Below are 61,157 nucleotides of genomic sequence, written 5' to 3'. Positions count from 1 at the left end.
ACAAAATTACTTTCCTCTGAAAATCACTTTCTCAAGATAATTTAGATCAGGAGAGCTTGAAAGGATCGGTGACGTCGTAAGAGGAGGGAGATGAATTAGGACACTTAAAAACTAACCTAATTGGCTCCAAAAAACTTCATAAGTCAAACTATATCAAATTTTATCTAAATGTGCTCTAGATTTATCTAATGTGTCTATTCTACCGCTCAAAAAGTTTACAATCTACAGCCAATCCTAACAAATTACTTAGAAAAGTAAATGCACAAAGGTAGATTGCAAGAATGTAAACGCGGAAGCGTAAATATAATAGAAAAAACAAACTCGGCACAAGTGAATGTCACCTCTAGTCCACGTTGAAACTCTATTAAAGATATGCTCCCGGTCGCTAAGATTCTTCCAGTCACGGCTCTTGAGTCACCAAGTCACAAAAACAAAGTCTCAACTCGGATGAGCCAACAAGCCACAAAGACAAGATCTCACAACTAGCCTCTCTCCTGATCACTTGTCGTCGTCTTCACTTCAGAACTTGAGCCACCAAGACAAGAGTCTCTGCATCCCCGTACACGTGTCTTGCTACCGCTCTATACCAAGTCGAAGGGTCAACAAGCTCGAGCAACTCTGGCTCAAGGTGCCGGCGAGTCACCAAGACTCCAAGATGCCGGTGTACCACCCGGTACAAAGCTAAAATCACTCCTTATTCCACTCTCTAGGCAGTAATCACCTAGTAACATTCTATCTAGGTCTATAAGCACTAATCACTCACTAAACATGTGCTTAATTGCCTTGTATGATCACATTAAGCACTTTGTTGGCTTGGATGTCTTCTCAAGTGTCTCTGTATTTTCTAGACTCCAGCACATTCAAATAGCCGAGTAAGTAGGTATTTATAGTCTCAAACCAACCAGTTAGCCGTTGCCCCAACGACTTAACTTTACTGTAATCACTGGATGTTCCAGTGTTAACAGTAGTACCATCACCGGAACATCCGGCGAGTACATCCTCAGAACTAGCCATTGGACTTCCATTTAAAGCCTATGTGAACACCGAATACTCTGGTGTATACTTCATCTCCATCACTAGACAATCCAGTGAGTTATTCTGAGTCAGACTGCACCACTTTTTCTCTATGCAAAATACTTTGGTGTAAGCCTTCAGTGCACTTCCTCTCGACACCAGACCATCCGGCCAGTTCATCTTCGTTCTTCATCACTTGGAATCGCCTCTACAAGAAATACTCTGGTAAAACCTCCGATACACTCACTTCCCATCACCGGATCTTTCGGTCCGTTGTTCTCCAATCTTTAACACTTGCAACCCTCTCTATAAGAATTGATCCAATGTATATCTTCCGCTGATCACCGGACCCTTCCTGTGAGTTCAACTTCTACCTTCTTCACCAACACCGAACTATCCGGTGGCTTCTTCAATTCTATTCTTCTCTACAGATAAAGCTCTGGTGTTATACCTTACTGAGCACTAGACTATCCGGTTAAGTCTTCAGCCTTCTCTCTCTTTGTCAGAGATGCTCCATTGAGTTCAATTTCTTCTGCACCGGACTATCTGGTGGGTTATCTTCCTGTGACTTGTCCAATTCAGCCCATCTTTATCCCTACTACGGTAGCTTCTTCATGTATTGCATCCATGGGACCTATTAAAGTATATACTTGATAAACATATTAGTTCTAATGATCATATTGTCATTAATCACCAAAATCACAATCATAATCTAGTAGAGCCAGTTTTGCTACAGAGCTCTAACAAACAGACCCAGTTCCTCTATCCGTATGACAGGTGAACCAATCAGAATTTGTACATGTTTTCCCTTGTAGTTGGAGCTTCATCGAGACGATGTGAATGCGTGTAGAGAAAAATTCAAATATATGCACAAGGTGTTTGAGTATTATGAGGCCATGAGGAAGGGGGATCGGCCGGCCATATGAAACTAGAAATTACCATGCCGTTGGCTCGTCGTGTGGCCCGTCGCCGAGGTCACATTTATCCCGTTTATATATATATATATATATTTGCAGAGCACATAAGCAGATCAAATTGAAGCTTTGTTGTTCAAAGAATTAAAGAATTCTTAGAAGACTTAGATTTATCTTCCATCTCTACTCCTATAAACATAATTGCCCATTACCCGGTAAAAGAAAGCAATCAAAATATTCTTTTCATTTGATTTCCTTTTTCATTATCCTTTTTTTCTCTAACACTATCTTCTTCCTTGCTCTAAACTCTTCCCATGGTTGCATGGCAGTTCCAAAAAACCTGAAAAGGAGATCTACAATTTGATATGTCCTAAATTCCTTATTTTAGTAACAAATTCTTCGAGCGTTGTATACGAAGACAATTAGAAAGTCTACAGTTTCTAGTTTGACACCTCAACCCATCATATTTTAAGTAACCCAATTGATGATCTTAAAGTCTTCTTGGACAGTAAATCACTTGGTGAAAAACAAACTGCAAGTAGGGAGAGTGGTCTTTGCCTAGGGGCAGTCCATAACATCTAATCTAGCATATGGATTTTAACTATAAATAATACTAACTATTAGGAAAAGAATATGCAGTTTTTATTTTCTTTTCTCTGTCTTTAGTTGCACTAATCCCACATTAATCAATTTCAACAGAAAGGGGATTCGTAAACAGCAGACTAAAACTGCATCAAATTGTGAAGTTGGGGAATGGAGATGAATATTATAGACATATCAATCATTTTTGTTTCTTAATGAAATTCTTTAGGATACAACTAAGGGGCTGCCCTGATTTTAATTAACCAACTCTATTTGAATACTTAAATAGATTTTATGCATCTGGTTGAACATTGTCAAAATACATCTAGTTGAAACATTGTCAAAATGCCAGACATTGAATGCTTTCAAACGTAGCAAATGAAGAACTCAAATTTCAGATCAAGCTAATATTAAACATTGTATCTTTCAAGGTAGGTACATCCCTTGCACCATGGCCCTTCTAGGATCTCATAGAACTTAGAACTGCAAACACAGTGGAAATCCCAAGTTGATGCAAAGTTTTTACACTTGACAGGACCACAAGACTCAAAGAAGATGTCAACACAGTGGAGTGTTCAACAGTATTGATGTCTTCCACCATGCCATAACTCCACACCAATTGACGAGAATTGTTGTAGATGATTAAACATCAACGAAGCCTTAGAGCAGGTGGTAGCCATGGGTGTGGGATTGACCACCTTGCACCTTGACTGCGCTCAAACGATGGACGCGGGGATGACCGTAGCTCAGGTCCACTACCTATGTTTTTTTTATTTGTGCTAGTGGTGGCCATGGATGATGCCATTTCATGCACTCATCGAAACAAGCAAACTTAGTAGTAGAAGGTGATTCCTCAACCCATTTGCTAAAAACAGACACGCTGATAATGGAAAGCCAGAATTGCTCATGCAAGCCAATCTCCATGCATTGTACATTACCACATGTGTAGGATGAAAATGCCCGGGAAATCGATGGCAACCCAGCCTTAGTCCACTACACTACTATCTCCTCTTCATGATGGTGTGTGTCCTTGATGATAGGATACTCCTCAGATAAAGCATCTGGACTGTGAAGCATTACCTCGAACGTCCTACCCTGTGTGCATTGCTAAACACCCTAACGCTAGTGTTGGTCAAGTCGAGAGTGGAGTTGGTCGTAGACAACGCCATTGGTCTGCAATTCGGTGAGGGTAGCGGCCCTGATGTCGGGAGCTCTCGTTCACTTATTCAACTGGCTTAAGGACTTGCACAACTTGTCACTATGGAGGTGGAAACCGGGGTAGCGACAATGATAAGGATATGGGATTCATTAATGGAGGAGGTCGTTGCTGCAAGGAGGCCCAAGAGCATCAACCCCATTCCCTAGTCACTCTTCTCGTTGATCCCGATGGGATCGGCTGCACACCACCCATGCTCCTCCTGCGGCCATGTGGCGGCGGCGGTGTGTCACACGTTAGCCGTTGTGACTACCGAGCAAGCTCACGGTCCGACTCACCACGCGTGAGCTGCGGTGCCCCCACGGCCTATCTGACCCTCTGGCTCGCCACCGCACCACCTTCTTCTCATCCGCCCTTCTCGCTCCATGCTATGGGAGGAAGCAGATAGGAAGGAGGCTGCGGAGAGGCAGCATGGTGGCTTTAGGAGATAGCGGCGGTTGTGGCTACCCGAGGAGGTACGTGGGGAGCAAGCATGAGGAGATGGCGTGCGGAGGAGAAGGTGATGACGGGGCAAGATGGTGTGAGGAGGGGTCGGCGGCGGCGGGAGGGTGGAGCCAGAGCATCTTGAACGAGGGAGTGAGAGAGTGGGTAGGGGATTTTTTTTCTAGCATTGGCCAAGCGGAGAAGGAACTTTCAAGACAACCACGGTAGACTCCAGTGCAGTTCCTCATTGCCTAGTGGACGCTGACTTCTCTCTACCAGATCCAACCGCCCGTGCCAAATCTGACGGCTGACTATTTTTTTTGACGTGGCTCAATGGAATCGCGCGCTCGCGACGCGCTTTCATAATATAAGAGAAGTCTGCGTCCAACTTCCAACAGTTGGAACTTCAGAGTGCTCACGAAAAGGAAAGAATTGACATCCAACTTCAAAGTGCCTGCTGTTATCAACACTTGGAAAGATGGCCTCTTTTCCTCCTTTTCTTTTAGGAGAGCATGCCATCCGTACTGCACTTTAGCAGGTGTTTTCTAGAATTTTTCTTAAAAATAATCTTATCCTTAGTGGTGCTATCCAAACCGGAGTTCTGATTATCAGTTCCGAAACCAGAGTGCAAAGATCCAAGCCATTCCAAGCTTACCTTTATAAAGCTTTTCTTGTCTTTCCCCTGGTAATCTAAAAGATGAAATGGGCGAAACACCTCACACTTTTGACCATGATTAACCAGAGAACACTTTCACAGAACTACCTAGGTTTCCTGTATTGCAAAACCAATAGATGCTCCATATATGGTACATGCTACTTCTCTTCTGAGTTATATACTGTGGTGATGCTATGTAGTGTCTTGAAGGGTACAAGTGATCAACACAAAGTTACAATGATCATCATAACTACATGCATGTACATTAGGTAAGAACTTCTGCCGACTCTACTTGTGCTCAGTTAACCTCGCATACATGTCCTTGAAAGTCACAGATCACAGACTAACTTACCACAGTGGAATGCCCACATAACAAATTCTATTTACCCTTTTCTGAGCAATTGGTTAGCTAACCCTTAAATGGTGAGAGGAAGCAGCTGCTGATCTCCCTTGCACCTATCTACATTTGTGGGTTCATCTTTTCCCCATTCGTCAGTGTCGTGTCATATGCCTTCCGATAATAGAAGAGTGCCTTTGGTGAAAAAACCTGGCGTATGTGGCCATATAGTTTGGAAACTCTGGGGATCATGTGCCAGGAAGAGTTCCCCTCGAGCTGGAAAGAATTATGAACGCACAGACCACAGAGAGCGAGAATACAGAAACCCATGTGTTTTCCGTGTACACCTCCATGGCATCTGTGAAGGAGAAGCGTGTTCGACTTTCAGCCCAGTTGCGAATTCTATCAGCCTCAGCAGCATATACCGCTCTTCCCTGTAATGGATAAATGATTCATCATATAACTAAAAGAACATAAGAAAAATCATTATGCAGCTAAAGCATAAACTTGATTGCTTGAATGATATCTCAGTATCACCTAATGCATAGACACACTAGCAATATCTCATTATCTCCTAACGCATAGACACACTACTCTCACCTTTTAGTAGTCCATCTCAAATATATTATAGCAAGAACAAAGCACTTTCCATATAATCACTGTTAAACAATATTTTGCTTACATTTTTGTGGAGGCTTAGAGTGTGTTAAATTTATGAAAAAGCGGTATATATGTAAATACAGTCTGATTTCAGGTATGAATGTTTTGGATATATAAAATAATGTAAAGCCCAATTTCTAAGTAGCCTCATGTAGGATTCTGAAGGAAAACACATTGGATTAAATTAACTATACTTTAGTACTATCCACCAAATCGCTAGCACACGTGGAATTGACAACCAGAAACGACTAAAGCCAAAAAAACAGTACAATGAAAGTTCAACCGTTCTTTCTTTAGACATGTAACTCAATTGTAGAACTCAATGTTCTATCTTTCGAAATGTAAATTTGAGAAGCATAAGAGTTCAACGATCTAAGCTCCAATATTCCAAATATCTGTAGAGGATGAATAATCGTAAAAGCATAATTCTATTTTGGCTTCTACTGAAATTATTGATGTTACTGAATAAAAGCTAAAGCTAGAATTATAGATGCTATTGGATAAAATCTAAAGCTAAGAAAATATTAATTATAAAAATAAGAAGACCAGTGTACCTCTTCATCAAACCATCGGCCCTGTTGAACCCATGCATCAGTAACCAAGGCAAGCAAAATCCTTGGCGGTGTCAAGTAGTTGATTGCCTTTCCACTTCCTTTTACAACTCTCATCCTTGGAACCAATGTCCTTGCTACTGTTTCTGGAAGCTCACATATTAAATTGAACATCTGTTTATTTCTGAGAGATGAACCACTGCAAAGAAACGGGTTATCAGTAAACAATAGTACTTCATCCATTCTAACATGCAACAACAGAAGGGTCAATCAGATCATATGTGAAGAGTGTGGGAAAGAAGTATCGCCATATTTGATCCTTCTGTTAAGGCCATGTTTGATCCTTCTGTTATTTTAGTTATTTGTGAGCATCATAGCTGAAAGATATCTCACCAATTACTTATGCATACACAGAAACAACTAATTCACCTAGTTATAGCATAGTTTATCCCATAGCACCATATACTAAGGTTATCTCAGAAACATCTACACAATTAGGTGCTTGATGTGTAAGGCAAAGATGTATGCAAAGAAGCACCCAAGTCAGATCTTGTTTTGCAATTGTTACACAGAACCCTGCAGTTTAAACATCATGAACACTTACGTCTCGTCCAACGCAAATAGGCATGTATCAGATGTCATATCATGACATCTGATAAGTGAGTAACTCCAAAATTCATAAGTATAGAGAGGTTACCTTAAAAGAAGGTCTGTGAGGACCATACCAGGAGAGGCAGTGTGTACTTTTGATCTCCTGCTTTCCTTCAGAAGTGATGCTTGAAACTGCCTCAGTCCACATTTAGTTGAACCATAGCTACAAATTTGGAGCTCAGCATAAGATTTAGCTTCACCAAGGAAATCCAACACAACGCACTCAAGTTTTAGCCAATACGAAAAATACAATACAACATCTCTAGAGTATAAACTATAGAGAAGCAACAGAGTATTAGAAAGTAATGTGCTTACACAGCTGTCAATAGTGTTCTTGATCCTCCAGAACCTGCTTCATCCATGTTAAATATATGGCCTCCCTTTTCTTGGTATTGCATGACATTCATGGCTTCCCTGGTGCACAGTAAAGAGCCAACTAGGTTTGTTGAGACGATCTGTAAACAATGAAAGAAATTAGATGGCATGGTTAAGCCAGGTCTTCTGATCAATGGTACATGTATAAACACTGTATTAGAGGGCAACAGAAAGAAAATAACAGAATATAAAAATAAAAAAACCTGAGTGATGTCATCATCTGAAAATTTTACCAGCGGCCTAAAACCTTTGTGCCAGCGTTATTTATCTGTAGATAAGATAAAAGAAGAAACATATATAATGTGCTTTGATGTAACCAAATGATCGTACAGGACAACATAGAAGCTAACAGTGGGCAACACAAAGTATAGCTTAATGCCATTATATGTAAAAGCATATTTCCCGATTGATGTAAGGTTGTGCACTCCATAATCAGCCACAATTGAACTCTGAGTAGCTATTCGGTTCAATGAATACAGGATGTAGACCAAATAAGATACAGGTGTAAGCTACTAGCTGCAAAGAATTACCTACCCAAATGTCAACTGAGCCAAGCTCATCGATAGCAAAATTCACTAGCTTCTTCACATCTTCAGGTTTACAGACATCACAAGATGTACCAATAACCTTGGCATGCAATAACGTTTTCCTTTCTTTCTTTTTGGTGACTGATAAGCCCTCCTGTATGTTCCCTTCGAGTTCTTTAATGGTCTGAAGAACTGATTCAGGGCTGCCTTAAAAAAAAGGATATATTTAAAACTAAGAAAAGTGTTAGAGTTTATCTCTTTCCCTGTTTAGGTGATCCCCTTCTCTATTTAGATGGCTGGCGGTTGAGTCTTTCCCGCCTAGCCTTTCCTTATGCGGCTGATCTCTCGGATCTCGTCCCTGATCTTGTTTCTATAAATCAGGTAGAGGAAGATCCTCGGTAGAGGTCTATATATATTGTACTCCTATTATTCAGTTGAATGCAAGCAATATTCGCGCTATCATGGTATCAAGAGGCCGTCACGATCCCGTGACAACTCGCTTCCGCTAAACCTCACCTGCCTGCGCCGCCTCCCTGGTGCCGCGCCGCCGCCATGCCACCTGGTGACCCTCCGCCCGCTCCCGCCGCCGCTGATGCCCAGCAGCGCGCCGAGGACGCGGCCGCGCGGGAGAAGGCCCGCCAGGACCTGGTTGGCGCCGCCGATGAGGCTGCCAAGGCCGCCGCCGCCGCCCAGGACGTTCTCGCGACGGAACGCCAGGCCGCTGCCGATCTCGAGCGCGCCGCGGCCGCTGCTCGCGGCGCTGCCTTCCCACCTGGCGACGGCGCCGTCGACGACCTCGACGTCCACGACTACGAGGCCGCCACCATCGCCAATCTCCACGCGCAGGCGGCGGGCGTCCAGAACATCCGTGCCCTCGTGCCCGTGGTTCTGGACCCCCTCTCCTCCCACTACAACCGCTGGCGCGACCTCGTCCTCCTCACCCTCGAGCGGTACGCCCTCGCCGACCACATCCTCTCCGACGCCTCCTTCCCCGCCGTGACGTCTTGGCGGCGCATGGACGCCGTCGTCCTGTCGTGGGTGCTGGGCACGCTCTCCCCCGAGCTGATGGAGTCCGCCCGCACCCGCAACGGCACAGCACGCCACGCCTGGATCACCATCAAGGCGCAATTCCTCGGCAACCGCGAAGCTCGCGCCCTTCGCCTCGACGCCGAATTTCGTGTCTTCGTGCAGGGCGACCTCTCGATCAACGACTACTGCCGCAAGATGAAGGGGACGACCGACGCTCTCGACGACCTCGGTGAGGTCATCCGCGACCGCACCCTCGTCCTCAATGTGCAGCGCGGCCTAAACGAGAAATTCGCCCACATGAAGGCCCACTTCAAGCGCTCCAAGCCATTCCCCTCCTTCGATGAGGTCTACAACGACCTCATCCTCGAGGAGATCGATTCCAGCGCGCCAACACCACCTCCGGCGACCGCCCTTGTCGCTGCTCCGGCGCGGCCTTCCTGCGGCTCTGCTCCCCCCGGCACCCCCTCCACTGGTGGCCCGGCGGCGCCCCATGGCGGATCTACCAGCTCCACGGCGCCCTCCGGCAGCACCGGCGGCGGCTCTGCCGGTGGAGGTCGCCGGCGCCGTCGTGGCAACGGCGGCGGCGGCGGCAAGGCCACGGCGCCATGGCCCTCGATCTACAACCCGTGGACCGGGCAAATCACCATGTGGCCCGGTCCACAGCAGCGCGGTGGCAAGGTGCCGCGTGCGCCCGCGCCCCAGGCCGCGTACCAGCAGGCCCTGCTGGCTGCCCCGGCCCACTACGCGCCTCCGCTGGCCCACTTCGCCCAGCTCGCCCCTAGGCCATTCCTGCCGACGCCGTTCGGGCAGGCCCAACAGCAGCTTGGGCCACCTCCGCAGCCCACCGCGGTGCTTGCTGCCTCGGCTCACCAGGCCTCACCGTGGACACCGTGGTCCGGATCTTGGGATCAGCAGTCCCTCACCAGCAACTTCAGCACCATGACCCTCAATCCTCCCGGTGCAACTGATTGGGTCATGGACTCCGGCGCCTCCAGTCATATGACTCCCGACACTGGTAACATCTCCTTGTTTCGCCCACCACGCTCCTCCTCCATTGTAGTTGGCAATGGATCTACTTTACCTATCACAGCGTCTAGCCACTCTGTCCTACCGGGTCCCTTTCATCTCAATAATATCCTTGTTACCCCTGATATCATTAAAAACCTCATCTCTGTTCGTCAGTTCACTATTGATAATAATTGTTCTGTCAAATTTGACCCGTTTGGTCTCTCTGTGAAGGATCTCAATTCCAGGAGCGTGATCGCCAGGTGCAATAGTTCCGGGCCCCTCTACACTCTCACCGCCCCAGTGCATTCCACGGAGTCATGCGCCCTTGTTGCAGCACCCCCCTTCACCACTTGGCATCGTCGTCTTGGGCATCCTGGGCATGAGGCTCTGTCCAAACTCGCTAGTACCTTCGCCATCAGTTGGAATAAAAATACTAGTGATTCTCTTTGTCATGCATGCCAAGTTGGGCGTCACATTAGATTACCTTTTGGAACCTCCTCCTCGCGAGCTCTTAAGAATTTTGATTTGATTCATTGTGATCTGTGGACCTCCCCTGTTACCAGTGTATCCGGTTACAAATATTATCTTGTTATTCTTGATGACTGCTCGCACTTCCTTTGGACGTTCCCGCTTCGGCTCAAATCCAAGACGTTTCCCGCCTTGGCTAATTTTTTCTCTTATGTGAAGACGCAGTTCGGTTGCACCATTCGGAGCGTTCAGTGTGACAACGGCCACGAGTTTAATAACTTCTCAACTCGCACCTTATTTCTCACCAATGGCGTCCTGCTCCGGATGTCGTGCCCCTACACGTCCTCTCAAAACGGTAAAGCCGAGCGTATGATTCGTTCCATTAATAACATCATACGTTCCATGCTCTTTCAGGCCTCCCTTGCCCCGTCATATTGGGTCGAAGGCCTTCACACCGCCACATACCTCATCAATCGACTACCCACCACAACACTGGCACTCGGCACCCCCCACTTTGCCCTGTTTGGTTCCCATCCCTCCTACGACCACCTCCGTGTGTTCGGCTGCGCATGTTACCTCAACATGTCCTCAACCGCGCCTCACAAGCTTGCTCCCCGGTCGAGTCTTTGCGTCTTTCTTGGCTACTCCAGTAACCACAAGGGTTACCGCTGCTTGGACCTCTCGTCCAACAGAATCATCACTTCCCGCCATGTTGTCTTTGATGAGACATGCTTTCCCCTCGCTGGCTCTCGAGCATCGTCCACTGACCTTGACTTCTTGTCTAAGTTTGAGGTTTCGGTCTTTCCGATCGGTCCCTCCCCTGCAGGTACTCGCCTCGCCTCGCTTGGCACCTCGCCCGCCGTAGTTGCTGCGACCAACGTCCCACCCGCTACGGCTGCTGACGCCCCGGGCCTGCAGCGTCTGGTGCCGCACCTGCCCACCGCGCCTCCCACGGTCTCGACCTCGACGACAGCGTCCACGCCACGCACGGCCACGGTGGCATCGCCCGCACCACGCGCGGCCACGGTGTCGCCTTCACCCGTCGCGCCACGCGTGGCCCCGGCGGCCTCGGCATCGCCCGCGCCACGCGTGGCCCCGGCGGCCTCGGCATCGCCCGCGCCACGCGCGGCCACGGTGTCGCCTTCACCCGTCGCGCCACGCGCGGCCCCGGCGGCCCCGTCATCCCCCGCGCCACGCGCGGCCCCGTCATCCCCCGCGCCACGCGCGGCCCCGTCATCCCCCGCGCCACGTGCGGCCCCGGTGGCCCCGACATCCCCCGCGCCATGCGCGGCCCCGACGGCTCCCGCGCCACGCGCGGCCTCGTCACCTGCGCCCCGCGCGGCCTTGTCACCGACGGCGCTGGCACCTGCTGCGCCCCGTGCGCCCGCGACGACTGCGCCCCTGCTGGTGTACAGCCGCCGTCCACGCCTTGTCACTGCTGCGCCCATCCCGGCGGCACCCTCTCCTTCACCGCCCGTGGCTCCTGCACCTGCCCGGCTTCCACCTGGTGCTGTCCCCATCGCCCCGGTGGTTAACCAGCACGGGATGGCCACCCGCGGCAAGTCTGGCTTTCGTCTGCCAGCCGCGTTCAGTGCCACGGCCCTCTCGCCCATTCCGAAGACCTATCGCAGCGCCCTCGCCGATCCACACTGGCGACGCGCGATGGAAGAGGAGTACAGCGCCTTGCTCTCCAACAACATGTGGGATCTCGTCCCGCGTCCTTTCGGCGCCAACATCGTCACCGGCAAGTGGATTTTCCACCACAAGTTCCATGCCGATGGTTCCCTCAACAGATATAAGGCACGTTGGGTCCTCCGTGGCTTCACCCAGCGCCCCGGTGTGGATTATGACGAGACTTTCAGTCCGATGGTCAAGCCTGCGACTGTTCGTACTGTTCTGTCCCTGGCGCTCTCTCAGCACTGGCCGGTTCACCAGCTCGACGTCAAGAATGCCTTCTTGCATGGCACTCTCACTGAGACGGTCTACTGCTCACAGCCCACAGGTTTTGTTGATCCTACTCAGCCACATGCTATTTGTCGTCTCAATAAGTCCCTGTATGGTCTGAAGCAGGCGCCTCGTGCCTGGTATAGTCGCTTTGCTGCGCACTTGCTCACTTTGGGATTCACTGAGGCCAAGTCTGACACCTCCTTGTTCATCTATCGCCACGGGACCGACAGGGCATACTTACTGCTATATGTGGATGACATTGTCCTCACTGCCTCCAGCCAGGATCTCCTTCGTCGCATCATCACTGCACTTCAGAAGGAATTCTCCATGAAGGATCTCGGTGTCCTCCATCACTTCCTGGGTGTGGCTGTTCAGCAGTGTTCTGAGGGCCTCTTTCTTTCACAACAGCAGTACACTCTGGATGTGCTTGAGCGAGCTGGCATGACCAACTGCAAGCCGTGCAGTACCCCCGTCGACACTCATGCCAAGGTCTCCTCCACAGTCGGTGCACCTGTCAGCGACCCCACTCAGTACCGCAGTTTGGTTGGTGCATTGCAGTACCTCACCTTCACTCGGCCCGATATCTCTTATGCTGTTCAGCAGGTGTGTCTCCACATGCATGATCCTCGTGACGTTCACCTCTCTGCAGTTAAACGCATCCTGCGCTATCTGCAAGGGACAATTGGTCATGGCCTTCTTCTGCGACCGTCGACGACCTCTGCTCTGCTTGTCTACACCGATGCTGATTGGGCCGGTTGTCCGGACACACGCAAGTCTACTTCAGGCTACGCTGTGTTCCTTGGTGACAACCTGGTTTCCTGGTCCTCCAAGCGGCAGAACACGGTGTCCCGCTCCAGTGCCGAGGCTGAGTACCGGGCAGTCGCCAATGGCGTGGCCGAGGCTTGCTGGCTTCGACAGTTGCTACAGGAACTCCACAGTCCCCTGACGAAGAGCACCTTGGTCTATTGTGATAATGTCAGTGCTGTCTACTTATCAACCAACCCTGTTCAGCATAAGCGAACGAAGCATGTCGAGATCGATCTCCACTTCGTCCACGAGTGTGTTGCTATTGGAGATGTTCGCGTTCTCCATGTCCCGACGACATCCCAGTTTGCTGACATCTTCACCAAGGGGCTTCCCACTTCTGTTTTTTGTGAGTTTCGCTCCAGTCTTAACGTCTGTCCTGTGGACATTCCGACTGCAGGGGGGTGTTAAGAGTTTATCTCTTTCCCTGTTTAGGTGATCCCCTTCTCTATTTAGATGGTTGGCGGTTGAGTCTTTCCCGCCTAGCCTTTCCTTATGCGCCTGATCTCCCGGATCTCGTCCCTGATCTTGTTTCTATAAATCAGGTAGAGGAAGATCCTCGGTAGAGGTCTATATATATTGTACTCCTGTTATTCAGTTGAATGCAAGCAATATTCGCGCTATCAAAAAGCATCAAACTCTATAAGAAATAAATATATGGGAATTTATGCAGCAAGAATAAAGTTTGAGCGTCATGCTCAATAACACCACCTTCGTGAAGCAATCACAACACGATCTCCAGAAAGAAGAAACTCACGAGCAAGTGCTTTTCCTAACCCTCTAGTGCTGCAAAATTCAAAAACCTAAGGTCAACATTCATTGCCAAACAGGAAAAAACGGTACGAAACTACCTATCCAATGGATGCAACCAGTGAAACTGCGAAAACTCGATAAGCACCACAAAACTTTAGTTCCTACTTTGTAGCTAGGAGAAAATTCATTAGCGTCAACAGTTTTCTGTTTAGGAAAACCATTTTTTGCTATCTAGAAATATGTTGCGCAATACTTTCTGAAAAAAAAAACATCTACAAGTCAAAAGATAAATGAAAATGAAACCGGTTGTGTATTACTTTCTACCAAAATATACACAAGGCATGTTGATAGAAGGATGAACATAAGCTACCTTCCTGTTATGACGACATTGCTATGTCCAGCTTTGCAGTGTTCCTCTAGGACACTGTTTGCACCTATCATTGTACCGATAATTACTCCACCAAGCCAGCTATACCAAATTAGTTCATTCATTTGGCTGTCTCCACCTAAAGAAAGAAAGATAGTCTGACTAATTAATTGGAACTCCATAAACGATCTATTATGAGAAATGAAAAGAGAGCTATAAAGCAGAGGCAACGCGATACAAATGTATGACAAACCTGATAGCTGAAATCCAACCCCAAGTACAACACCACTGCTCATCATAGTGATAACATATCTGCCTAGATGAGTGGCAACCTGAAAAGGTGAAGGAAATCAGGGAACATATAAGCAATCTGTGACTCTATGTTGCACAATAAAAATTGGGTAAAAGAAAATGTGATCCCTGTTGTTGATAACTTGATATACAACATGACTCATCATCAATATGGTCCAATGTAAGCCTGAATCACATGTCTGGACTCTGGACAATTTGACAGGCTAATAACTGGGTAGGCACAATGCAGACACACTAGCAATAGCAGCATCTAACAAACCACTGTTTGTTCATGCTGCCACAATCTGGTATTGCAAAGTTGTTTGGTTTGAATCAGCAAACACTGGACATTTTATTTGCGTTCCTAGTTCCATACATGGTTAGACTATTAATCAACCAGTTCACCAGGATGTAGCAGCATATCATTGCAGAAGCAAAGACTTTGCACGAACAAAAACAGGATTCAAGGATACCGAAATACGGTGCAGAAATTTTGCTTTCAAAATGGGCTTGTGAGGACAACGCTAATCCGCGAAGGGGAATGCCCCCGACCTGTGCAGGCATGCCGTATGCCCTTTCCAATGCAAAACTATGCTATAGAATGAACATTACAAAACTGTATGCCTATATCCCTGCATTCACAGCGAGCTGATCAGTGATTATTGTGCAACACATGGATTGGAGCCGCCGCTAATAGCGGATTGGATTCGAACTCTGTGACGCCCGTTCTTTTGTTGCGGCCTGTCTCTCTGCACGCAGCCCAGCCCATCTCCCTCTCTGACAAGCAGGACCCACCCGTCATCCCCCTCCCTCTGCTCCTCCCGCGCCTGCGCCCGTGCTCACGCTGCAACCGCGCCGCCCGATTTCACCGCCCACATCTCCGCTCCCACGCCCCACGTCTCCACAACGGACCACTCCCTCTCCACGCTATAAGTTGGCCTCCGCAGCACCCTGTCGCCCTCCGTTTCTCTCTCACCCCATCGCCAAACGCGTTGAGCGCCATTGCCGAAGCACAGAGCACCGTTGCACGCCGTCCGCCGCAGCCGAGCCCTCCTCGGCGCACCTGAGGTCGCCATCGGCTCCACAGGAGTACGTGGAAGCTTCTCCGATCGTCAAATTCCGCTCCCCGTCGCCGGAACCGTCTCCCCGGCGAGCGCTGGTAAGCTTTGCCTCCTTCTCTCCATTGCCCAGCACTCCCTGCTGCACCCCGAGGCCCGCTAACCGCCTCTTCGGCATCGCAGGACCGCTAGCTAGCTTCCCCGACCCTAAATTTTGCGTCACCCACACTGAAACCTCGTCCCCGAAGCTCGTCGACAACCCCGGCCGTCGTTCTCCGCCCGCCCGCCATCCCTGAGCTTTTCCCAGCCGTCGAGAACCCCTTGGTGAGGACCCTCGCGCGCTCCTCTTTCTGTTGCCATAGATCCTGTCGAGTTCCGTGCCCCGACGCGCTCGATCGAGCCTCGCCGGCCATGCCTGTGGCGGTGCCGCCTCTCTCCAGTCGCCATCGGCCGCCAAACCCCCCAATGATTCGGAGCCGTCTGATCTAAAACCGAAGGTTGAGATCTCATACCCCTTCTTTTGTGTAATTGAACCACCATGGACTGGTGGACCATGCCACCTCATCTGGTCCACGGGATCATAGGCCCAGTCAGCACCCACATAGGCACCACGTCACCTTTTTGTCCTACATGGCAAGCCATGTCATCCGCTTGAGCCCGATTAGCATGTTGACGCAATAAATAGGGTTTTCAGTAAAAAAATAAATTTCTTATTCTCTGAAATTAGGTAATTTTATATTTAGATCCCAAAACATTTCTGTTTTCACAATAAGCCCTTGTTGTCCGTGTTATTTTATTGTTAGCCTCCTAAACTTTTCTATAATTACCAATAGGTCCCTTTTACAAATAAGTCCTTAGAACTTTCTATTTCTACAATTTAGCCCTTGTTTTTTACAGAAAGGCCCCCAAAGCTTCAAACCCTTATAACTTTCCCGTTATAGCTCCGTTTAAGCGATTCTTACGCTCACGCGATCGTAGCAACGAGTACTTTCCGTTAGTAGGCTTTTTATAATGCTTTGCTACTATTTGGTGTAGTGTTCTTAGATATTGTGCTTGCTTATTTCCGGTGTGCGCGATTGCATTAGGAGACGAGCAGTACGTGAATCTGCAGGACCAGATCTTTGAAGAGTTTGAGCAACCCACTGCTGAAGGCAAGTGTCCTCGATCACATTGACCCTATTGTAGGAAAGTGTGTATTTTACTTTTTAATTGCATGCTTTGTTAATATAAATCCCATGTTTAGAGTTTATTAGTACTTTCCATGATTATCCTTATCATCGGTATTGTAGTTTAGGTGTCAAAGGTAGAAATGCTTAGTTGTGCTATCAAGTCAGGTGGGATAAATGTTAACTTGATTAACGGTCTATGCGACATGAACCAGTTTGGGTAATCTTTGTAGCAACATAGACCATAAGGATCTAGACATGTTGATTTGGTTGGTATGGCTGCTGTGTGCGCATTGGGTGATGTGCAAGTACCTGCTTTAGATCCTAATGATCGGTTTGTGGAGCATGTTACCCGGCTAAACAGCGCAACCACGATGCTTATATGGGTACGAGCTGGCCAATTAATTAGATGTCCTCCTTATTATATACGCACCAATGGACGGTTGAGTGACACCAGAGGGGGTCTCTGCAGTTGATGGAATTCCTATTAGTGGTGAAACCTTAGTGAGTGCATATGGATTTGGAGACGCTTTATAAAGATCTTATAGTGAGACCTCGGCTCTATACCCCGGAAGTGTGAAACAAAATGAGAATCACGACTCGTAGGTATAGTGTGCAACCTCTGCAGAGTATAAAACTGATCGATCAACTGTGCTTACGATCAAGAACGGGTTTAGACTTTTTCATGATTAGTGGGGATCTTAGATGGTTGGTTTTGGGTAGTCGAGTATTGGAACCCTGATGTGTTGGTAGCTGGATATGAAATATCTGGTGAGTCTGGCAGTCGGATGGAATCCGATGAGCTGTTCCTTTAATGTTGGTGTCGTCACACATAGTAAATAGAATTGCTAAGTCTTTTTTTAGTCCTAGATTAGGATGACATAAATGCAGTCAACCTGAGTCGAGCTTTTTTTTGCCTTAAGCCTTCATGCTATGTTTTTCTGCACTTCCTGAGTACTTCATGTACTCACGCTTGTCTTCTTCCAACCTCTGGATGCTGCTCAGAAGGTGAAGATTTCGAGGACATCCCGGATGATGGAGCTGAGTTCTAAGTGAATGAAGTTTTCGACCTGAAGACCATGTTCTAGGCTGGCGCTCTCCTGGACAACACTTGTAGATGGATGGAAGACTCGCAACCGCTGAAAGTTATCTTGGTGTTTTCTTTAAAACACATGGATCCTTTTTTAATAAATTCTACTGTTATATTATGACACAATTATATTATCACTTATGAAATCACTACATGTATAAAACTTAATACTAGCATACATTGTAAAATATATCTAATTTATTCTCTTATAACCAGGGCGACAAACTCCCTATGATCAAGTAAAGTTTAGGCTCTGGACCGGACGCGGGGTCACGTTTAGCATCTGATGAGGGGCAATTCTCATATTAAACAGGCTCCCGGTCCCGGTCGCAAGCAGGTAAACTTGACCATGGGCATTTAAACTACCCGATCATTCATCGGATATCCAAATCACCGTACAAAATGCGAAAATTAACCCATATGTGCATGACCTGCTTATGCCAGGGCGCAAGGGTACCGAAACGGCGCTCACCGAGTCACCGAGAAGAAGATCTCCTCCGCCTTCTCGACGGCGCGCTGGTACTGACCCCCGTACACCTCAGCCGCCGCCGAGCGGGAGCCCTTGAATCGCCGCCTTCAGCTTGTACAGCGGCCCCTTCCCGCGCTTCCGCGCCTCGGGCGGCGACGACGACAGCTCGCCGTCTCCGTCGGTCTCCTGCTTGAACGCGCAGCGTCGCGGGAGACACGGGCGGTAGGAGGAGGTGGAGGGCAGCTCCAGCGAGCGGTGGAGATGACAGTGGACGGAGAGGTGGACGACCGCGGCGGCGGCCATGGCGCTCGTCGCGGCGAGCAGATAAGGATTTTGCGTTCCCTTATTTTTGGAGGGGCGTTTTTGCAGTGAATAAATAATGGAGGCTCTTTTGTAGAAAGGGGCCTAACAGATTTTTCAGGTAAGTAGTTCCTTCTTACGAAAATTACATGTACCGAATTGCGAAAAAAAATTCTGCGCGCGTGCGCTCCATAAATTTTTTCGTTCTTAAAATTTTTGAGCTAAACTTTTCTCATGCAAATTTTTTTTTAAACTTTTTGAGCTAAATTTTTTTCGTACAAACTTTTTCTCAAAACTTTTTGAGCTAAATTTTTCCCGTGCAAACTTTTCTAAAAAAGGAATGATGGGGAGGGAAAAAGTTTTCGAAAAATGAAAGAGCGGGAGATTGTCTGATCGCGCGTGAGAGGGTTCCACGTGCGCGAAATAGCAGACTCCACCAAATTGTGACATATGGCAATGCGGAAAGTACAATAGTCGTTGTGTGGAGGATCAGGCTACCATCAATTTGGTGCTAATAATGACAACGGTGTTGAGGTGAGCTAGGGTTTAGGGTTCGGGGAGAATCACTTATAGAAGGTGGGATGGAGGTTGGACCGATGATGGTTGACGAGGAGGCGAAGAAGCCATCGATCATGGGTTAGCTCGTGCACAGTGGACGGGCTGGTGCAGGAGTGGGGAAGAGCGTGTGACCGAAAGGCCAAAGAGGTTAAGGGCGAGTGAGGAGGGAGCAGCACATCAATGTTATTGCATGTTGTTGATAATTGGTAAAGTCGATTATGTAAATACTTGTATAAAGTAGGAATACCTGATCCTTAATTGTGCGTACCGAAGAAGACACGAGATTTTATACAGGTTCAGATCTCTCTTAGGATAATAGCTATACATCATGTTTCGCGTTGATTAATTTCAGGAAATGACAATTACAATAGGTATATATCTAGATCTATTCCTACTGAACTCGACAAGTTCTCTGTATTCTAAATCCTAAAGCCGTTATTAGATAAATTTTATCATGGTGTGACTCTGTTGTAGATATCAATGGGTTATAACTGTTTCTATCCGACTATTGCTTGTCTGGCTATTTGCTAGTAATTTGATTGCTTTGCCTAGGCTCCCCCTCCGGCTCATTGATGTACCCCCCTCCCACTCCTTATATAGTTGGGGATCGTATTACTTCTAGATATCTGGAAGACTCCTAATCTGGAGGTTGATTTTCATGTAGAACACAATGAACTTCTTAAAGTATTGGTACATGTCTTATTTATTCTATAGCGATAGTAAAATCTATGGTGTCATGGTAAGGACACTTGTATGGTAGATACCCGTTTCTTAGGATATAACTTATTTTATTAAATATATATAATTATTTGTTTGCCATCACCAGTCTATGGTGAAAAGTGAAGTGAGACTAAAGTCATCAATTGAGGTGATACATGGAAAATGGATAGTAGGTATCCGAATTATCTGATATTTGTATTCGTCAAAACACGAATATGGATATCCGTATCCAAATTCGTTTATGAAATGAATACTAAATGGATGTATCTGAATTCTTTTTCAAGATTCAGATTCAAATATGGATATCCGAATTGCTTTGAATTCGGATGTGGAAATGGATAATATCCATATCCGCCAAGCAGGAAACCAAATTTTGTTAAAGTTTTAGAAATTTCAGAGGAGAATGAAATTGATATATTCTGATCCAATCAAATTTGACCAAAAAATTAAATTTGACATGAATTTTGAACAAAATTTCTAAATTTTTGGTAATTCCAGTAAATTCCAAATGTGAACGGATTTTTTCGTACCACATTAAAAATTCTTATCGTTAAAGGTGTAGGATATTTGTATATAACCCGATCAAGTAGATATCCAAATGCAGATTCGTATTTGAACTATCCGACTCATATTCGTATTCAATGATATTCAAATCTGTATTCATATTCAAATTAAAATATGGATAGCAATGTGAAAAATGTACTTACCGATTTGTTTTCACACTTAGATACCAAAGGAGAAGGAGACCGGGAGTGGCAACCGGAGGAACATGTTAAGATAGTCTCGTCCATAATAAGTATGGACACATCTAAAAACTAAATGTGTATGCTTTAGGCTTATGCCATGTACATGTATTTTTAGAAAAAAAAACTAGAACGTGAGCATTTTATTTCATTTTTAACTTTGTTACATCTGAACTTGCAATACTTATTTGTGACTCACTTCTATGCATGAAAAAACAGAGGAAGCATTTGATCAAAAATACATCTATTTGTCTACCTCTTAAATGCAGTTATATAAGCAACTTTATGAAAAATCAGAAGCAAATTAGAATAGATTCGTGAGCAATTTTAGAAACAGGTTAATGTAATTCAGATAGGGTGTTCAACAAATTTTGTGGATAAATTATAACTATTCAAAAGGCAAGAGAGTAAATTTTAAAAAATCTACAACTATTTTGACATATGTTACATAAAGCTACTACTTCTGTTACTCATTTAAAAAACCTATAACTATTGTTGCGCCCACCAGCGTAGCGGTGTCGGGGAGCGAGAGCTAGTGTGTGAAGAGACAGTCAAGGACGCCGCAGAACGTGGGGGCTCCCAGCACCGGGACCTCCAGCGGTAGCTGCAGGAGGTCCATCTGCAACGGCAACGCACTGACGAGCACCGTCGTGCTCAGATCTGCCGCCCCCGCCTCCACCATCCCATGCTCGTATCACTCGCCTCCTGCAGTGCCCCCGCCGTCGTCGATCTACTCCGGCGAGCGATCTCTGGTGTGATCCCGTCAAAATTCGTGTCCGCCCGCTGGAGGTGGTCAAGTTGGGCGCGGGGGTGGCATATATCCTACCACTCCAAACTGCTAGCTCCGTGGACGAGGAGCAGCACAACACAAAGGGGCAGAACGGGGTAGGGAGGTGGCGGTGGAACCGTCGGCGAGGCGAGGAGGAATGCGACGCGACAGTGGAGGAGGTGGTGGATTGACCAAGTGGACGCCGAAGGGGGCGCGGATCCGACGATGATGGCAGACACAGGCACATTTTGGGAGGGGAACAAGAAGCGCATTGACAGACGTGACGTGAATCACAGAGGGTATTGGGTGGAGAGGGGCACGGACACACGGGGCCACATGTCGATGCCGAGTTTTGGGAGACAGGGCAGACCATGGAACGTGGTAGATCGTGGTAGACGTAGGGAGGGCAGATCACATAAGAACACGAGAAGATTTCAGGAACCACTACATATTTTTTAATTACTAGTCGGGTGCACGTGTTTTACATGTCAGACGTGGAAGCAGGAGGGACCCACACGGGAGGGTGTGTGAAGCTACAGGGGCGTGTGAGACTCAAAGCAGAGCACGTAAGAGGCCGCGAGACCCACACGGGAGTGCATGGAAGTGGAGGGCAGACCGCGTGAAGATAATTACGTTATGAGATGTACATGAAAGATGTATAGTCTATGATACGGTAGAGTTAAAATACATCACGACACATACATATAAGTTGTGTGGTCTATGATGCGGAAGATCGGAACCTTGACCAATTACGTGGTGCCACCATTATCTCAAAAATCACCAGATCAGGACGTCACATGGAGTCTGGCTAAAAAAATTATTTTACAGCGTGCATGTGTGCGTTATGGAATATAAAAATAGAAAAAAGAGATGGATGCATGCGTACTGGAGGTAGCATGGTCCAACATGGAGAAGGTCATGCATGCACCTGATTAGTGCATGATGATTAAAAGATGCGGCTAGGTTGCAGGGCCTAGTGCGTGTGTGCTTGGGTGCTGGGTAGGTGAGCCTCATGCATGCATGTGGTGAGACCGAGGAGTTTTTTTTTTTAATATTTTTTTATTAAAAATTTAAATAAATAGATTCTCTGTAGGAAAAATTGTAAAATTAGACGCCTGTAACCCCTAAGAGGGCTGCAGCCCTCTGAGAAACCGCCCTCTGAGAGGGCGGCCCTCTCAAAGGGTGACTAGGGTTTGCCCGCCCATGACCGACGCCTTACCGCCCCCTGAGGGGGGCGGGTAGGGGTCCTTCCCGTCCGCGCTGCTTGGCCTCCACCCCCTCTGGCCTCTTCTATAAAAGGGGCTAAAATTAGTCTAAAATCCTATTTTATTCAGAAAAAAGAAAAAATTGTGAAGAGGGAGGAGAGGAGAGGAGAGGAGAAGGGAGGAAGAGAGCCGGCGAAGCCCTGCTGCATTTGAGCCGCGGATTTGAATATTATTTTCGGGTAAATCCTTTTTTTCTTTTTATTGTTGTTAATTAGTACAGTAGTAGTATATGACATAGGTTTTAGACATGTATGATCTAGGGTTTAGAATATTCTATGTTTAGTAGAAAATTGTCAAATTTACTTAGAAAATTGTATGATAGCAGTGAAATATAGAATATTATTTTTACTATATTAGGTTTGGAAATGTAGATTTTATAGAATAATAATTGTAGGGTTGTAATGTGCGACATAGGAGGTTGCACTATATGATAATTTGCGAACTTAGGATGTAGCATTTAGAAAATGGTAGCGTTTAATTTGCACACGGTACAATAGGTAGTAAATATAGATTGTATAGAGTGATATTTATAGGTTAGTTTGGTTAGGACTATTATTGAAAACCTATTGTTATGTATGAATCGGTGTCGGTAAATTATTTTATCCGATAATTAGAAATATAGTTTGTCGGTCTTAACATTGGTTATGTTTGCGGGTGTTTTCAGGGATGACAGATAAATTAATTTTTCAGATATATTATGGTAAGGGTGAAATTAGGTACGATCCTAACGGTATAGATCTGTCTGGATTTCGTCATGTCATGAAGGGTCTTAGTAAAGCTAATGAGAGGACCAGTGTGGGTGTGTGCAAATGGCTCATGCGGTTTTTCCAACTGGATCCGCAGCAACATGAGCTGAAGTTGAAAGCTGTCCTCAGCCGTGCTAGTCATGGATACTTTGGTGAGCTTGTTCTCATCGAAGCCACATCAACTTGGAGGCAGTATATAGATATATGTTATGAACGTGGCCTGCCTTTGATTTTATTAGCTGAGGCGTACCTGAAAGATCAAACTGAGGTGAACTCTGCGGAAGTAGTAGCAGGACCAAGTGAGGCAGTGGAAGATGAATCAGAGCAGGTTAATGTCGGATCCAGAGAGGATGTTGGTGATATTCTAGAGCTGCAACCGATGAGTGTAGCTGATGAAGGGGAGCACATCCCTAGCATCATTGAAGAGTTCGAGGAAGGCCTTGCCGATGGGGATTCATCTGACGAGGAGGGTAATGCTCCAGTTCCTGCAGAGTGGAGAGATCATGAATTTTCGAAGCTGGTGGTTAGCGAGGTTGATCAGACACCGTGGCAGTACCATGAGAACGAGGTGTCATAGGGTGCTTTGTACCCTACAAAGGAGGCTGTTATTGATGTAGTGAAATTCTGGTCGTTGTCTCTTCGGAGGCAATTCAAGGTTGTTAAATCCAGTAAAAGGGAGTACGATGTGAAGTGTTTGGTGCCGCAGTGTCCTTGGTGGGTGCACGCATTCAGATGAAAATGGGTAGACTACTGGCAGTGCTCAATAGTTAAGGAACATAATTGTCATATTGAGGAAATAGAGTTCGCCCACCGGAACCTGTCATCTGCCTTTATTGCAAATGTTATGTATGGGGAGATTGTGGACAACCTAAGGTATGAGCCACGATCAATAATCCGTGCTATTGAGCAAAGGTTCCAGTACACAATAAACTATGCGAAGGCATGGAGGGCAAAACAAAAGGCTATTGAGATGAGGGTCGGAACATATGAAGATTCATATCACAATCTACCTCGTCAATTAGCCATAATTTGTGGAAGGAACCCAGGCAGCTACTATGATATCAAGTATTACCCCTCTATTGATGTGGAGTACAGCGGGAAAAGAGTGTTGTAGCGTGCTTTCTTTGCATTCGCCGCAACTATCAAAGCATTTCGGTATTGTCGACCCATCATATGCCTAGATGGAACATTCCTTACTGGGAAGTACAAATGGCAGATATTGTCTGCAATTGGGGTCGACGGTAACAACCAAGTCCTGCCACTAGGGTTTGCTTTTGTGGAGAGTGAGAACAGGGACAGCTGGTATTGGTTCCTAGAGCGGGTCAAACATGCTATTGTTCTTGACCGACCAGATGTGTATCTAATTCATGATAGACATGTAGGATTGTTACAGGTTTTGCTGGATATGCAACATGGTAGTGTTCGACGAGGTGTAGCAGCACAGTGGCCCGACCTTAAAAGCAGGTGGTGCATGCGCCATATGGGTGCGAACTTCTACAGACAGTTTAAAAACAAAGAGTTGATGAAGCTTTTCGAAAAGTTGTCCAGTCAAAACCAGCAACAGAAATTCAATGCCCTACGAGCAAGACTTGATGAACTGACTCTAAAACAAACAGCGGACGCTGCTGTAACAGCCCAAAAGGCTTAAGCATGTCATTAAGCATCATAAACGTAATTGGCATCATGCTTAATTGTTTTGGTGATTTATGAGCATGCATTTTCAATTAAACAAATTGTAAAAATCAATATTAATTGATGCGTTGTTAAGCAACTCACCATATTACTATACAACATAGGGCTGAAAACAATTTTAGAAATTAGTACATGATATGCGGAGAATATAGATGAATTTTCCCAAATTTTTGGGAAATGTTTAGAAGGCATAAAAATTATCACAAGTTGGAAAACATAGCATCTTTGAACAATTTTTATTCAAAATTGGCTCAAGCATTCTGGGTCAAATAAGTTAAAATGGGTTGCACATGAATTATAGAATCCAGCAAAATTGATCCTTGAATTTTGTGATGACTTTTCAACCACTAGAGAAATTGGAGAAAAACAAATGAGAGAATGAAGACACTAGTACAAACTAACACCAAAATTTATCTAGCTTCTTCACTGTTGCTGTTCTTCTCTCTCTCTCTCATATTTCCTTCATAGCAGAGCAGGTCGGCGCAGCCATCCTTGGCCTTGAGCAAAGCTGCCACCTCAAGCTCTCCCGATCCTTCCTCACAGGAGTAGCAGAGAAATGCAGCACGCCATCTCTCTCTTCCCTTCTCCACTGAGTCCAGCAGAGGAGCAACCGAGCAGGCAAAAGCCATTTGCTCTCCTCCTCCCTTTCCTTCTACTGCAAGCCATCACCCATGCCACACACACGCCGGCATACTTAGCAGCAGCAGCTACCACCTCACCAGCTCGCGCATGGTCAGTGCCTCAGCTGGCCACGCTCGCATGCGTTTGCCAGCGTTGCTGACTCTCTGCACCACGGCGCAGCGCACCCACGAGACTGCGAGCTCGTCCGTGAGGACCCCGCCGCACGAGCGCCGCTGTGAGCAGCTATTGCCTAGGCGAGTCGTCGCCCCGTTGAGCCGGTGACCACAGCTGCCGAACAGCCCCGATCTATCCCTCACCGTGAAGCTCGTGGTCGTCTTCCTCTCCGCACACAGCCACGCCACCGCACGAAGCATCCCCGAGCTGAATTCCGCGTGAAGCCCCACCAAGCCACTCCGCCGACCAAATCCACTGCTCGGCCAACGTCGCTGGACCTCTCCGGAGCTTTGGCGCGCGTGACTTTGACTTAGGCCCGCGGCCGGCGTGTCTTCCGCGGAGCGCTAACCGCCGTCACGTCGGGCGCTCGTCGCCGGACCTTTCTGGCCAGGCCCGTCAGCCGAGCTATGCTCAAACCGGTTCCCCGCGATCGCTGAAAGCTTTCGCGCGTGCTTGTTGGCCCTCGGCCCGACGCCGGCACGGCCGTCCGCATGCGCCTTGCGCCGTCGTGCCCCTTCGCTCACCGCCGACCGTCTTCGGGCCGAGCCCGCCGGTCGAGTGCCGCACAGAGGAGTTCCTAGTGGTGGACTGTTGCCGCTGCCACCCTTCACCGATCGTTTGGCGCCGTCGTTCACCGGCGGCAACATCGCACCGTCCCTTCTTCATCAACTCCGGCGCAGAGCTCCGAGATTCCACCGCCAACCCACTGCTCTGAGCTGCCTCCGTCCAAGCCGAACCGCTGGTGAGCTTCCCCACGCCGTTTCCTTGCTTTTGCATGCGGTCTTTATAAGTTTGCCCGTAGCCGGCGCGGCGTTCCTCGACGACCGACCGCCGCCGCCCATGGCCGCCTGTCGCCGGCCCAGCTCCGGCCGGGCTCACCGGCCGTGAGTACCTTGAATGGATTCCCCACTTCATGCTGGTGTCGCCGGTGCTCTCCGCTGGCCGTGCCGTGCCGCCGTTCGCCGCCGGCGACGTCGCCCGAGCCGCCGGCGCGCGGTGTACTGGGCTCGGGTCAATTTTGACCCGGGTCAAACCCGTCAGGCCCACTGTCAGCCTCAGTGGCTAGCCGGCCGGGTGTGCAAAAAGTATTGCGGGCATTTTTATTAATCGGGAAACTCCGGAAAATGCGAATTAGAATATTTGTTCAATGTTAAATCGGCTGGAGTTTGTAAAATGCATAGAAAATCGAATATATGTCCAAAAATTATGAAACTAATTTTGTTGGCCTTGTGTTATCATACTCTGCGCATGAAAAATACTAGGTGTTATGAAATGTATAGTTAAATTTATTCAATTAATGAAATGTGTTTAATCTTCAATAATTCATAAACAATTTTTGATAAGTCCAAAATTTGTAAATTAAATTATGTTAATCTTGTTAAATTATGCCATGTTCATTAAAAATGCTAGGGTTTATGAAATGCTTACTGAGGATTAATAAGTTGTCAAAATGGTTTCAATCTTTAGACATTTTATAATTGGTTAGTCCATAATTTGAGTTGTGTAAATCCTATTAGTGGGTTCCCTGTTCACTTAAAAGAGTTGCCCTCATGTTAAGTATAGTTAGTTTTCTTTTAGATTTAATCTTAGAGTTAAGCTTAATCGATCTAGGAAGTTGTCAAATGTTAAATAATAATTTAGATAAGGAAATCCTTAAGGCTTTTAACTCATGGCATAAGTGCATTGCGTCTCCACTGTTATCTTACAGTGAAGCATCTTTCATTGCGTGTCATTCATATTCATTACGTTGCATGCGTGATTCTTTTAGGAAACTTCAACCCGGCGAACGAGGGTATCCCCGGAGGTTCCCGCAGTGGTGATCGTGACTCGGGTAGCTGTGAGCAGCAGCTAGGGCAGCAAGGCAAGCATCGTTCATATTGCACCGTGTCTACTTGAAAATTTAATATGTTATCTACGCTTATGTATACATTGCATGTGTCGGGTACCGAGTTGGGTAGAACCTATGCCGATGCATTATCCCATTTTGGTCACGTGTCATGTGTTGTTCCTAGGAGCCTAGTGGTGTCGTCGAGGTCTAATGATAGTTCGCTATGCTTAGTGGTACTTAGGCTTTCCGGTAGAAGTCGACGACGGCGTCCACCGTTGTCGCGAGCCTAGGGCTTATTACTTGTTCACACTTGTGGTTGTGTTGAGGATGAGTCGGTTTGGTGAGTGGTGAGTTGAGACGAGGTGTGGGCGGTGTTAGGGGTGTCATCTGCTCACGGGGAGTCCTCAGGCAGTTCGGGGAGGGAACCCGGACACCGTAGACCGCTTGCACCGGTTAAGCACCGATCATCGGTGTAGTCGGCTTTAGCACTTACCTTACTCACCACATGCTGATATAATGGTAGGCGAGCTGATTACCTTCGCAGACGTGGTCATGTGGGCCTCGTCATAGACGGTGTGAGTCCGGTTTGAGTCCGGGCTTTTAGCGGTATTAGTTTGCTCGGGGAGTAGTTCTAATACCGCTGTACCGAGCTATGGTTGATCCACATGGTTGGGCCTGGTTGGGAAAGGTTGTCACGGGTACCCCCTTGTGTGCATCTTAGCGGGTGGCACAAGCCGTATGGTCCCTGTGTCGTGTGGGTCCAGGAGTATCCCCTGCAGGGTGTATAATCAGTTCGAACTGCCGCACTCTCGGTCATGAGCATCGCTATCGCTTATCTCCACCGAGCGACCATGTTTGGTCGTAGAGTTTCGATGTTGGTTGTGGCATGGTTGGATTGGGGTGGTTTGGTCGGTATGTGGTCGGTGGTTTGGTGGTAATGGTTTACTTTTATACACTTGTTGTTTACATATCTGTTGTGGTCAGTTGGTTGGCAGAGTTTGAGTCGGTGGTTGGTTAAGTCAGTTGCTTACACCTATAGTCTAGGTTGCTTACCGCTTAATGAACTTAAACATGTCTTAATCCTTGCTACAGCTTTAAATGCATGATCCTTGGAGTCGAGAATATATATACTCATACTGTATAAGACTTGCTAGTACCTTCGTACTAAGGGGTGCTACCCTTAAGTTATTTTCAGGTTCACAGGTTGGCGAGGAAGAGGCAGTTTTCGGCTACTTTTTGCCTGCCGATCCGGGTGGCGGGCAGGAGTAGCACATTCTACTCCGAACTCCGACGCTTTTGGTATGGAGCCTAAGGGCATACGGCTCCATACTCTTTTGTTGTATAGGTTTTTCTTCCGCTGCTTAGTTGTTGCTGTTCTTCTTTTGTTGTAAATTGTGGAAGCAGTTGCATGTTTAATAATTGTAATCCAGTTTAATTACTTGCTCTCTATTAAACTGTGTTGTGATATTTGAGTTGGAAGGCATGTGTTCCGATCCTGGGCACAAAACACGTGCCGGGACTACCGGAATGGTATTCTGGTTAATCGTCGAGGTTGTGATTATGAATAATGATCCTCCTGATGATTAATTAGAATACTATTTGGACGGTTCCTCACAGCTGCACTTAACGGTGATGAACCGATAGCTCTCAGACCTCTTCCAACAAATACTCCGCATATAGTAAGGAGATCAGGTTCAGCTATTAGGAGCTTCTCACAGTGGATACGTAATGAGCCAAATGAAAAATGGGTTCTGTTGTATGACAGTGGTGGTGCAAGATATGGAGTAATGACTACAAATCTTGCAGAGGTTTATAACTGGGTCATGCGAGGAATAAGGTCCCTACCACTAGTTGGAATTGTAGAAAGCATTTTGCATGGGACTTGTTAGTATTTTATTGATCGGTATGCAGCTGCTAAGAATGTAATGGAGGACAATCGTATGCTTTACGGACTGATGCTATGTGAGTACATGGAGAAGGCCAATAAGAAGGCCCACATGCATCGTGCAAATCAAGAGGGGACTGCGGAGCACAGGTTCAGTGTCCTGTACCGGGATAAGGGTCGGAGGGGGGGGGGGGAAGACGTGAGCGGCATGTTCAAGAGTGTGTGCTAAGGAGTGGGACATGCATTTGTAGTTGCCAGAAGCCACAATTACTCCACAAACCTTGTACACACGTCATAGCCGTGTGTGCGGAGCACCATATGGTTACGACATTGTTGACACTTTTACAAGTAATCCAGGGCCTGCAAGAATATATGTGCCTGATTTGGAAAAGATGAAGAACACACCTGGCCGAAGACAAACTCGTCGGATTCGCAATGATATGGATGAATCCGAGGCTGGCCCTAGGGTCAAATGATGCAGTCAGTGCAATGAAACAGGTCACACGTACAAGTATTGTCCCAAAAATACACCTGGTGATGCACCTGCTGTCTAGGTGAGTATTATGACGCGTTGTGCTCGATTTGTAGCATTTGAACCTTCATTTGTAGGTAACTGTCGCAATGTGTTAATGTTGCATATAGTAATATATTGAATTTGCATTCAAAGTATATTGTTACTGTCTATATCTAACAATGCATTAATGTACATGTCTTTCAAATGCAGATATGGCGGACCCTGCGACCCCCGAGCTTCTAGACCCTGCAGTGGACAAGAGGTATCGCAGCTTCTTGTCCATCGAGCACCAGACGGAGCTAGGAGTGTTTCGACCACGGGGCCCTGGAGAGCTGCTTACGATCGACGAGCGATGGAAGCACAGGTACTTCGATAATTTCATACGAAATTGCCATATCACTGATGTAATTCCATATTATTGATGTACTGCAATACTTTTAGGTTGGCAGCAGTGGGACTCCTACCGCTTTGCCTGTTGGTTGAGGCCCGATCAACGGAGAATCCCGAGGCAGCTGCATGTTGTTTCTACTTTGACCGGCCGCTGATAGCAGCTCTGGTCGACCGATGGAGGCCGAAGACACATACGTTCCATCTCCCGTGCGGCGAGATGACCCCGACGTTACAGGATGTAGCCTACCTCTTAGGCCTACCTTGCGCGGGAGCTGCGGTTGGGGTCATCAATATGGATGCTGACTAGATCAACGTCATGCATCAGGGCTTTGGCCCGGTTGAGCGGAAGGCGGACGCACCCCCCTACGTGCCTGAGTTCTTGTCCGATGCACGAGGGCCAACGAAGAAGTGGATCCTACAGTTTCAGGTTCGGTACAATACAACCTATCATTTACTATTGTAGTATCGAGTAATGATCGTTATTGACACCAGTCATATTTGCAGCCGGCGTACATACACCCCCATGCCAACGCATATTCGGTGTCCAGGCATTTGGAGGCCTTTCTGCTTTGATTGTTTGGGTGGGTTATGTTCACCAGCGGCTAAGGCCACCTGGTTGCGAGGACGCTTGTGCCGTATGCCAGGTTTGGGTTTGTCACCGTTGTGTACCCGCGACGAGGATTACTGACTCACGAAGGCACCGCCTGTCTTCGACATCTACGTCGAAGAATACTCACCGCACCGCGTCATGCGGCAGTTTGGCCGTCACTAGGCATTCCCTCTAGTCCACATTCGTACCATCCCCGTGCACGTCCACAGGTACATATGCAAAATTAAAGTTTTCGTAACCTTCGTCTTATTGTGACTTACATTTACCATGGTTCAATTGCAGGTACACACGCAAAGGCCAGCCGGTTGGCAACCTCTGGGCAGATCGCTTGGCCCCTTACGTGGCAGCATGGGCCCAAGCGCTACAGGATGTCGTGGAGGAGGTCCGTCCCTACAACGAGCGGAGCTTCAACGAGTACCTACGGTGGTACGTTCCACGTATACGCACACGGGTCACCTACACCCCTGAGGGTGTCCAGCCCCACATCGCGTCGACAACGGAGGCATACCCGGTGCATTGGGATGAGGACGCTGCATTAGCGGTAAGTTTTCCTTTCAAGTCAGTAGTCCATACTCAACGAATAAAACCGTATATTTTAATTGTTTTTTTCTTGTTCGTATCCGCAGGCAGATATCATTTATGATGTACATAAGGATGCAACTGGTGCCATGGACCGCCTCCGGCAAGGGCAACACCTCAGTGCGTCGGATGTTGCAGGCTTGATCAAGCGGGTTTTCGACAAGACTGCACGCGCCTTAAAGTTTACCTCCTGCCGATCCACCACAGATGTAGCAGGGGCGCCTCCCAGGTCTAGTGGTGTCCACGCCGAGTCGTCTCGGCGGTTAGATGTGCATCGCCGTTCATTGGTGTCGGCACCCACACGATCCCTTTTACCATGTCATGCAGGCTCGGAGCAAATAGGTACGAATTTTTATTTCGAACGACATTCAACAATATTCGTTACTTACTACTTCATTGATTATTAAACTTTCATTAGGTGCACCTACACAAGCCTCGACGCAGCCTTGTAGATCGAGCCCTGTGCGTCCACCCTCAGGTACTGGCCGCCCCCTTCATCCCAGTTTTCAATACATTCAGCAAATTAAGGTAATATTGTGCACAGGTTACTTCGGTGATAAGACCGGTTCGTCTTCAGCAGCCCCACGCCCGACTCCACCAGCATCATTCGAGCCATACTACGGCACGACAGCCTAGCCTTCTTCTACTGCACCGGCATACCACGCAGGTACAATTGTATATTTTTTACTACTACTTCCAATACCATATTGTTCGTATCTAACATAATTATTTGTTCGTAGGCCCCTGCAGCCAGTACACATGGACGCCAGGAGAGCCTTCACAGTCCTCCTACCCTAGTCAGGAGGATGAGGCTAGCCCAAACGCCGCATACGATCTCGTTCGTGACTTCTTCAGGGGCACACCTGAATATGACGTCCTCCAGCGGTCCTAGGTACCCAGTGCTCCCCTTCGGACATAGCCCACGCAGGACGAGGCCTCGACACCGGTGCTCCCTGCTAGGCCTACCAGACAGGTCGGTCCACCCGACCCCCTCATCTACTCTAGGGGCCATGTGAGGGTTAACTAGCGGCATCGGGACCACGATGGGGGGGCACGGGCGACAGCAACGGGGGAGTCAACAGTAGAATTTTAGATTTTTTGTAAATTACATATGCATATTCGCTTCACGATGTACTCCTACGTATTCAGACACATTTACTCTTTATGGTCCACTTAGCATGTTGTAACTGCATTTTGTATTCCAAAACGATGGCATCCTAGTTGCATTTCTTAATCCGACGCGACCACACGCTACATTCTATCGTCATCATTATATCTTACAAAGCAACTTATGCAACGAGTGACACCTCACGTACTCTGTTGGGAGTGTAACTTTAATCACGAAGTGACCACACTATTGAACTTTAACCATGACATGACAACATATGCCTCCTTGCGCAGGCTTTAGACAAGAAGTGACAACACTGGACAGCTTTTTCCAAATAATAAATGACAACACAGGTACCAATAAATGTGGAATATCTGACCATCATCAGTGACACAACTTTCCCATTCTTCAAGATGGAATCCGATGCTCCTGCCACCATCTGAGCCCCTGCACTCACTCTTTTCTTCAAGAGCGAATCCAATGTTCCTACTTCCCCCAACCATAAATAGCCGAACCTCCTTACGTTGATGCACCACTCATTTCCCAGATCTCTCAAGTGCAATGTCTTCCTCAGCTCCATCGAGCCCACCAAAGAAACATTAGGGGACTACCGTACCTCAAGGTATCGAACCACCAATGTGCTTCTGTGGTGACCTTTACAAGCTCCGCGAGTCGCAGGACATCTCATACACCTATGGGCTGCGCTTCTTCATGTGTGCCAACTACGAGTATGACAAGCCTCAACATGCAACATATGAGTATCGACCGGTATAACAACAGATATCAGCCTCATCTCTGCCGATTTCACACCCTGTTTTACTAACCGCTCATGTTGTTCTATTTGTTCAGTCCCCTCCACCGCTCTGTGATTTTATTCAATGGCTCGACAATGAGCAAAATGAGGAACAGAAGCAGTGGGTCGACATGAACAAGAGGTGGAGAAGGGAAGCGTACGCATGTCGGGAGGCTGAGAAGGCAAGGAAGCAGGAGAGAGCCCGCCGTGCTAAGGCGGCAGGTCCCGATGCCCTCCAAAAGGGAAAATATCCTAGATGCACTCAGTAGAGAGTATCTAATATAACCCGACATACTTTCACTCTCTAAGGCATGTTATGATTAGGATCGACGCACTAATAAGTAGGTCTTAGTGCGAACCGTACATGCCACCTTCGTTTCCTCGTCGTGTCGTCGTGGTTACAGTCTTATGTAATATTTTCACCCTATATTTAATACTATGTTTGTCGTCGTTCGCATCCCATAACCACATAATATGCTACGAGTGCTAATAACTAATTTTTTTATTCTCCGACTATTACATAACCTACTCCAAATTTTAATTCCAAATTTTCTTAAAGCCCTTTTTTATTTTATGAATTACACAAAATTTGGCATTTGTGGGGAAAAAAGGCCCTTACCCAGAGAGGGCGGTTAGCCTCCTTGCCGCCCTCTGAGGGGGCGGTTAGCTGGTCTAACTGCCCTCTCAGAGGGCTGCAGGCGCCTAGTTTTGTAATTTTTTCTATGAGGAATCTATTTATTTAAATTTTTAATCCAAAAAATATAAAAATAAAGAAAACTCGAGACCGAGCAGGTGGCAGTGGGCAGATGGCCCATGCGATTGGCCCGAGTGGCTGGCCAGTTGAGCCGGCCCAGGCAGAGGGCGGCCTGGCATCTCAGCGTGAGGTGCAGTCGGCTGCGGGCTCCTTGGCCCACGTGGGTTGTGGTCGGGAGTAGACCAGGACGGGCGCGCAGCTGCCAGGCCTGTGTGGCGTGGTAGGTAGGCCTGCGGGTGCATGACATGGCCCAAATGGATGGGAGGGCACCGGAAGGGAGGACAGACCACGTGAAGACTTCAGGGATCTTTCTCTCTTCTCCCTTAATTATAAAAAATTAAAAAAGACCTAAGGCGTGTTATTTCACTAGAATATTCCTCTGTCTCTTGCAATTCCTCTACCAATCGCCTGTGCGTGCGTCCGTCCGATTGCTCGTGCGTCCGTCCTATGGCTCCTTCACCCGCCTGCGCGCATTGCGCATTAGTCCCCCTGCTCCTTCTCCCCGCTCCCGAAATCGCCTCCCGATTTCTCCGCTCCCCCGTTCCGTCCCTCCTGATTTCTCTACAGCCAAATCGAGATATCTCATTTCTCCCATCGTCGCATGCCGAATCCCACCGAGACTGGCCTCGTCAGCACATCGCATCGGACGGAGCCGAAGGACCGAACAAGAGATGGCCTCGGCGTTGTCCTCCCTACACTATGGCGATAGCCTCTCGGTGGTGGCCATCTCCGCTGCGACGGCCGTGCTTTGCGAGGCCATCTCATGGCTCCTCATCTATCGCACCGCCACCTACAACTCGCTCCACGCCTCCTTCGAGCGCCACTCATGCAAGCTTGACGCCATGAAGTCCAGCTCCAACCCCTCTACCTCCTCCAGCGCCACCTCCTCCTCCTCTTCCGTGCAGCTTGCCTTGTTGCGGGTCAAGAAGATGGACTGCGTCGAGACCAGCCTCAAGGACGCCACACTGGAGCTCTCGCTCTCCAAGCTCAAGTCGGGCGCTGTCGTCGCCGTCGTGCTCTTCATTGTCTTCGGCCTGCTCAACTCGCTCTTTGAGGGACGTGCCATCGCCAAGCTGCCCTTCGCACCCTCCCGCTTGTTTAGTGGATGAGCCACCGTGGCCTACTCGGGAACGACCCCACCGACTGCTCCATAGTCTTCCTCTACTTCCTCTGCTCCATGAGCATCCGCACCAACCTCCAAAAGCTGCTCGGTTTCACGCTACCACGCGCAGCGGCCGCGACATGCGGGGGGCTCTTTCCCATGCCCAATCCGAAAGTAAATTGAGGTACCAGATCGATCTCTTTGCTTGAATTTTCGTTGCTTCAGGTTTTTTATTACTCTTGTGTCTTACAAAGATGAGCAGATCAAGGTGCTAGATTCTGTCAATTGTTAAATTTTGCATCCTATATCTACTAAGGTATTTTGCATCCTAGATCTACTAATACAATGATGGCTTCTTTCAATCCGGTTGCCTTTTAGTATCCTATTGGAATTTTGGGTGAGTCACACATTTTTTTGGGTGAAAAGTAATGTTAATAAAGGTTGGTTATGTTAGGAGAAACAATAGAAAAAAAAATCATCATTGACCTTGTGTTCTTTGGGGGATAATCTACACTAGATATTCCTCCCTGCAATAACTGGTTAGAATGAACTATATGCATATTTGTGTGGTTATAAGGCATCGAAGTTCATTGAGGATAAGACAACAAATACTTTAGCATTAGCTTTGACTCTGATCTACTTTGGAGTTCAGAGGTGTGCTTCGATGCAATCAAATGCGCACATATATCTTGATATATCTAGATTTGGGCTCAAGATTTCACTAATTTTAGCGACTTCTCCATTCTATCCGTGTAGAAGAGGAATAATGCTTGCATACTTGCAAAATTTTCACCCAAGATCTGGAGCCATAATCTAGCTTTTTCCCGAGTAGGATATGGCCTTCTTGCAGGCAATTTGGGTTCCAAATTCCAATGGCTCAATTCATAATTCAAATCTAGAACTAGAAATTCCAGCTAGCCTCCACCGAAATTCCAGTAATAAAAAAACGGTTGTGAACACTCATTGGCACACACATCAATGCCATTATTGCATGGGTGTACATTAAATTTTGAGCTGTTTGTAACTTTGTATATGGAATACATTTAGCTAGGAACAATAGAGCTAAGTTTCTTTAGGACTGAGGATATATGCCTACATGTTGCATGGCAATATGGAATAACCAAACAAGAGCTACATGGGTGTCATACTGTCATGTGTCAGATATTGAGCATATATCATATGTGTTTAAGTTAAATTCCACTCATATACTACATAAAGTTAATTTATCCAATCACTTACATCACTCAAATTTTAATCCCAAATTGGTTGGAATCTGAATCTTATCCTACTCTGTCACAACTGTGAACCTGACGGTTCCCATCAGAATTGTGAACACTGGCCTGTCTAGAACGACTCTGACTCTTTGGGAATTAAAATGTGTGGAAGCAGATTTCATTAGATTTTTACTGTGTTTCTAGGTGCACAAGAGACCAGATTGATGACATTCTATCATAATGCTATTCTTGATGGTTTTGTGTATCAGTACTTAGGCTGATGTTCTTGGATCGTGGGAAAGGGAGTAAGGACACTTTGGAAGGTTTTGGAATGCTATGCGGTTGGCCTTGGCAACTTAGAATGTTATCAGTTTTGTGAATTGTTCAAAACTTTGCACAAGGCCATGCGTAGGATTAGCTCGTGTCAGTCTGTTTCTGTGGAGATTGGTTTATTAGTTCTAACACTTAAGACGCGGGTGGTTAAAATTTAGATCATTCTAGAGTCTGGAGTTTGGACATAGATTATCAGGACATGTGAGCTTTGGGCCAATATACTTAAGATAAAAGGCTATGTTGTTGTTGTTTGGACATGGATTTGTATAGTCACAAAGGTATCTATACTAATGATGTCCAATAGACTAGCAACATGCATTAGCTTCTCATGTAGGAAATTTGATAATATTTTCTAGGAGGCAAAGCTGCCTCTCCATGCATACTGATTTGTCTTTTAAATGTCAATTGGCTTGACATAAGGAGAATTATTAAGCCGAGCTTGACATGTGAGTATCAAAATTGATGTGTCTTTCAATATTTCTAGGAATGGGAGACCTCAAAGCCTCAAAGATTGGGAGGAGGCCTGATATCTTTTGGAAGCTCATCCTTGTCCATCCTTCCATCCATTACCATCTGTGGTGACCTTTGGGTGATGATGAGGGAGAGCAAGCATCTCATCCTTTTGATGAACCACAAGAATACCGAGGAATGATGGTTCATACAAGCCAACAAAGCCAACTTCAGTAGTTTTGGATGACATGTGATGTGCTAGATAGATGTTGGGCCAAATGTTCTACACCTTTGGATGACATGGAATTTTGGATGTAGTTTTCCAGCTTACATGGGCTCTAGATGAATAAGGTTGTTCTGTCATCTTTGAGCTTTTCTAAAGCTATGTTTGGATGACTACACAAATCACGAAGTGTGTGGATACGTGTTTTTTGCTGGATACCGTTAGGAATAAAAGAGTATTCAATCCCTCTGCACCATCAATTTTTTCCCACCATTTGTATACTGGGATCTACATGGATGACATATCCGTTTCTCAGGCTTCAGAAATCTCGGTAAGCTGTAGGCGGCACCAATGGTATTTTGGCATGCACAACATGAAGCATATAAGCACTATGATCCTTCACGATCCATTGTTAGATCTGCTTGTTTAAAAATGGCATCAGGAGTACCACCGGAGGGGTCTTGTTTCCTTTCTGTATGCAGTGATTGACACAATGATTCAAGCTTCTTCTTTTGATTTTTCAACCTCTCAATTTGATTCTTAACGCTCACGCTGCAGAAACATCATAAGTGAGTCAAAACTAGCATAAAAAACTTACATATGATGCAAGATCAACTGAAATAATAATCCTTGCATGGCTGTACGTGTGTTTCATCACTTTTGTCTAACAATTTTTTGGCGCCCGTTGCAAAGCACGGGCAAATAACTAGTCACTTCATATTTTTTAAGTAGTAGAGATATTTTAAAAATAGCACATAGGAAATTAAATTTCCAGGAAGTAGCCTATTTTATCACACTTAAAGCCTTAGCGTGACTTCCTAACTTAGTCACGCCACATGCATTGGCGTAACCAAGGTGGCCACGCTGACGGTAGCCCTGACACCTTTACATGTGGGGCCGACGTGGCGCATCTGAGTCGCGCCATAGGGGTTGGCGCGATCGCCTGTCACACCAACACCTTTGACGTGACTCAGCTGTATACAGAGAACCGCACCGGCCCTTCTCTCCCGCAACTCTTCTTCCTCCTCTAGCTCTCTATGACCAGGCGACACAACGGCGGTGCCGATGACCCCCCTCCCATTCCTCCACCAATCGGGTCCGATTCGAAGGGGATTTCGTGGGGACATGTCCTAGGAAGGTATCCTCCATTCCCTCCAAGTTTTTTCAGTTTTTTTGGCTTGCATTCTTAGTTCAAGGGTAGTTAGGGTTTAGGATTTTGTTGATGACGATATATGAAATTTGTATGTTTTGGGGTTAGATCGGAGGTCAAATATCGTGCTATGGATGTATAGTTACACATGTGTAACGTGTAGAATTTGTTACATGCAATTATTTGAGCGTATGAAATTAAATCATATATGATTAGGCTTAATGTATATGAGAAAAGCATGCTCTTCTATATATATATGAGTAATTTTGAATTGTTGTGATGAAATGATGAGGCGTAGGTATTGAAATGGATTATGTGTAGGCTTTACATATGTGAACGGCAGTGCCAGGGTGGTAGGGCTCACTACGTTATCATGGAGTTGGTGTCGGAGAATGATTGGAAGTTGTACAAGGATTATGTGAATGGTTCTCAAGTTTGTTGCGCGAAGGTTATAGTTGATGTGGGTATAGGGGGAAGCTCGATGGCATCGGTTCAAGACGTGCTGGGTAGTATTAGTCAGGAAGTGGAGCTGATTGAGCATTTGACTTAGAAAATTACCGTCATTGTCCAGAGGTGCCGTTGTCTCCGATTTCGTCGATATTACAGTTCCAGAGATACCTCTTGCCTCTGTTCAGGAGATAGTTGCCGATGGTTCCAATAACTTTGATTTGGGTGTGGTACGTAATGACTTTGATGATGGCTTTTTTGATAAGAATTAGCAAGGAAATGGCCACAAGGTTAAGTGATTCCATAAGCAAAGCAGTATTTGACCCAAATGTGTGAGTATCTACACCTAACCACCTATACCTTTTCATCCTGAGATGATCAACATAATATAACTTTAACTTGAACCATATCAACTCTTCATCAACATCCACATCCACTTCCCAACATACCATCACAACATCTCGATATCGAACTATACGTTTGATGAAAATGGACAGAAGCATGCTCATAACCGAGAGAGCGGCAATTCAAATTGATCTTACACTCTGCAGGGGGTACTCCTTTACCCACACTACTCGAAAACCATTTGGCTTGCATGACCACACAGGTCCACACAAGGGGGTACTCGTGACAACCTTTCCCGACCAGCCCAAACCATTTGAAACAGACATCTCTCGGTGCGGAGCCCACTTAGGTCTACTCCCAAAGCAACCTCAAGTGTCTCTACAAGCCCATCCGCTCACACGGTAGATGTACAAGCCCAAATGATCACAGCTACCAAGGTATTCGGCTTATCGTTACCATATTCGGATATGTGGAAAGTACAGATAAGTACTAAAGCCAACTGCACCAACGAACGGTGCTTAATCGATGCAAGCAGTCTATGGCATCCGTGTTCCTTCCCCGACCTACCCCTAGCACTACCCATATCTCGTCTCATCCTCACAACTCATACATCCCAACATCATCATTATCCTTGAATGTAATTAAGCCTATAGCTCATGAACGATGGAACATTCTACCGCTCGACTTCTACCGAAGACCTATGCATTACTAAGAATTTTGGAAAAAATTTCAGTTAGACACTAACATAGTTATACCCAGGCTACAAGGATTGAAATCATCAATAACTAGTTAGGGATAATGCAACAAGATAGGTGCTACCTGATTTCCCGACATTGACTAGCTAATATGCATAACATACATAAAGTAATAACTTATCAAATTTGACTTCACATGATCCAAATTATGAGGTGAAGTCTGCTTAGATGCTTGTCTTGGTGCTCAGCTTCATAATCAACAACCACCAACTACAAATCCCCCTTGATCACGCCCACATCACGCTCTGGTCCTTCACTCTCTAAAGAAAAGCGCATGCAATGCGATGAGCATGAATGAGGTGCGATGAGATATGCCACATGATGCGTAAAGAATGAGGATGCAGTACAATAAGCTAAGAGTACAATAACACGTGAAAGAACAAAGAAGTTTACAATCTGGGTAACATCGGAACTTCTGACCTGGGGGTCAGAACTTCCGATCGATCGGACCTTCCGAACCTTTGAAAATATGGGCTCTCAGTTAGCAATTTTTATTTAATTGGAAGTTCCAGTATAAAAGATCGGAACTTCCGATCTGGTCGGCTTATTCGGGTTTCCGTATGGACACGAGTTCTTAGGTTGGCAAATTCTACTTAAATCAGAGGTTCCGGTATTTGGGTCGGAACTTCCGGTGTTGGTTGGATACTTTGGACTTATACAAAAATTAGGCTCTCAGTTGGGTTAACTCGAGTTTAACCGGAAGTTTCAAATCAAAAAATCAGAACTTCCGATCCTTCTAGATTGCCTAACTTCGCGAAGGAACCAAGGCTGATTCAATTTGCATGTCTCGACCCAACCCACATAAGCATGTATAGGCACTAAAGCGTGGGTTCTAAACCTAATTTACTTACTCCACAAATATGAATCACTTGCTCTACTCATGCAAACATTCCTTCTAGCTCTATTGCCTCAAGAACACAATGGTGCTTCACCATTCCTGGATGGCAGCCCCATAAACCCATCCAAAACTGAACTAAGAACGTGCATTGATACAATGGAAACCCTAGGGACTTACCCAAGGTTCTTTCCCAAGGTTGGTGACCATCGGCGAAGGAGAAATTAGTGGGAAAAAGGCTTGTGGTAGAGAGGCCAAGGTGCTGCAAATTTCAGAGAAGAGAGGGGTGACAAAAATAATTTGCAAATCCTCCTAATCTTCATGCATGCACGAAATTCTTGGATGGATGGAGGGCTAGAGAGGTGGAGAACATCATGACAATAGATTCATACCTTTCTTTTGCTTCTAGAAGTGGGATTTGGGTGGAGAATGGAGAGAGCTTGAGGGAGAGAGAGGGGGGGGGGGCAATGAGAGCTGTTCTTGTCCCTTGTGCTGCCCGGTTGGGGAGAGAGGAGAGTGAGTGAGGTGGAGTGTGGGAGAGGGAGCTGCTGGTGGAGTGCAGCCGAGTGAGAGAGAGGGGTGAGGTGGTGGGGCCAGCTTAGTGGGTCCCACATACTAGAGAGACAAGCTAAAACAGTTACAAAACATTTCCTTCTCTCTCGATTTTAAATTCCAACATGAGGCGCTCTAGTGCTCTAATAATTCTAGGAATTATGGGCCACGATTACAAAATGAGATGAGTCTAAATTTAAATTTAATTCACCCACAACGCCTATATGGAATAAAAACTAACGAAAACTCTAACATCAGGTATTTGCAAAACACATAGCAATTATTAAACTACCATTAGAATTAACACGTACTCATAAAATGCTTAGCCAATAAACATCATGCTCATGATATACGATTATGCTTAATGTCATAGTTACGGATTTGGGATGTGATACTTCTACCTTAACCCATAACAAATATACACTCACACGATAATCATTGAACAGGTAGTAAGCGCGGCCAGCAGTATCTTCATGTAGCGACTGAAGGACCACGGTAGGCTTACCGTAGTCACAAGTTAGAACGGGGAGAGTGGTAGGAACGAGGGCATCCTTGCAACTAACATCGCGATATTTCTTGCCGATGTGTGCTCACTTTTTCTTACGCCACAAATTGGTTGTCATATCATACAACTGCATAAATACCAATCCATTACAAATTTGACATGCACCAAACACTTTTGCATTTAATAGTACCAAATCCTATGCACTAAATTTGGTTACAATCTTGAACGATCAATTTCGCAACACAACCTACAAGAGTAAAATGTTCTATGTACAACCATAATAAACATGCTATATTAAGCATTGAACAACAACAAACAACTATTAGCTAATCTAACCAAATTTCAACATTTTCATCACCTAATCTTCAAACCCTAGCTAGCCCAAAACCATCTAAAACTACAGAGAAAATCGAAATTGAATAGATGCAATAAAGTATTTACCTTCAATGAGCAATCTCTGATGAAATCCTCTTTGATCTTGGTTCCGAAATCGATGGATTTAATAAAAGATTTAGAAGAAAGTGAATAGGGGCGAAAGTAAAGTCCTCAGACTCGGTTTGGAAGAAGAAAGGGATGAAGGAGATGAGGGCGGCTGGCGGGGCACTTTGTAATGGCCTGAGTCATGACAAGGTATTGGCGTGACAACGGTCACACCAACCCCAATAACATTACTCAGGGGTGCCATGTCGGCCTCATGTGTAAGGGTGCCAGGGTTGACATCAGTGTGGTTATTTTGGTCATATCAATACATACGGTGTAACCAAGTTGGAAAGTCATGTTAAGACTTTAGGTGTGATAAAAGGGACTACTTTTTAAAAATTTAGTTTTCTTTTGCTATTTTAAAATATTAGTATAAAAATAGCAAAAATCAAAAAAATTGTCCACTCCTACATGATCCCCGAACAACATTTCACACGCTCTTCCTCAGCTTCGAAGCGTTCCCGGTTCAAACACGATGGATCCATCCATCTGTTGACGAAACAGGATCGGCCTGCCATCTACCGTCCCAGTCCCAGTCCCGGCAGGCAGTCCACCACCAGCAGGCACTTGGCCGCTCGGGGACCAACGCCGCGCGCCGGTCTGGCAAGCTAAATACGCGCATGCACCGCCGGCCCCGGCGCACGCGACGCCAATGCCTCGCCCGTGCCAGGCTTTGCGCATGCATGCATTCCGACTCAGAGCGCGGCTGGCCGCAGCGGCCGAGCTCTAGCTAGGGCTGGCGCCCAGCCCAGCCGCAGTCGCTGACTGCCTCCCTGCTCCCTGCCTTGCCTGCCCCCAGTGCAGCAAGCGCCGGGATCCCGGACTACCAGACGGCTGTTATATCTAGCTAGCTGCCTAACATGCTGTGTATTGGAGCCGAGTCCTTGCCCTGTTCCCGACACGGCGCTGCGCGGCCAAAGCCTGGTGCATGCCACGTATCGCAGCTTCCTGAATCCTGCAATAACTGCGGTTTGTTGCTTACCAGTTGTAGCGCTACTGTGCCACACCTGCCTGCCGACCTCTGAAGAACAAACAGTACGTGCGTCAGTACAAGTGTATGCATCATGCATGCATGTGTACAGATACATTTGCAGGCACAAGGACAAATGAGTGAAATGACTACTACAAACATTGTTCCAACTCTTTCAGACAAGAACGTACGTACGCACTAATGTGCACGTACAATGGGCACGAGCATTGGACTGTTGACCCGTACTACGTCCATCTGAGGCGTCCTATGATCATTGGCATTTCATAGCAAGCCTGATCTCCAAACAGCTGGAGCCATGCACACCCGGAGGTGACCTTTCAGCTTCTGAACGAGTGAGTGGCGCATCATGCATGATTCAAGCACGCATGGAGATCGAGGGACGACTAAAAGCGACTCATCACCTTTCTCCAAACTCTTTTTTCTCCGACAGCAAAGAGTGGAGTGGAGTGGAGGACTCATCGAAGAGCTGTGCTGCGATCGATCGACCGATGAATGGATTGGAGAGGTCAAAGAGGAACAAATGAGAGAACACTATCGAGTAGTACTGTCGAAAGTTAATGTCCGATAAAACTTTCATGTATATTAGACGATAAATACGTGATCGATGTGTTTGATGTGTATGAATTTAAGAGCATTAGAGTTATTTATATTTAGACCTACCGTGGGATAATAACTCTATATTATATGTATTTTTTTATAAATAGTATGAAACTATTTACAGATGTGTTCCTCTTCTCTTACAAACTCGGTTCTCCTGTTTATATAGCAGAAGTGGTATACAAACAAACAGATTGTGCCAACAATGTGACTAGTCCAACCTAGACGAAACCAACTACACCTAGCTAGGGTAGGTATTCAGACTCTATACTGGTCGACTGGCCTGCCTTGTCCTGTCGCCCCTATGCCGCACACCCGTCTACACCTATCTGCGACGCCGTCCCATCTATCGTGCGGTATCACACCTGTCTAAAACGCCATCAAGTAGCATTTAATGCTACGGGACGGGACACTGCCCATCTACACCGGTCAAGACTTTGTTCACTAGAGGGAGTGCTTGAGGAAGGAAAAAACTTAAGTAGATAGCATTTAATGCGACTTGATAGGTTAAGCTGAAATATCTACCCTGTGACCAGTGAGGCTAGTTGCGATGGCTTATCTCCGCGATCAGATGGCTAGTCGCGAGAGCCTTACCTGGTCGCGCAATAGGGCCACGATATTTGGAAAAAATCCACCACCGACTGGCACTCCCTTGTACGGACTCCCCCTGGCAGGGGACCCCTTATTCTATACATCAACAGTAGCTCCCAAGCTCCCCCGCAGATGTGGCTGGTTGTGTAGTTTGTCATGTGGCCGCGGTCAGACCTGGCCACACCACTTGGGCACCAAGTGAATAAGAGTTTACCCCAAGAGTGGTCATCGACACAGTCTTCCCCTGTGGTGGGTCTAGAAAATCGTATCCCGATGGGAGATTAAAAGTAGAGAGAGAGATCGTGGGAGATAAAATAGGGGAATATGGGAGAGAGAGAGAGACAATGATGGCCGCCGGATCCAAGGGAATTTATGCTTCTCCTACGCAGCTTTTCGAATTTCGAACAGGCCAGGCCCTGTGGTGGTTGAGATATCACATCCGTCCTATAAATGGGGGCATCGATTTTCAGGTCAAATTCCTAATGGTCCCTGCCCCGAGGAAGAATGGCCCTCCCGAGATGCTCCATCACTGTGTGAGCTCCATTTGTCGGAAAGGGCTCAGGTTAGATTGGTATGTTTGACCTTTTTCTAAAATTTCCACCTTCAAGCCTTCTCCTGGGTCAGAGTTTCATGGTTTGCATTACCGCAAGGTCTTCGTGAGGTCGATGTCTTATGCCCAATCATAGACGAGGTCACGATGATCGCTCGGGAAGTTGATCTTGTTGCCCACATGTCCTCTTTGCCGCTTAGCGTAGCTCTGGTCAGCCGTCAACCTGGTTGTGAAGTTGACCCAGCTAGCCATGGAGGCGACCAGACTGCTCGGAGCTAGGTATTGATCGTGGGAGATGGTTTTGGGAGCAATACTAGTCAGCTGAGGGTCAACCAATGTTGCCCCATCTGGCCTAGCTCCGAACAGCCTCGTCTTGATCAGATCACGGGTGATCGGGTTGCCATTGGCCAAGTGTCCACGCAAGGGGGGAAGAGATCAGCAGAAGACTCGGGTTCTATGGGAACATCTAAACACATCCGTGGGACACCTGTCCCTGGCGGCATATCGGTGGCCTTGGCTTCCCCGCCCAGTGGCTTCACGAGGACAAGACTTATGCTCACTCATCTGCTGACACAGTAAGTTATTCGGTTAGGAGTGGATTCTTCGAGCTATTCCTTAATTTTGTGACTCATGGTCACTGCAGGTCCTTAAACCAGCACCTGGCCCTGGTCGTGCCTAATCTATCGGCGCCTTAGCAAGGCATTCTCGGCTCCCAGCTAGTCCTAGCTCTGACACCGGGAGCATTGGTTGTCACTTTCGGGCACACAGAGCCGGTCGTAGAGCCCATTTCAGCCTCTGACCGGCTCTCCCTGGTCGATCGCTTCCTCGCCTTCATTCGAAAGCTGATTATCGAGAAGGAAGCGACAGACGATAGGAGCGTCGAGCTGGAGATGCAGGTGGCTGAGGAGAAGAAAGCGTAACTCCTGGTTCAACAGGAAAACACCAAGCTCTAACGGGAGAAAGATGTGCACACTACTGAACATGCTGAGCTTAAAGGAGAAGGAATGAAGGACTCGTAAGGATTTAAGGATATTCAGAGGGCCCTGAGGAGCGTTGGGATGGATGCCCCTTGTGAGGGCTGGGCCTTCACCATCCACGTCCTGATGGAGAGGTTTGCCTAGCTCCCAGGCATTCTAGAAGAGAGGACATCAGAGGACGTGGTGAATATGATGAAGGTCACGAAAATGTAGGTCCTCAAATGCTACCGCAACTACGACCACAACTTCAATCTCGAGACCGTAGGAGCGGAGACGCTGAAAGAGGAGTACCAAAGGCCGATGAATTATGTGGGGTCCATCTTTCAGGTGGAGACCATCAAGGATTTCAATGAAGAAGAGTAAATCTCGAATTGTAATTTGGGCATGTATCATGTATGAATGAGGTTTTCAACTTCTCTGATGAGCCTATATTGTTGTTGTGGTCGTAGGGTCCCAAAATTGGTCGAACCACTTGCCCGCTCTAAGCCCCTAACCACGCTTGTAGACAGAGTGAGGTTAGAGACGTTCGGGCAACCTGCTCACTCCGAGCCCCCGACCACATTTACTCACCACTTCATCGACCAGTGCAGTCGGGAAGCTGTGGCTGAGTGCGAGCTTAGGTTTGTGGTTGAGCGAGAGATCCTGCAGAGTAGTCCTAGGCCAGCCAAGCGAGGCTTGACCAGCTGACCCTTGTGAGGTTCGCGACATGTTTGCTTGGTCAGCTTGTCGGGAGGAGTTACTCGCGGCGCGGAGAGACCAGGAGCGGATGACCAAAGAGTGATCAGTGATGAGAATACTACTATGACCGCCTCAACCAGGCTTTTACATCCTTTGACTCACTGTTGCAGTCCACTGGCATTTAGATTCACAAAACTCCTAGAGACATTGTAGTTGGTCACATCGATTGATTTTTGGCAGCCTCCAAGGAGGCTGACGACCTTGAGTGGAGGCTTCACGAAACTGTTGGCGACCACCTTTTCGAGGTCAAAGTCATTGATGCCTATCTTTCCCTTGTCCGCATCCATGACCGTATCCCCGACCTGGACCTTGCTTCGGTAGTTCTGCCGGCTTTGGCAGGATTCAGAGGACCACAGAGGAGTTCGGCGCTCTCATAAACTTATTTATGTACGCAACTCACTCCCTCCTTTGGACTATCCGGTTTGACCCACTGAGGGGCATCTTCGGATCCTAAGGATACTGAATGAAAATATTAGAAACAACCCCTAGGCAATACCTGGGGTTATTTTGTAATGTAAGGACCTGTCTTTATGAAACTTTCCATGTGTTCAAGTGATGAGTAGGTTCTGAGTGCTCGTTACAATTAGGGGGGATCAAGGCTTTTGTACCGCTCGCTAGTTAGGTTCGTGACGCCTAGGACAACCCTTGCCATGACAAGCCCTTCGGTGGCGTCCAACGCTTGACTCAAGTTTGGAATTGTGACTTCGAGGTCGTTACCCCCTGCTGCCCATATCCTTGAAACTGCGCGAGTGACAACTTGAATCCCCTCCCAACAGTTTGGTGCTCTCCATCAAAATGAATAGGCAAAGTAACTAGCAGTATGAGAAAGTAGGGAAAAAGGACTATATCTAAACTGCTCTAGCCTGTAACGAAAATAGCCATATTAGGCTATGATTGTGATTTTAGTGATTAATGACAACATATCCAATGGAACTAACATGTTTGTCAAGAATATATGTTAGTAGGTCTCATGGATGCAAAACATGAAGAAGCCATCATAGCTGGGGCAAAGTTTGGTCGAATTGAAGAAGTCCTAGGAAGATTTGCCTCACCGGATGGTCCGGTGCTCAAGGTGTTGAACTCATCGGAGCATATTTGACAAAGGGGGAGAGAGGCCTAAAAACCTCACCGGAAGGTCCGGTGAGTAGAAAGTGTGCTCACCAGAGCAATTTTTCCAGAGAAGGGTCTCGTGCTTAAGAATGAAGGCTAAACCTCACCGGATAGTCTGATGATCAAAGCATCACAACACCGGAGTGTTTCTGTCCAGAAGAAAGAAGGGAACAACCCACCAAATAGTCTGGTGATCAGAGAAAGATACACAGCGAAGCATTTCCACCAGAGAAGGTTGCAGCCATGGAAGATCGAAGATCAATACACCGGAAGGTCCGATGATGAAGCAAGGCTACACCGGACAATGCACTGGAAAATAAACAGTGCAAAGACGCAGAACAAAGTTCAAAGCCTCGGATAGTCCAGTGATGAAGTGATGTGCACCGGATGCTTTCACCGGAGTAATTTACACAGAGAAGAATTAAAGACTCGGATGGCTCAGGATAATTCACCGGGTAGCCCGGTGATGAAGATGATGTATACACCGGAGTGTCTAGTGTTCATAGAGGGTTGAGTGGGATTCAAATGGCTAGTTTATGAGAGTGTACTCACTGGATGATCCGGTGTTAGTACTATTATTCTCACTGGATTATCCAGTGTTAATAACTTTTCTAAGCCGTTGGGTTAACGGCTAGTGCATGGGTTTGAGTCTATAAATACCCCTTCACTCGGTCATTTGAATGTGTGGCATACTGCTGGAGAATAGAGAAAGCTTATACACACTTGAGAAGACATCCAAGCCACCAAAGTGCTTAAAGTGATTATCTAAGGTAATTAAGCACAAGATTAGAGAGTGTTCAGTGCTTATAGGCCTAGAGTGAGTTGTAGCTAGGTGCTGCAGCATGAAGAAGGGATCAAGGAGTGATCCTAGCTTGTACCGAGTGGCACGTCAGCACCTTGGAGTCTTGGTGACTTGCCAGCATCTTGGGCTTTGGTGGCTCAAGCTTGTTGACCCTTCGACTTGGTGTCAAGCCTTGACGAGAAGTGTGTACGAGGATGCGGAGACCCTTGCCTTGGTGGCTCAAGCTCCAAAGTGATCATAGCGGCAAGGAACCGGAAGAGAGGCTAGTACTTGGTGGCTCATCTGGGTGGAAGCCTTGTCTTTGTGACTTGGTGACTCAAGAGCCATGACCGGTGCCGATCGAGAGCATATCCTTTGTGGAGCTCCAACGTGGACTAGGGGTGGCATTTATACCATCGATACCATAGGATAAACATCCTTATACCAAGTTTTCTCTCTCTATCTTATTTACGTTTCTGTATTTATATTCTTACAATTTACCTTCTTAGATAGGTTGCAAGCGGTTTGATCAGTAGAGTAGACACACTAGATAAACCTAGAGCACATCTAAATAGAAATTGATGTATGTTTATCTTGTGTAGTTTTTGGAGACGAATAGATTCTAAGTGTCCTAATTCACCCATATCTTAGGATGTCACCGATCTCTTCAATTGGTATCAGAGCTAGGGCTCACATCTAGCTCTACAATTTATGTTAGAGCTTCACGCTTTTTACAAGGTTTCGCCAATTCAAGTGGCATTTGAGCCTTTGTCTCGTTATGATCGGTTATGCTTCACCGCTTAGTGAGTTGTGACGTTCGAGGTTGGGATGAATTCTCATAGTACTCCACTTTTCGATGTCACAAGCTTCCCCTGGTGAAAAATTATAATAACTCTTTATTTGCAAACCCGAGGGTTAGATGTTTGGAGAGTCACCGATGAAGGGATGAGACCTCGTATCACCAATAAGGAGAGACAATTAGATGTATTGGCCAATAGTATCCTTTTATCATCTATATGTTGATGCATTTAATCATGTTTATTCTCTCACCCATGCACATGATATTTGAAATAGTCTCATTGCAATACATGAGGCACAAATGATGTGCGCAATGAGAAATATCATGTGATTGTTACCAAGCTCAGTGGCATCAAGCAACTACCTCATAAAAGTGCTAATGATATATATTCTCATTTGAACATTCTTGTTAATTAGATCAATGAGTTAGGTTTGATGCCAATTGAAGATGATCAAGTGGTGAGAAGAATACTTCAAGCTCTTTTTTCAAAGTATAAGTTGATAGTCTCCATCATCTACGACAACAATGACATCAAGAAGATGACTCCAAGTCAAGTGCTCAGCAAGATCACCGCCCATGAGATGACAATGAATATAGGGGTGGAAGCTGCTTCCTCATCCTGACATCAAGAACCTTACTCTCGCAAGCAAGCAAGCTCAATGTCAACACATGAAGGCAAGGATGAGGAGACAAAAGCAAGAGTCAAGCTCAAGTGAAGATGATAGAGATGGAGATGAAGAGACCTATGAAGATGATGATCAAAGCACATCAAGTGATGAAGAAATTGATCATAAGATGGTCATGCTTTTCTCAAAGTTAGAGAAGAATATGAAGAGGATCAATGCCAAGGTTGATTATCCGATCTTCATTGAAGATTTGATCAACACAATTGATCATATCAAGAAGGAGAAGAAGATTAAGAACAAGAGAAAGATAAGGGGAAGAGCCAAGGTATTTGCAAGCATAGGAAGATAGGTGAGCGACAATGAAGAGTCAATCTCAAGTGATGAAAGCTTCACCATCCTCTCCTCCAAGAAAAGCTCTTCCTCAATGTCGTCATCACATAAGTCGTCATTACACAAGTCATCTCACTAGTGCCTTATGGCCAAAGGTATGGATAGCTATGTAAGTGATGATGAATATGATGAGGATTCTTCCTCCTTTGATGAACTCCTTCATTTGATTAAAGAGCAACAAAGGGCCCTTAAGAAACAATCAAAAGAGTTTAAGAAATTCAATGCACTTGATGACATTGATGCTATCTTTGTTTCTAATTATGAACAATTATTGAGCAAATTTGATTTGCTAAACAAGGAGCATGATGAGCTTAAGGATAAATTTGAGTGCATTGAATCTCAAACTAAAGTCCATTTGAAGTAATCTACCTCTCTATTTAATTTCAATCCTAAGGTAGATGCTTCTACTTCTTGTGATGATTTAATTACTTTATCTAGCTCACCCTTTTGCAATGAGATTTTGTTGAGAATGGTGTTGTAGAATCATCTATCAACCTCATTGCACAAGAGAATGATGAGCTTAAGCAAGAAGTGGAGAAGCTCAAGAAGGACTTGGCGAGTTTAAAGGGAAAAGAACATGTCTAACTTTCTCAAGATAATCGTGCTTTCATGGTGAAGAAGCTTGCGGAGGGGTTCACCGTGACATGATTCAAATGTTATCAAGAAGGCTATAAATCCTTCCAATGCAAGCAATTGAAGAAGGAGACTAAGGAGAAGAAGAAGATGTTGAACCTCTCCAACAAGACCTCTAACCTCTACACCAAGCCCAACTAGAAGATCAAGACCAAGAGCAACAACTACAAGCTTAAGAAGAAGGACAATGGTAAGGTGGTTGTACACATGGTTGGAAGGAAGGATTGGAGGTGGAACCAACCTATTTGCAAGATGAACAATGTGGAGGAGATTATAGCAACTAGCAAGATGTCTAGGAATGCCAAAGTTGACAAAAGAGGAGGAGAAGAAGAAGCTCTTGCAAGGTCGATCAAGGGAGATACTAGAACATGCATCCAAGCAATATGGTAAGACCTTACCTTGGTGGTTTGGAGGCTCATTCAAATGGAGGCTTTGTCTTCATGACTTAGTGGCTCAAGAGTCATGACCGGTTGCCGACCGGGAGCATATCCTTTATGAAGCTCAAACGTAGACTAGAGGTGGCATTCATGTCATCGATACCATGGGATAAACATATTTGTACCAAGTTTGCTCTCTCTACCTTATTTATATTTCCGTATTTACATTCTTGCAATTTACCTTCTTAGATAGGTTGCAAGCACTTTGATTGGTAGAGTAGGCGCACTAGATAAACCTAGAACACATCTAGATAGAAATTGGTATAGGTTTATTTTGTATAGTTTTTGGAGCCGAATAGATTCTAAGTGTTCTAATTCACCCCCTCCCCCTCTTAGGACGTCACCGATCCCTTCATAGCCCCCGACCACCTGGTCAGTAGCCGTCGGCTAGGCGGTCGAGCTCTTGAATCGGAAGCACTCACAATTTGTCGTGAGATCACTCTCACCTGGTAAATCCTACAAAACTAAGAGTTTGGTTATTGAATTGGAAAAACTTACAAGCCCTTATTCCACGCTCGTCCCGGAAGATCCTGCAAAATAAAAAATGTGTACTCGCTCTCAAGCAGCCTTATACATAGAACTTGCATAATTGATCGATGTTCCAAGAATTATGCATTTCACGACCATCCTCCATGGCTAGCTTAACTACACTAGGTCGGGTAACCTTGACAACTGTGTAGGCCCCTCCCACTTGGGGGAGAGCTTATTCTGACCTATCTTATTCTAAACTTTTCTCAGAACTAGGTCATCTACGACCAGTGTCCACTCCCGCACCCGGCGGTCGTGGTAGTGCATGAGACTCTGTTGATATCGGGCTGCTCGAATTAGAGCACGAATGTGAAACTCTTCGATTAGGTATATGTCATCCTCCCGTCGAGCCACCTAATCTCCATTTGAGTAGTTGGCCACTCGTACAACCATCTCGGAGGGGGGCATTGCTTCAGTGCCATTGACCAGAAAGAATGGAGTCTCGGTAGTGGCTCTGTTGGGGTCGTTCGTAGCGACCAGAGTATTATGGGGAGTTCATCCACCCAACGTCTTGAGGAGCTCTGAAGATGATCAAAGACTTGGGTTTTGACCTATTAAAGTATCATCTCATTTGCCCTTTCAACTTGTTCATTGCTCTAAGGGTGTGCCACCGATGCGAAGCATACTTTGGTCCCGATCTCTTCGCAGTAGTCTCAGAAAGCGCTGCTGGCGAACTGAGTCCCATTGTCTGTAACTGTGATGAACCGTCCAAACAATATTCTAATTAATAATTAAGTCAATCATTTACATAATCATGACTATAATGATTAATCAGAATATTATCCCGGTAGTCCTGGCATGTATTTTGTGCCTAAGATTCGAACACATGTCTTTTCAACATATAACATCATAACAAAGCTTAAGAAAGAGTGAGTAATTAACATTATATTACAAATTCTTAAGCATTCAACCATTTACAACAATTTACATCAAAAGAGATAAACTACGCAGCGGAAGAATTATAACCTAATAATAAAAAAAGACCAGTGGAGCCATATGCCCTTAGACTCCACCCAAAACCTTGCCACATGAGTAGACAGCACTGCTCTTGCCCACCGCCGGCATTGGTAGATATGAAGTAGCCAGAAGCTAACCTTTCCTCACTTACAACCTGAAAGAGCAGTGTGAGTACGATGGTACTCGCAAAACTTAATCCATATAGGGTACATATAATATCACGACTCCTAGGATTATGCATTTGGGTATTTAGTAAGAATAGGCCACAAGGTTAAGTAATTTTATATGTGGTAGGAACCTTAAGACCTATGTGTGAGCACCTATACTTAACCAAACAACCCCTTTCTTTTTCGGTAAACACCAACTGAAGCATAAATGTAACTGGAAACATAATAATCATATATATGAAAATAGAACCATCTCAACCGCAACCCAACATACCAAACCATCACCCCTCATTCGTGACTCTACGACTGATACAGATGGACAGAAGCATGCTCATAACTGAGAGCACGACAATTCAAATTAATTTTTCACCCTGCAGGGGAGTACTCCTGAACTCACATGAAACGAGACCACCGCCCACACAACCCGTCAGTTGCGAGTGATGATTCACGTATCAATTGTTCAAGTACTCACCCTGAACCTATGTTCCCATATCGAGTAATGTGGAGGCCACCTAGATCCCATGCGTCCCATGACTTACTGACACAATATCAGGCACCCATAACAGCATTTCCACTCACATCTCGATGCATAGGTCAAATGAACACAACGACTTACGGTACTTGACTTACCCGTCCCATATCAGGGTATGTGGTAAGTACAAAAAAGTGATAAAGCCAACGGCATCGACGGGCGGTGCTTAACTGATGCAAGCGGTCTATGGAATCGGAGCTCCTCTACCGAACTACCCTAGCACCGCCCACATCTTATATTATCCTCACATCTCACACATCTCAATATCATCATTGTATTTGTGAATAATAAGTAATTCCTAAGCTCGTGAACAATGGTTGAACCATTGCTCGACTTCTACTGATGACCTATGCATTGCTAAGCATATCGAACAAACTTGTAATTAGATTACAACAATGTTATGGAGGCTTCAAGGATATGGATGAACAATAGCTCAAGGTAGAGGTGATGCAATCAACATAGGTTCTACCCATATAAGCTCAACATCAACTCACTAAACATGCAACCATACATAAGTAGTAATTTACCAATTTATACTTCATTTGATTTGGACCATAGGGGACAATATGTATAGATGCTTGCCTTGATGCTTTTCTTCAATTTGAGATCAAAGGTCAAACCCCTTCACAAAAACTCGTTACACTCCGGTTCGACGATCACTAAAGAAAAGAATGTATCGTAATAAATATATGATAAAAAGCCACAAAATATGCTTTATAATGCATGATAACATTTTTTCTAGTTAGACAAGTCATAAGAACACTAGCTTCACCAATTTTGGACTTGTAAAGAATTAATGATGAATTAATGAAGCCTTAACCTAATTAATTTATCTTAGAAAGTTAATTAATTATTTCATAGCTGGGAATATTTTTAATAGGTATAGGAGGCTATTATGAAACCAACAAAATTAGTTTCATAATTTTTGGAGCTACAGAGAAATTATTATGAATTTTACAAGTTTCAGCAAGAAAACCAAAAAACAAAAAAGATACACTTGATGAACACTACAATCCGGATGTTCCGGGTTCAACTCGGAACTTTCAGCTTCCAGAACTTCTAGGTAAACCTCTAGGTGGGGGTCCTCGGGTGAGGTCACCTGGAACCTCTGTGTGAGATCAGAAATACTGATTTTCACCGAAGATCTCTCTGGCAATGATTCCGACAGCTTTTGGGGTAGGTATTTTGGACCTAGAGCATCATCTTGACCTCCTCTATCGCGTAGTATAACATGCATAAGTTGAAAATGACCGAAACTCAGCTATTGCCTCCAATGGTGGCGGCAGCCATTGTTGAGCTCTTTTGAGCTTGATGCTAGTAGATCCGGCCATGGGAATGAAATGCGAGGGGGTTGGGGTCCTCATCATGATCTAGTAAGCTTATGGCTTAGTCATATGAGTTTGGAAAGGGCCGGAGCTTGAGATGACATCAGGGAGGTGGTGGTTGGCTTAAGGAAGAAGAAGAGGTGGCCGAGGGCCTCGAGCTCGATAGGGACGACGACCTCTAGCGGGTTGCGGAGGAGGAGCTCGCCGGGAACCTCCTCCTTAGCCTCCCCTTGCTCCTCCTTGCTCCTAGTACTTTCTTTGGCTCGGTTGGGGAGGGAGAGGGTGTGGGAGTGAGGGAGAGTGAGGGAGAGGGGCTGCTGTAACCTACTGTTGGCGTGGGAGAGGGAGAGAGAGAGCACAGGTGGGAGAGAGAGAGGAAGTGGAGTGTTTGGGTAGATCCCGTGGGCCCCACATGTCAGAGAAACTAATCCGTTTTAGTCACAAATTCTATTCTTTCTCTCCCAAATTACTTTCTCTCAACCGGTTGACTCTAAACAAAATGCTCTAGTGTTCCAAAACAAAATTACACAAAATTAAACATAATACTTAAGAAGTATGATTATGCTTAATTACATGATTACGGTTTTGGGACATGACAGTAACTATGCGGTTTGGACTATCGAACCGCACTATCAACCCACATATGAACTTGATCGCTATTGCGGAGGTGATCTTCCTAACGAGCTCGGTTTTGATCCACTTAGTGAATTTGTCGACTGCCATGAATAGGAATTCAAAACCACCAGGGGCTTTAGGGAACGGTCCCACGATATCGAGCCCCCATACAGTGAAAGACCAAGAGATTAGTATGGTTTGCAGTGCTTGGGCTAGTAGGTTAGTATGAAGGCTATGGTACTAATATGACTCGCACTGTTTCACCAGCTCGCAAGCATCCTGAAAGGCCGTGGGCCAATAAAATTATTGTCGAGACACTTTTTTGACCAGAGTGCGGTATGAAGCATGGCTACCACATATGCATCCGTGGATATCATATAGCACTGTGCTCCTCTCTTCTTGAGTGATGCATTTCGGGAAAAGGTCATTGCTCCCTCTACGGTAAAGGTGTCCCTCCACCAGGGAGTACCTGCCGGCTCGTCACGTGACCTTTTCTGTTGATACATCATCATCAAGGACTGCTTGATTCTAAAGATAGTACAAATCTGATCCATCAAGATCATACTCGAATCAAGCAGGGCGACCACATGATGGCCACCCGAGGTCGACAGCACCGAAGAAGGCATTGCCTCAAATGGTGTTGCCTCTGGTGCTTCATTTCCAAGCGGACTATCCCCTTCAGCTTTGCCCAAGACCACGGTGGATGGTCGTGTGAGTCTTTCTTCAAAGACTCCAATCGGGACAGTTTTACGAGAAGAAGCTAGATAGGTTAGCTCATTGACTAGGAAGTTATCTTTGCGAGGGACATGTCTGACCTCAAAGTTGATGAATCATCGCTCTAACTTTCTCACTTCGGAGACGTATGCCGTCATTGTTGGATCAGAGCACTAAAATTCCTTTTGCACTTAGTTCATGACTAGTAGTGAGTCCCCTATCGCTAACAGGTGTTTTATCCCAAGCGCGGAAGCAGCTCGCATCCCAAACAAGAGGCCCTTGTATTCTGCAATATTGTTAGTGGCGAAAAACATAATTGAACTACATACCTAAGGATGTCGCTAGTTGGTGAGGTCAGTACCACTCTAGCCCCCGCTCCCTTCAACATAAACGACCCATCAAAGTGTATGGTTCATTGCTCATCTACCTCTGGTCAATGTTCCTGCTCAGGCTCAAAGGACGACCATTGGATCACAAAATCGATCAGCGCTTGGGACTTGATAGCCGTTTGGGGGATGAATTGAATGCCAAAATCCCTGAGCTCTACAACCCACTTTGTTGTTCTTCCTACTGCACCCATATTATGGAGAATTTCTCTAATTGGGAGCGAGAAGATTACCTTGACTTTGTGGGCCTAGAAGTAGTGTTTGAGCTTGCGAGTGGCCATCAGCACGGTGTATATTATCTTCTGAGCCTGTGGATACCGAGCCTTTGCATCGTGTAGGACCTCACTGATGAAGTACACTGGTCACTGAAGACCTTCTCGTTCGACGACCAGTGCTACGCTCGCAACCTGTGGGGTAGCTGCAGCATGGAGCAAGAACTACTCATCTAGTCGAGGAGTGGTTAGTACAGGAGGTGACGAGAGATGCCTTTTGATATCCCAAAAATTCATTTCTGCTTCTGGCATCCACAAGAAGTGGTCGCTTTTCTTCAAGATCTTGAAGAGCGGCTGTCGGTGACATGGGAACCATGGGTCCCCGAGTCTTGAGGCTAGGACCGCAGAATGCCACATGGTGTCATTCCTCGGAGACCATCTCCCCAGGGACCGAGAAGAGCCAGTTCTGGGAGGGGTGCTCGGGACCATGAACAGTGGTCCCCGAGTACCCAGAGTTCCCTGACGACCCAAGAAGAGGCAGTTCCGGGAGGGGTGCTCAGGGCCATGAACAGTGGTCCCCGAGTAGTTCCCCGAGGACCCGAGAAGAGCCAGTTCCGGGAGGGGTGCTCGGGGCCACGAACAATGGTCCTCGAGTACTCGGAGTTCCCCGAGGACCCGAGAAGAGACATATCCGGGAGAGGGCGCTCGGGGCTATGAACAATGGTCCCCGAGCACCCAGAGTTCCCCGAGGATCTGAGAAACCCTTTGCCGGTGGACCCCACAAGGGCTCAACGGTGAGGTATCAATTGGTGAGAGGCCCGATGCTGTATTTAAGAGGGAGCATGGCCTGTCACTTCCAACCACTCCCCCCCCCCACGCCTGTCGTACTGAGTAAGTCAGTCCCTGCCACCTCCTAGTAGGAAGGCGTGAGAACATTTAATGCAACGGGTCCCATCGCACGTCACCCTGCGGGGCCCATAAGGGAAACGGCTTGGAGATATCGTCGCTGGGCTCGAGGAGTATCGCCTGCCCCCTTGCTGTGTCAGATCTGCTTTGACCGAGAGGGCATGCGGGGCAGTTCAGCGGCTGCCCAGTGGGCCCCCCAGAATCTGCTAAAGCTGGGTGTAATGGGCGACAGGACAGGCCAAAGGCGCATTTTCAACCCCTTGTAACATCAAGCTGTAGCCCCATGACGGTTGCTTTCCATTTATGGATCATGGGAACTCGTGCCCCCGTTCTGGGCACGCCGAGCCTCCCCCGACAGGATAAAAGGGGGGTGCACTCCGAAGAAGAATAGTCGAAGAAGCTGGGCAGAGGTTCGCCAAGCTCGAAGCAATACCGAAACTCTAGACTTAGACAAAAAACCTTGTAACACAAGAGATCCAGAGAAAGGCATTCCAAAAGCATTAATAGCATATCATACACACAGGAGTAAGGTACTACACTCCGTGCGGCCCGAACCTGTCTAAAAATCCCTTGTGCATTTACTCCTACTAGCAGACGATCATCCGTCCCGCCTCGCATTAAATCCACGTACGAGGTAGATCCAAAATCAGCCCCCTCCCCCCCCCCCGTCAAATCTCAAAAGGGGTCCCTCAGGATCCCCGCTTGCGGTATTCATCCACCGACAGCGGCATTCCCTTCTCCCCTAGCCTCAAGATGAACCTGCTCAAAGCCACCATACACTCTGTTAGTTTATGGATTTCCTTTAACCTGGTTGGGGATCTCATCTGGTCGATAGCCCTGATCTTATCGGGGTTTGCCTCTATTCCTCGACTAGATGCGAGGACCCAAGCAATTTCTCTCATGGGACTCCAAATGTGCACTTCTCTAGGTTCAACTTCATACGGTACTTCCGAAGGTTGTCGAACGTTTCTTGGAGATCCGCGACCAGATCGTCCTTGGTCCTACTCTTGATGACCATATCATCAACATAAGCCTCAATGCTTTTACTGAGTTGTGATTGAAGAATGAGATGTATACAATGTTGGTAAGTGGAACCGACGCTTTTTAAACTAAAAAGACATTTTTACATAGCAAAAGACCCTGAAGAGTGTTACAAAAGCAGTCTTCTCCTCATCTTCCCTATACATGCTAATCTGGTGGTACCCCGAACGAGCATCTAAGAAGCTTGGAAGATCACTGCCGGTGGCTGAGTCAACATGCTGGTTGATCCGAGGTCGAGGGAAGAGATCCTTCGAGCACTCCTTGTTGAGGTCGGTGAAGTCGACGCACATCCTCCACCTACTATTGTGTTTCCGAACCATGATTGGGTTAGCCAGTCATTCTGGGTATTACACCTCTCAGATGAAGCATGCTTCCAAGAGCTTGTCAATCTCCTCACGAAATGCTTCTTTTCTTGTCATTCTGGGCACTGGTTGCGCGTTAGGTCGTACCGGCAACTTATGCTTGATCATGTCCCTAAGGACTCCAGGCATATTGGATAGATTCCACGAAAAGGCGTCCACGTTTGCCCATAGGAAAATGATGAGCGTGAATTTCTATTTAGGGTCCAAGCCGGCCCTAATCTGGACCGTCCTGGATGGGTCGGAGTCATCAAGGCAAAGGACCTTGAGTCGATCGTCTGGACTGGTGACAACATGGACCTTCAGTGGGCGACCACTGGGCTCGGTGTTCTCGGGCTGTGACCTAGGAGTTAGCCCGACTATGTCGAGACTCCTCTTATCATAGTGCAGGGATGTCTTTACGTTGCTGATGACAGTGATGGCCCCTGTTGGACCGGAAATCTAGTTGACCTGGTCAGTGTAGTGGGCGATGACCACAAATTGGGCCATCGATGGTCACCTTAGGATCGCATTGTAAACGGTCCCGAAGTCTGCCATATTGAACAGGACATTTTCGGTCTTGAAGTTACTTGGCGAGCCAAAGGTGATGGGAACCTCAATTCGCCCTAATGGTTTTGCTGAGGAGATGGGGGTGATTCTGAAGAAGGGATGAGAGGGTTTCAACGTGCTCCTTGATTTCTGTAAGGCGTCCAGCGCGTCGTCAAAGAGGAGGTTGATGGAGCTCCCTCCATCGACTAGTACACGACCTAGACGGATGTTTTGCACCATTGGTTCGACCACGATGGGATAGTGACTAGGGCGTTTGACCTGCGCGGGGTGGTTGGCTTGGCTGAAAGTGAGGGGTACCTCAGACCACCTTCAGCACAGGATTGGGCCTGGAGTGGTCGCCCACGCCTCATGGACTACCAAATTGTAATCTTTGTTCGAGGAATACATTGCGGCGCCCGAAGATATGGTGGACCATGTGATCAACCTGCTATAAACCTAGCATTGGCTGGTCAAGGTCGGCCCCATCCACACTATCGTCTTCACGCCTAGGCCTTCACTCCCTAAGATCCTTATCGATGATTTGCATTCGGTCACGTCGTGGGCTTCGGTATGGTGTACCGGGCAGTAGCCTCAGCCCTTCCTTCCATCCTTTTTCTTGAAACGCCAACGCGGTTGGCCGGTCTACTCAATATCCATGACATCGAGCAGTCCTACCTTGCATTTGTTCTTCTTTTTTGGTTCCAGTTGACCCCCTTAGAAGAGGCGGGCTGGTCAGATGACGACCGTGGCTTTGTGTCAATCTGACGCTCTCGGGCCTCGATGGTCTGCGCGCACTTGTCAGCGAGATCAAAGAGCTCGGTAGTGCTTCAAACTTTCTTGGTGGTCAGCTTCTCGACAATCTTCTAGTCTCT

General features: G+C 46.6%; 2 pseudogenes; one reads left to right on the top strand and one right to left on the bottom strand.

Moving 5' to 3' along the window:
- Nucleotides 1–4,928: 4,928 nt before the first annotated feature.
- LOC133925903 (probable chlorophyll(ide) b reductase NYC1, chloroplastic) lies at nucleotides 4,929–18,720 on the bottom strand (annotated as a pseudogene).
- A 16,355-nt stretch (nucleotides 18,721–35,075) lies between these two features.
- LOC133887046 (uncharacterized) lies at nucleotides 35,076–35,689 on the top strand (annotated as a pseudogene).
- The last annotated feature ends 25,468 nt before the right edge of the window (nucleotides 35,690–61,157 follow it).

The sequence above is a fragment of the Phragmites australis genome, chromosome 1, assembly GCF_958298935.1.
Source record: "Phragmites australis chromosome 1, lpPhrAust1.1, whole genome shotgun sequence".
NCBI lineage: Eukaryota > Viridiplantae > Streptophyta > Magnoliopsida > Poales > Poaceae > Phragmites > Phragmites australis.
Note: the sequence above shows the minus strand (reverse complement) of the source record. Positions and strands in the feature narration are given on the sequence as shown.